Consider the following 72,089-nt stretch of genomic DNA (forward strand, 5'->3'; position numbering starts at 1 on the left):
CTGTTGGTAATAATTTCTGATGATTGTTTCTATTTCCTTGGTATTAGTTGTGATCTCTCCCTTTTCATTCATAATTTTATTAATTTGGGCTTTCTCTCTTTTCTTTTGGATTAGTGTGGCCAGTGGTTTATCGATCTTATTGATTCTTTCAAAAAACCAGCTTCTGGTTTCATTGATCCGTTCTACTGTATCTCTCGTTTCTACCTCATTGATCTCTGCTCTAATCTTGATTATTTCCCTTCTTGCGTGTGGAGTTGGTTTGATTTGTTGTTGATTCTCCAGTTCTTTAAGGTGTAGAGATAGCTGGTGTATTCTGGATTTTTCAATGTTTTGAGGGAGGCTTGGATGGCTATGTATTTCCCCCTTAGAACCGCCTTTGCTGTATCCCATAGGTTTTGGACGGAGGTGTCTTCATTCTCATTGGTTTCCATGAATTGTTTAAGTTCGTCTTTGATCTCCTGGTTGATCCAAGCATTCTTAAGCAAGGTGGTCTTTAGCTTCCAGGTGTTTGAGTTCCTTCTGAACTTTTCCTTGTGATTGAGCTCCAGTTTCAAAGCATTGTGATCGGAGAATATGCAGGGAATAATGTCAGTCTTTTGGTATCGGTTGAGTCCTGCTTTGTGACCCAGTATGTGGTCTATTCTGGAGAAGGTTCCATGTGCACTTGAGAAGAATGAGTATTCTGTTGTTTTAGGGTGGAATGTTCTGTATACGTCGATGAGGTCCATCTGGTCCAATGTTTCATTCAATGCTCTTATTTCTTTATTAATTTTCTGCTTCGATGATCTGTCTATTTCTGAGAGAGGTGTATTAAGATCTCCTACTATTATTGTATTCATATCAATATGACTCTTTATCTTGATTAATAGTTTTCTTATGTAATTGGGTGCTCCCATATTGGGGGCATAGATATTCACAATTGTTAGATCGTCTTGTCGGATAGTCCCTTTAAGAATGATGTAGTGTCCTTCTGTATCTCTGACTACAGTCTTTAGTTTAAAATCTAATTTATCTGATATGAGAATCGCTACTCCGGCCTTCTTTTGAGGCCCATTGGCATGAAAGATGCTTCTCCATCCCTTCACTTTCAGTCTGGGTGTATCCTTAGGTTCAAAATGGGTCTCTTGTAGACAACATATGGATGGGTCCTGTCGTTTTATCCAATCTGCAGCCCTGTGTCGTTTTATGGGCGCATTTAGGCCATTCACATTGAGAGTGATTATTGAGAGATAGGTTTTTATTGACATCGTGTTGCCTTTGAAGTCTTTCTGTCTATAGATTGTTTCTATATTTCTGTTCAATGATATTCTTAGGATTTTTTCTCTTTTATAGGACCCCCCTTAATATTTCCTGCAGTGTCGGTTTGGTGGTTGCATAGTCTTTTAAGCCTTGCCGGTCTTGGAAACTCTTTATCTCTCCTTCCATTTTAAATGTCAGTCTTGCTGGATAGAGTATTCTTGGTTGCATGTTCTTCTCATTTAGTACTCTGAATATATTTTGCCAGCCCTTCCTGGCTTGCCAGGTCTCTGTGGAAAGGTCTGACGTTATTCTAATGGGCTTTCCTCTGTATGTAAGAAGCTTCTTTGTCCTAGCTGCTTTTAAGAGGGTCTCTCTTGAAACATAATTCCCCATTTTAACGATAAGGTGCCATGAGGACTTTCGAGAATCTAAAATCTTGGGAGGAAATCTTTCTGCCTCTAGTACATGAACATTGTTTCCATTCGTGAGATTGGGAAAATTTTCATAGACGACTTCTTCCACTATATCTTCTAGACTTCTTTCTTTTTCTTCCCCTTCAGGGATTCCAATAATTCTGATGTTGGAACATTTCATGGCATCGTTTATTTCCCTGATTCTGTTTTCGTGGCTTCTGAGCTGTTTGTTCCAGGCTTCCTCCTGATCCTTTCTCTCTATCTGTTTGTCCTCCAGATCACTAATTCTATCTTCTGTCTCAGTTACCCTAGCTTTTAGAGAATTTAGATTGGATTGGAACTCATTGAGAGCATTTTGAACATCATCCCTGGTGGCTTTCAGTTCTGCCCTAACATTGTGAACATCATCCCTGGTGGCTTTCAGTTCTGCCCTAATCAATTCTGTTTGGTCATCCATGGCTTTCTCCAACCTAGCTATTGCCTGGATAATTGTTAGTCTGAATTCCTTTTCTGACATATTGTCTATGTCGATAGCCATTAGCTCTGTTGCAGAAGGCCCATCCTCTGTATTTTTCTTCTGTTGGGTATTCCTCCTCCTAGTCATTTTGGTAAGAGATGACTAAACAGATGCAGCTGGACTTATCGATTGTGGTGCAGTCAATGTGCACCCTGGAACGCTTCTGTGCAATCAGGATTCCCCACCCAAATGAGAGAAAAAAGAAAAGAAAAAGAAATAGAGAAGAAGAAAGAAAAAAAAGGGGGGGAAAGAAAAAAGGAAAAAAAAAGAGAGAGAGAGATAGGGAAAAAAAAAGGAAGATAAAAGAGAAGGCTCAGCTCAAATGGGCCACAAGGTAAGATTTGTGGAGTATACAAACAAAAACAGACAGACAAAAAGAGTGATAAAAGTATATGACAAGAGGAAAAAATATGTATATATAAGCAAAAAAAAAAAGGGGAAGAACCTCATCAGAAAGAACCCCAAGTATAAGGTTTATATATTATCAGGACAAACACAAATTCACAGAAACACTGACAGAAGGAAAAATTGGGAGAATGGTTATAGATTCTCAGTGTGGGTGAAGAAGGTTATTTTGATTCTTCCTGAAGGTATCTTGATGTTTTTGTTAAGGGACTCAACTTTCCTAAGTTACAGGGGGATTAGAAACTGGTTTGCCTATTGGGGTAGCATTGATTGGGGAAAGGGGATTACCTTGAAGTTTAACTCTATATGTATAGTAGAAAATAAAAATTAAAAAAGAATAAACTAGACTAAACTAAGTTAAAATTAAAAAGAATTAAAAAAATAGAAAAACAAAAGAAAAACACGGGTATATGTATCAAAAAGTTCAGGTTAGAAGGTTATTAAAGAATTTGATGTACTGGACATCTCAGTGTGATGGTAAATAGGTTAAAAATTATCTGTATGTATAAAAAAAAAAGAACCAGAATATTGGTAAAGAGTTAAAAATAAAAGTTGTATTTATGAAGTAGTGGTGATTGTTCTCTTGTAGTCTTTTTTTTTTTTTTCTTCCTTCCTGGTTGGTTTTCTGGGGGAGGGGCCTGCCACGTGGGTTTTCAGACAATGATGTTCCCTGAGTTAGGTCCTCCCGCTCCCCTCAAGGGGGTGAGCTCTTTTTTTTTCAGGAAACTGTTTTTTTTCAGCCTTTTGTTCTCTGGGGGTTTTTATGTTCTTTCATCTGCTTTCTCTCGCCTTGACAGCTTTTGATGGTTTTTGGAGGTTTAGAGGAGAGCAAACAGCACCCCAACCTCCCTCTCAGAGAGAAGCCTCAGACTGTTTTGCAAAAGCTGCTGGCAGAGTCGGTTCTGAGTCACTGTCCCTGGGGATGAAGGAGCTCCTCGTTGTACCCAAAACCAGGGCCGCGGTGGCTGTCTAGGCAGCTCCAGACCGCCAGAGAGGTTCCGAGCAGAGATCGCACACTGAGATTTTCCCGCTGTCCCGGGCTGGGGATGTCTGGTTTTTCCGGCTGCCAGAGCTCCAGGCTAGCGCCTATGAGCACCTATCCCAAGGGAGGGTGTGGGACGCGCGCATTTCAGGATTGCCTTCTTGCCAGGCTCCCAGCCCCTCACGGGAGCCAGACCCCACTCGTTCTTGGGCGCACTGGCATTCAAGCGCACTGGCGGCTCAGGGACGGGGACCTGATTTCTCCGCCGCACTCTCTCTGGCTCCGCGCCAGGGGAGGCTGTCCTGGGTCCGGGGACTTAGGTCCCTGACCCTAACCGCCCAGGTTCCCACTATTACCCCCCTGTGATCCTTTGCTGTTTGTTTTTTGAGTGCTTTCAACCAGACTCCAAGTTAATGCTGGTCCCCAGACGCAGAGCACTCTGGTATTGGGGTGTTACTTTGCGATCGGTCACCTCTGGTGGCTCCCTCCCCCTTTTGTTTATCTTCTGCTATCAGTTGGACGTTCCCAGTCTGCTTTACCTGCCACTGGCATCTTCTGCTCCTGTAGAGATCCAGACGTGTATAATTCTGATCTCAGGCTGATTTCATGAGTGGTCGGAGTTCTTTGGTAGGTAATCAGCTCACTTTAGGGTACAGGTTGAAATGGTGCCTCCTCCTACTTCCCCGCCATCTTGACTCCCCCAAGGCAGAGGTTTTAACCCACTGAGCCACCCAGGTGCCCCTGATAATGATAACTTTTAACCTAACTAACTGACTTCTATTTCACAGAGAAAATTTGGTTGTGGATAATGGAGAACAGTCTGCCACAAATCAGCATTTTAGCCACAAGCAGAACTCATAAGTATACATAACACAACTTTCTATAGACAAATGCTTGCTACAGCCTAATACACATTCTAAATGTGGCAGAACTTAACCAAAGATAAAGCCTATCTGTAGCATATTAAAAGCAAAAGCATATAAACATGAAAGTGTGCTTTCATCACTTTTTTCATCAGTGTTTCTATGTTCTTACTTAGAAATGATTTAGGTATCCAGGATTATTCACTGATTAGCTCCGTTTAATTAATCTAAGGTTTCAAGTTCCCTTGAACTTTTTCAAGTTCCCAAGATCTTTTTTTTTAATAATTGAGACAAAATTTATATACCATAGAATTCCCCATTTAACATGTACAATTCAGTCGGTTTTGGTATATTTGCAAGATTGTACAACCATCACCATTAACCAATTCCAGAATATTTTCATCATTCCCAAAGAAAACCCCATCCCCTTTCCCCCACTCTCAGCGATCACTAATATGCTTATTGTATGTCTATATGTTTTACCTATTCTGTACATTTCATATGACCTTTTGTTTCTGGCTCCTTTCAATCAGCATGATGTTTTCAAGGTTCATCCATGGTACCATATATATCAGTATTTCCTTCCTTTTTATGGCCAAATAATATTCCATTGTATGAATATACCACATTATGTATACCTCTATCAGTTGATGGATATATGGGTTTTTTTCTACATTAGGCTATTAATAACACTGCTATGAATGTATGTGTACAAGTCTTGATATGAACATATGATTGGATTTTCTGGAATGGAACGTGGGAGTTGGAGTTTCTAGATCATATGATAGCTCTGCATTTAATTGTTGAAGAAAAACAAAACTATTTTCCACAGCAGCTGCATTATTTTGCATTCATATTAGCAATGTCTGAGAGTTCTTATTTTTCTACATTCTCACAAATGGTCATTATTATGTGCTTTTGATTATAGCCATCTCAATGTTTGTGAAGTGGTATTTCATTGTAGTTTTTAATTGCAATCCCCTAGTGATTAATGATGTTAAGCATCTTTTTCATGTACTTACTGGTCATTTGTATATATTTATTAAATGTCTATTCACATCCCTTGCCCATTTCTCAATTCATTATTTGTCTTTTTATTGTTAAGTTCCCTAAAGATCTTAGAAATTCAAGCTGGCATACTAGAAAACACGATTCCTATGGAAATAAGGTGTTTCAAGATAGTGTGTTGAATGTTAATGAATTTTAAATACATAGAATCACATTTTTATAACCAATCTGTATAGGTTTACAGAAAGCATACCCAATAGAATTGAGAAAGCACTTTTATATTATATTTAACATTGGTAAATTAAAGTAAATATCGCTGTTATCATACCAAAATTACTCAACTAGTCATATTTGCCAAAATTTTACCTTAATTATATGAACTTGGATTCTTAAAATGTTTCTTAGTTTCTGTATGAGCATCTTAAAAAAAATTATAGCACATTGGAAGTATTATTCAAGTTCTGTATATTCTTGGAATTTGGGGAATATCCAAAGTACACATTTCTCTCTCTAAGTTCATTGGAATAGAGCTCCTTTATTTTTCTGTTTACTCTTTCTCTCTGTCTTTTAGCATCAGGAGCACATTCTCCTCCTTCTGCCTTTATGAGTAGTCTGACCATGAAACATTGCTGCCTGCCTGACTTTCCTCATTCCTCACAGCTTTTCTTCCTTAGGACAGGTTCCATCCCCTATTTTCCTGATCTTTGTTGTATCAGAAACTTCCCCTCTACCTAGTCTTCTTTTTTTAAGTGTTGTTTATATCTGAGCCTTTTCTGTCATTACTTTGTTTCCATGCTTACTTGTTTTTGTCTTTTTTCACCTCCCACTACCATAGGCAAATGGATGGAAGGGCAGTACTTCAATCATTTGCTTAAATATTGCTTTAGACTTTATTCTAATCAAACTTTCTTAATCTCACTTTCATGCCTCATCTGTCTCAAATTTCTCTTAATTTTCATTGAAACACTTAATGTTACAAATGGTATAATACAAACATCCATTCTCTGTCATTTGAAATAATATTTAAAGTATTTTTTATTTACTATTTTTCCCTACCTTCTTTCTTCATGAGAGTCTTGGAGACAGGTATCAGGAAGGAAGGGGAGCCAGGAGGGAGAAGAGAAGGGAAGGAGGGAGAGAAAAGAACAAAAAGACAAAGAGAAGGAAAAAGAAGGGAAGTCTCTTCTGCTGTTTGGAATCAGCAGACCAAACTCCTTGTTCCCACCTTCCTGCATTAAAATACTTTGACTTTGCTCCATACATTTTGTAAAACATCTTTGTGACATAATTACAAGAGCTTAAAAATGTAATAATAGGTTTGTCCATCAATAAAGCTTGCTCCTCAAATTGTTCTTTCATCTGAGTGAGCAAGATTCTCTTTGTGAGAGACCTAGCCAAGGACAAAGGTGAAGTCTGGAGTTCTAGAAAAGGGCTCTCCTGACAGCTGAAAGGTCCCATGAGTACTGGGCTGAAAAGCAAGCCAACAGCTTTGTTGTTAATGGATGTTAATTGTAGACCCAACAGAACTCTAGGCACTATGGACCATGAAGATGTACACAATAGAGTACCTGCCCTTGAGCAGTTTATAGTAAATGGTGCTACTGAATTAAGCGTCAATACACACTAGAACATAAGGGTACACAAGAATGAATGTATCAGTGCCGGGAAGGTGAGGACTGTGGACAGAAGTGGGATTGGAACAGTTTCATAAATGAGACTGACTTGAACTGTGTCTGGAAGGGATGGAAGGATTGGCTGGATTGAGGACAAGAAGGAGAGAGGTGGTCATTATTATCAAAGAAATATAAACCAACCCAGAGGAAGGAAAAGATAATACAGAGTATTAAGGAAATATTGAAGAAGACAAAAGTGGAAACATTCTCAAGGGCCTTGAATGCCAGACTGAGGATGCTGAATGTCCCTCTTTTTATCCTGTCTCAACATAAAGAAGGACAGTAATTTCTGAACAGGACTTCTTTGTCTAAGATCCAGCCTGAGCTGCAATGGTCTTGTTCCTACCCATACTCCCCCCACCACCCTTTTCTTGCTACAGCTGTTTCCTTCGTGTATTTGCTTTAAATGTCCACTTCCTCATAACACCTTGTACATGTAATCTACTCCCCTTTAATATTCTATCATAGCATCTCTGACTTGTTTGCATATAATTAATTCAACCACCAAGAGCAACTCTATGTTTATTTATCTGCCCAGCCCCTCTGGCAGTAGTACCAAGTGTCACAAACTCAAGGTCCACATCCTCTGTATTTGCTTACAATGTTTTCTTTTCTTTTTTTTAAAAGATTTTATTTATTTATTTGACAGAGATCACAAGTAAGCAGAGAGGCAGGCAGAGAGAGAGAGAGAGGAGGAAGCAGGCTGTCCACAGAGCAGAGAGCCCGATGCGGGGCTCAATCCCAGAACCCTGGGATCATGACCTGAGCCGAAGGCAGAGGCTTTAACCCACTGAGCCACCCAGGCACCCGCTTACAATGTTTTTTTGATAATAAGGGCCACCTTTCTCCAGCCCTTCTTATCTCAGTCCAGCCAAATATTTCCTTCCCTTCCAGACCCAGCTCAAGCCATTCTCATCCACAAAATTGTTCCAGCCCATTTCTGTCCACAGTACATCAAGAAGAGAAGGCCAACACTGCCATGAAACATCAACTTTGTAAGCAGTCAAAAAATAGGAAGTAACCCTAGGAAAGAAAGGAATAGGAGAAACAATGTCCCAGTCACAGAAAGAAGAGTTTCAAACAGGAGGTGATAAATAGCCTTAGAAAACTTACAAATATAGAGTGACAACAGAGGGCCTCTCACTTAGAAATAACCATGGATCTTTAAGAGACAGTTTCATTGGGGTGGTAGGGATGGAAAACATTTTGTCAGGGTTAAGAGTGTGCTTTTGAGAAGGCTGAAAAAAGAAAGGGGTAAGCTTGCATTTGAGGAAGGCAGAAATATGGAGAGTTAACAAGAGAAAGATTAAAAACATAGGGTCAAGAAGAGATGGCTGATGGTGCTGAAAAAGACAGTTGCGGGAATCATTAGCAATGCATTGTTAAAGGAAGCTTCAGAACATTCCTCCCAGAATTGCCAAGACTGCATAAGGCAGCAACCTGAAATCACATTTGCTAATTCCTCACATGTTGGAACAATAGCAAAAGGCCATAAAAGAGACCTGACGAGCAATAGGTCTATGTTAATAAGACATTGAAGAATGAGCATGAAAGAATGGGAGGGTTTTCTGTATCACAAAGCCCAGCCGTACCCATTCATCTTCTCCTCCAGGTATCTTTACAAAAATAAATCTACATGGCTCTCATTCACATACATAAGAAAAGGTTTTGCACAATCTTTCCCTATAACATCATATAATTTCAGATATGAAAGGTACATTAAAAATATCTAGTCTACAATTCAATAACAAAAACCCAGAAAAATCCAATTTAAAAATGGGCAGAAGATCTCAATAGACATTTCTTCAAAGAAGACATATAGATGACCAACAGACACATGAAAAGATACTCACCATCATTAACCATGAGGAAAATGCACATCCAAACCACAATGAGGTGTCACCTTACACCAGTCAGAATGGCTATTATCAAAAACACAAGAAATGACAAGGGTTGGCAAGCCTGTGGCAAAAAGGGAATGCTCATAGTGTTGGTGGGAATGTAAATTGATACAGCCACTGTGGAAAAGAGTATGGAGGTTCTTCAAAAAATTAAAAATAGAACTACTCTATGACCCAGTTATTGCACTGCTAGGTATATAGCCCCCAAATACAAAAACACAAATTCAGAGGGATACATGCACCACTATGTTTATTGCAGCATTATTTACAACAACCAAACGATGGAAGCTGTCCAAGGGCCCATCAATAGATGAAAGGATAAAGAAGATGTGAACCATAAAAGGAATGAAATCTTGCCATTTGCAACAACGTGGATGGAGCTAGAGAGCATTATGCTAAGTGAAATAAGTCAGTCAGAGAAAGACAGATACCATATGATCTCATTCATACGTGGAATCTAAGAAACAAAACAAACAAGCAAAGGAAAAAGAGAGACAGACCAAGAAACAGAGGGAGGTGGACCGGGGGACAAGGGAAGTAGGGGATGGGGATTAAAGTGTGTACTTTGATGAGCACTAAATAATTGTATAGAATTATTGAATCACTATATTGTACACCTGAAACTAACATAACACTGTATGTTAGCTATACTGGAACTAAAATCAAAAACATAATATAAGAAAAGAAAATGAAAACACTAAGTCGAAAAGGTATGTATACCCCTATGTTCATTGTAGCATTATTTACAATAGCTGTGATACAGAAGCAACCAAAGTGTCCATTGATAGATGAATGAATAAAGAATATGTGGATATATATCCAACAGTAATAACTTGAGCATAAAAAATAATGAAATCTGGGCACCTGGGTGGCTCAGTTGGTTAAACAACTGCCTTCAGCTCAGGTCATGATCCCGGAATCCCAGGATCCAGTCCCACATCAGGCTCCCAGCTCCCTGGGGAGTCTGCTTCTCCCTCTGACCTTCTCCCCTCTCATGCTTTCTCTCACTCTCTCCTCAAATGGATAAATACAATCTTTTTCAAAAATGAAATCTTGCCATTTGTGACATTAATGAACCTAGATGGTATTATGCTCAGTGAAATAAGTCAGACAGAGAAAGACAAATGCTGTATGACTTCACTTATATGTGGATTCTAAAAAACAAAACAAAACAAACAAACAAAACCAGACTCAGATAAAGAGAACAGACTGATGGTTTCCAGAGGAGAGGAGGATTTGGTGGTGGAGGGAGGGGGAGTGAAATAGGTGAAGGGGATCAAGAGGTACAATCTTGTAGTTATAAAATAAATAAGCCATGGTTATATAAGGTACAACAGATGGAATATTGTCAATAATATCATATTAGCTTTGTATGGTGACAGATGGTAACTAGACTAATTGTGGTGATCATTTCATAACATATATGAATGTTGAATCACTATAATGTACATAGGAAACTAATACAATATTGTAGTCAACTATACTTTAATAAAAATTTATCTATTCATGGACAACAATGGACCCAAATCAAGATGACATTTTCCTTTCCCAATTGTAGTTTCCTTTTGTTTCTCTGCAGGGTAATAATAATTTCTTTTTAAAAAGTTCACTCTTCAACTAAAATATGACAAAGGCATAGTTGATAAATAGAAATTCTCATCTTTCCATCTCTAAATCTTCCACTGGTTTAATAATTCACTCCTTCTCAGTGCCTTAAAAACGGGACTTTTATCTTCGAATCCATCTGTAAAGCCATTCTCTTCTCCTCCCACTTACTAAATGGACTCCATTTATCACTCATTTTATGGGAGCTTATCTACTCCAGGAGAAGTTTGATCAGATAACCTGGCCCTTAGAAAACCAGAGGAAGATTGTTAGGAATGACTTCTATTGTTTGAGAACTTCTCTTTGATCTGAAATATTGAGGGAGACTATAGGATGTCCCCTGGGTCTCTTGTGTTTTTGATAGTCCAGGAAATGATTACCCTGGTCTCAGAGTCTGGAGAGCCTTTGATGAACATGCTCACTGGATCCCATTCTTCAGAATGATTTGAGGATGAGCTTAATCCCCAGCCAGAGACTGAACATTCCTAGTCTAATGTTGTGATAGAATAGACAGATTTATACATTATTCTGACATAATAAAATGCAAAGAGATGAAGTGTTTTATTTACACAGTAACCTCTTATTTCAACAGTTCAGTCATGGTTACATAGGCTTTCTTGGCCTTGTCAGAAATGGCTTCAAGACGCATGGCCATGACTTGCAGAGCAGCCTCACCCCTTCAAAGACAGGAGATCCAGGCCATAAAGTCATGAAGGAAAAAAACGACAACATAAACAAACAAGAAACAAAACCAGGAGACCTGGGACCATCCACTGCTCTAGGGCTTCCATCTTCCTCTGTTTGGATACAAAAGTCACAGAATAAATGTTGAATGAACCCCTTTTCAGGTTCGTCATTCACTCAACAAACATGGCTGATAATTGCTTCAGGAAACATTGTGTTCCCTCTAGGAGATATAAGGAAGTGACATAAAGGTGAAAGGGGGTGCTGTTCTGCACTCAAGGAGAAGGCAGCCTTGGGAGGGAACCACACAAATACTTAAATTCAATGTGCTATGCCCTTTAGTAGACAACACACTGGTTATTAGAGAGGGGGACACAGAGAAGAGATTAAACTAACCTTAGGGTAGTCAAGAAAGCTTTAGAGAATCATTCTAACTGAAAATCATTACGGCTCTCTTACACCAAACTTATGACTTCAGTAGAGAAGATAAGGAAAGATATGGTACTTTCTCTTCTAACCAGTGTTCTGGACATAATATTGGAGGGCACAGAATCCTTGGCTATGAATCTTTGGGAAATTTGAAAAGTGTGTGAGCATATAGAGAGATGCTGGCTCCCACACTCTTCCAGAATAGGACCAGGCCTTGGCATGGGGTGAAATGGGAGTCACCCTAGATAACGCCATTCTTATTTACTAGAGCAAAGTGTATCCTTCCAGATGGGTTTTCTTGTATATCTGGATAGGAGCACGTAGATGAAAAAAACACCTTCTTCATCACCAACATGGAGAAAATGAGGAGATGGTTTGCTCCAAGGTTTTTACCCACTCCCCCTCCAGTTTTGAGAGAAAGGAGAAAAAGCAGACCTCGTTCTAAAGTAAAGCCTCATTACTCAAACTGTGACTGATGCACCAGCAACATGAGCATCACCTGGAAGCTCGTTAGAAATGCAGAATCTTGGGACATCTGGGTGGCTCAGTTGTTAAACATCTGCCTTCATCTTGGGTCATGATCCTAGCATCCTGGGATCCAGCACCACATCGGGCTCCCTGCTAGGCAGGAAGCCTGCTTCTTCCCTCTGCCCCTGCTTGTGTTCCCTCTCTCGCGGTGCCTCTCTCTGTCAAATAAATAAAATCTTCAAAAAAGAAAGGAAGGAAAGAAGGAAGGAAGGAGGGAAGGGAGGGAGAAAAAGAAAAGAAAGAAAAAGAAATGCAGAATCTTGGGTCCCAGCCCCAAATGACTTCATCAGAAGGGGCAGCTTAACAGGATGCACAGGTGATTAGATTTGTGCGCATGTTAAAGTTTGAGAAGCCCCACTCTAGACCAGCATGGTGACTGAACATTGGAATCACCTCAATCTCCTTTTAAAGCACTGATCCCACCCCCAGGAATTCTGATTTAAATGGTCTGGCTTCCTAAGTGATTCCAAATGTGAGTGACGGTAGTAAAGCACATGGGAGCCTCTTGTTCCCTATAAGAACCTCTGAAATTGCAGCGGGTCTGTGTGTTGCTGACATGGAATGGATACGGAGAGCTGCTGGAAATCCGGCGAACCTGCTGCCCCTTCTCTATACAGGTAGGAGCTGGGACCAAGCCTGGCTCTTCGGATTCACGGCCTGACCTTATCCTTGCTCCTATACTCACGAAGGCTACTCACCATGCATCTCAGTATGTGGAATCCATGTAGAAATTCGTTATGGTAGCTCAGAACTTTAAGCCCAGAATGTTGAATGTATGCCTAAGTGTTTTGCTCATCCACAGCAAATCATTTGTGTTCAGGATAGGGTCCTGTGCCATAGAATGTAATAAAAGGAGAAAGGTTGTCCAGGAAAGTTAGGGGCCTAAAGTCGTAAAGCAAGAAACAAACAAACAAAAAAAACCCAAAAAAAGTTATCCAAAGGAAGCAGCATCCAGTGAACCCCAGCTATGAGTCAGCACAGGGGGAGGCCCAGCCCCTTCTAGGGGAGCCTGATTAAGGATCAGGCACAGCTGCTGGGCTGGGCTGGTGTGCTGCTGCTTCTAGTCCCAAGACCAAGTGTTTTTGTTTTTTGTTTTTTTTGCATTTTAATTATTTTTTTATTCGTTTATTTGTTTATTTACAGCATAACAGTGTTCATTGTTTTGGCATCACACCCAAGACCAAGTTTTAATAGCAACTTCCCTTCTTAGGCTGATAAAACTCCACCCCCCCCACCCCCCTAACCCCCCCCCCCCCCCCCCGTGGCTGGAAAGAAGTGTCACACTTTACTTGCTCCCCAGCCTTTGTCCCCAGCCCCTCCCAGAGAAGGTTTGGGCATGTAGAGGGGGCCCTGTGAGCCACCTCCAGCCTAGGGTGACTGTTGTAAGGGAACTTTCAGCGCCTCTCCTTGCAACACTATGACGTGCCTCAGGAAGCCCAGGACTCAGACAGCTGCTTTTCTGCCTCATTGCCTGCTTTTTTTGAAGATTCTGCAAGCAGGGTTGGCCACCTTTATAACAACAGCTATGCTGGGTGAGTAGAGTGACTTTCGTTTCCTGTGACTTTTAGTTGGATAAGGATGCTGGTTTGCTCTTGAGTCTGCCTCTGAATTTTTTTTTTTCTCATCTGTGATTTTTGTGTGAATCTGTACACTTCGCCCTCACCTAAAGTAAAGTGTGTGTGCATTTCCCAGCTCTTGGGTCGAGCTCACTGAGAGAACGTGGTGGTCGCAAGTCTAGCTTTTCACACTTTTTATAGTGTGCCACCCTCCACTGTGGACCAGTGTTGAATGGGATTCTGTCCTTGGCGTGGCCAGTATTTACAGTATCCGCATAAGAAGGATGCTGTTGTGCCACGTGAATTATGACCTGAAAACTAGAGCTTCTCCTTCAGGATTGTAGACAGAAAGGGTTGAAATTCACCAGTGATTAAGACCAGAGTGTGTGTGGGGTGTGTGTGTGCATGCATGCATGTGTGTGTGTGTATGTGCTTGTTAGCCTGCATAGTAGTTATTAGAAAGATTTTAAAATCTGAGCCACGCAAATGAGCCAGCTCAAAATAAGCTGAATAAAAGTAGTCAACAGTAAAATTGGGTGTTTTTTTCGGAAGGGAAGAATGTAGAACGGGAAAAAACAATTAGTTCCCCCCCTGCCCTGTGTCTGTAGCTTAGGGTACCTTGTGTTTGCCTTTCTTAAGGAGGCACAGGACTGTGTATGAAGTAGTGTGCGACTCTGCACCTCTTCTCCCAAAGGCTTGCTGTGGATTCTACAACATTTGTTTTACTCAGATTTGCAGGGGGTTGTTCTTTGAATCTGGAAATTATGGCATTACTGCATTTTAAATCAGGAAGAACCTTAAATAGCTCATCTAATTCAGTTGCTTTTTATAGAGGAGGAAAACCAGGGTCTTAAATCTTTATCATTCTGTAACTATCAATTGAGGAAAACTTTCCCCTAGGTGTGTCCAGTGTGTTAAGGCACAGTTGTTCTTACTAGGAATAATGTAAAGAAGAACTTGTAAGTATGACCCTGGAAAGAGAAATACTTCCCTTTTGTGTTCTAAAGAATCAAGTGCTGGGGTGCCTGGGTGGCTCAGTGGGTTGGGCCTCTGCCTTCTGCTCAGGTCATGATCTCAGGGTCATTCTTCCCCCACCCCCTTTGCCTGCCCCTCTGCCTACTTGTGATCTCTCTGTCCAATAAATAAAATTTTAAAAAATAATAAACAATCTAGGCCCTGCCTTTACTGTTTCTCCCGAGTATGGTGCTTACAGAGAAAACTTAAAACAATACAAAAAAACCTGTCCTCAGTTTTGGGGACAATAAGATGGGGGAGGAGGCATTGGTGGAGTTAAGGGCTATAGATGGTAATACAATCCTGATTTTTCCACCCCTTGTTCCAGGGAGAAAGAGAAAGGGGCGAACATCAGAAGCATTGCTTATCAGTCTCCTAAACACACAGGGTTCAGGCTTCACATCCTGTCTTTCGTCATGCCTTTGGAGATCTGGACAAGGGAGCCATGTTTTATGACTGGTATTGGCCCCACTGTGGACTTTCTAGACTCTCTTGTCTGGTGTCAGGCCATGTGATAATCACAGATCACAGGTTTAAACACACCCGTATGACCTAGGTTTAGACACACCCGTATGACCTAGGACCACACTGCTCCACTCAGCTGGGGTCCTGTTCTTAATTATTTCAGTGTGTGGTGCTTGATGATGACCAAGTTAGCAGACCTGCTTCAGTGGAGCAGGTGCAGGCACTTAGCTAAGCACCACGTAGAGGAAACGCAGCCAATGGCAGTAAATTTTTCCTTCTAGAATTTGCTGCAGCTGGAACTTTTCTGGAGCAAGCCGCACTATTTTTCTGTTCTGCAATGAAAGCATTAATTGCTGTTTTCCCTTTGCCTGCGACATAATAAGTCAGTCCCAAATGTATAAATTACCGGATGTGTGAAAGTTGGAGAAAAAAGCTGAAACATTTGAGAAACTGAAGACCGCCTTACCTGTCCATCACTGTAGAAGCCTAGAGCTTCTTTAAAACTGGAAGTGTCTGAGCACATTCCCACCAGAAATGGGGGATTTTAACTTCCTCTTACTAAATAGGTCATTCTCTCATCAGGAAAGACAGAAATGCTGCTTATGTTTGGGATTCCTTCGCTTGCTTCCCCCAGGAACTACTTTCTGCCTGTCTCGTTCTAGAGTGAGTAAGAACCTGATGGCATGACATGGTGGCATAGTTACTTTGTGTGATCTTTGTTGCCAATTCAAGGTTAAAATTCTAGACCACCTCACTTTTTCTCCTTTAATAGGTTTAGGCTTTGTTAATTATGGAGCGGCCCCGTTTCTTGCATTTTGGTAAAAACAATTTTGTAGGTCTTTATCAACAATATAATGCAGTTTTGGGTATCCCCATTTTACAGTTAAGCTAAATGAAGTACAACTGGGTAATCCAACTTCAGAGCTAACTAACCCAAGGTCATTGTAAGGGCACAGTTGGGATTCTAACCTGGCTCTGCTTGACTGGACAAACTACTTCCTATTCCATCACTCGCTTAAGATACAGAAGATAATTGGTCTTAAGGAAAACTGAAGGTTTAATCTTGTTTGGGGAACTGATAGTTTCAGGGTAATAAAGAAGTGGATTATGTAGCTAAAACTGGAAGTCTAATTGAGGTTCCCTTCTCAGGTGATGAGTCACTGATGGTGAATCTTCATTAGAAAAGCAGGCAAGGGGCACCTGGGTGGCTCAGTGGTTTAAGCCTCTGCCTTCGGCTCAGGTCATGATCTCAGGGTCCTGGGATCGAGCCCTGCATCGGGCTCTCTGCTTGGTGGGGAGCCTGTTTCTCCCTCTCTCTCTGCCTGCTTCTCTGCCTACTTGTGACCTCTCTCTCTGTCAAATAAATGAATAAAATATTAAAAAAAAAAAGAAAAGCAGGCAAACACAAGGGATGGAAAGTGGAAGATGAATAAAAACAAAGTAGCACAGGAACTGGCCGTGGGTGTGTGCCTTCATTCATTCAACAAGTAATATTACTCTGTGCCAAGAACATTAACCAACAGAGTCCATGCCGTCTGATAGCTTGGTTTAGTAAATAACCCCACACATAACATTAGTAGACAATGTATAAATATTGGGTGGAATGAAGAGACCATGAGGATTGATTAGTGAGCTCTGAACCAAGAAGGGAGGAGTGGAAATCTATTCTAGGCTTGGCCTGTTCTGATCACTCAGCCCTGCTATAGCTCAGCTGGGGAGGAATGTGAACGTGCTTCCTGACACTAGGGTTCCTTGTTGGACTTGAGCCCACTGGTATTGGATGTGCCTGCTGAGGACTGGAACACTCCTTCCTCACTCAGCCCTACACATGCTGAAGACTCCTTTCCTATCACTGTGTGGTCATTTCTCCTTTCAGGGGAGCAACTCTAAGGACTGCCTTTGTCCCATGACCATAGGTATGTATGTGCAAGGCTGGTTATGGCCCATTAGATGGCTGGTGCATGCTGAACAGTCAGTGTCCATGCAGTATCCACACCCCCATCCTTAACCCTGTTGCCCCCAACACCCCATACCCTCACCTTGGTTTACTAGTCCTTCATGGGAACAGGATATGGAGAATTAGGAATGGAAGGGAACAGGGTTTGTTTTTGAAGAAGGCAGTTTGGTCCTTGAAACCGTTAAACAAAGAGACCCCAAATCAGGATGTGACCTATTGAAAAGCAGACAACTATGAGAAATACAGTGACTCAGAACAGCTTGAACTTCAGGGACATCATATTTGTTTTCCAACTTACTACTCTGGCTCTTCCTCAGTCTCTCAACAGCAGCTTTTTATTTTCATCCTCCAATGGTAGTTTCCTTTTAATGTCTAACTTTTAGAAACCCAGAGCTAGAGTTCAAGAGCACAGGGTGGTCATTGGAATCTGAGTTGTGTTCTATGGTGGTAGTTAAAACTCCTTTCAGGTAAGATGGCTCGAAATCCCTGTTTGCCTCAGACTGGTGCTGTTCTCACCTGCTCTTCTGGCCTAGTAATTGGCAATACCCCATTTCAGTCTGAGCAGAGTCCTGATTTAGATGGTAAATCATGGATTCAGCCTTATTCACTGTGTTTCCTTCTTTAATAAGCATTGTTTCAAGTATTCAGCTACCTTCTTATTTCAAGACTGCAAATTCAGTTCCTAACTATCTTCCTATAAAAAGTCTCCTCCTTGTCCTCTCTCTCTTCTCCCTTGCCAAAACCACCATTCATATTCAGTATTTCCTTATCATAGCCCAAATTAAGGTGGCTTTCTCCAAACTGCTCTACCTCTCTACTCCATTCTCATTCTAATGATCTTACTAAAATAAGCCTTTGCCTGTGTTACTCCCTTGCTCAAAAATCTATTTTGGCTTCCTATTGCTAACTACATCAAATCCAGAATCCTTTGCTTGGCTTTCAAGGCCTCTATAATCAGACTCTCTGGTTCTTCTGTCTCTATTTCACTCTTCTTCAGCCTTGAGACTGCGCTGTAGTCCAGAGAAAGGGAGCGCTTCAGCCTTGATCCATCTTTAACAAAAGAAGGCAGGCCCCATTCATCATAAGGGCCTAAAGCAAGAATGAGCCATCTCAGATCATGAATGATAGATTGGAATGTGTGAGCTAGAGGGGCATTAGGGAATTATGAAAGATGTACAGTAGGTTTTAAGTTTGGTTTTTGAACCTATTCTTCACAAGTCAGTGTGGTTTATAGAATAGTTCTTCAGTGTTCTCTGGAAAGTTCCTTTGAGCTCTTGACCCTTATTAATGGGAGAATAACTTAAGTTTTCCTTATGCACTAGCTCAAAGGGAAACTCCTAAGTGCTGATTATGAGGTGTTTATTCCAAAAGCTTTATTCCCCACGGTCTGTTCTGTGTGTTGAGGCCTCCTGCTTTGCTTGGTAAAAGAATACAATGCTGTAGGTCTCCATTTCCTCTGACCTGAACTCCCAGGCAGGCATAGGGATCAGCATTCCCTCTGCCACTGAGCTAGTAGAAAGAGGAGTGTTTTATGTGCTTCTGGGCCACTTCTTGGAGCCCAGTCTTATAATGAAGACTTTATTTTATGGCACCAGGATACATTCTGGGTAATACCGTTAAGCATGGTCACTTCCACTTCCTGAAAAGTAGTGAAGGATGTTACTATTCCATAATTTTATATTGTGAAAGCTACAAAAGCATAAGTCTTTTAGTCTGTGTAAATGGAACTGCTGATCAGAAAATGAAGTTATCTTGTGAACTGTTCTAGTCTTCACTTCGATCCCTCAGTAGATAACTGGTTCATAGGATTAGAATTTGCTTTGCCAAACAAATACCTTTTCCAGTCTGCCTCTGGGTGTTAGTTTCTTCATAATAAAGTGGAATGTAGAATATGAAGTTTTCAAGTAGCTTGTTCTGGGTAGTATAGTAAATTTCATAAATTATTTTATTGAAGGTTCAAGCAAACTTTAAAATGACTTCAATAAAATTACCATCTTCCCGGTGTACTTTGAAAAATAATAAAATATTTGTATTTTTTACTAAGAATACTGTTGAGTTGTGGGTTTGCTGGTTTGTTTTTGTTTGTTCTTTTTCTATAGCAACCCCAAATCTCAATGGTTTGAACAAGAAATTTCTTTCTCATGTAGAAATACAAGCAGGTATAGTTGGTAGTGCCAGAGAAATGGACTCTGTCCTGTGTCTATGCTCAACACTCAACTCCCAAATGTGGTTCAATAAGTCTAGCTCTTGAGTTCTGACCAGCAGGACCATGGAAAGTGTTGGTCCCTCTCCTTTAAGAGAAAAATCCTTCACCATCACTCCCTACTGGCCAGAGTTACTTAAATAGATTTAGCTGTATGGGAGGCTATGAAAGAATGGCTGGGAATGGTAAGTATGGCTTGGGGGAAACATAAAAGGAAATAACTAGCAGCTTCTCTCAGTGGTCACTATGACATATAATGATTACCAATCTACTTTCCCTTCTATTTCATTCTCCTATAGAAGCAATCCATCCAAATGGGCTTTTAGAATTGTGTACTTGACACAGATTCAAAATATGCATTTTTATTCTGTAAGTGGTATTTAAGTCATAGAATCAGAAAAAAAGACCACAAAATTAGAGCTCAGTCCCTTTCTTTAATACACGAGGAAGCAGAACTCAAAAAAAAAAAAAATTTGCAGAGCTGGTGGAGTGGGACTAAAACCCAGGTCAGGTGAGTTTGAAGTAGTCCTTATAGTTAACAACACTGTTTGGTGAATCCAGAAATCTTACTCTGTCTTATTCCTTAGGGTTATTGGGGATGAAGTAAAATGACTTCTCAGCCTTGGCAAGTCTGAGAAGTGTTTAATGAGGGAGGATTTAATTTCATTTCTATAAATATTTGTAGCATATCTGGCCCTCTGCTAGTCTGGGACTACAGATAAAAGAGCAGTCCATGTGCATGGGGTGATTAGATGCTAGTCAAGAATTTTGTAAAAAAAAAAAAAAAAATCAAAATCTAGATTACTTTTATTCCCTGCCCCCCAAGGAAAATTCCCTTTTCCATCATTGAGAAGGGAAGACTTGAAGGCTAATAATTGGGGACAAAAGACTAGGATATTATAGTGATCATGGTAATAACATGGTAGAGCCTGGTTTCTGGCAGTAACAATCAAAGGGAAAGGACGGAACCAATTAAAGAAATACTTAACAGGTAGAATTTTCACAATTGGGTAACTGAAGAGGAGATGAAGGAGGAAATAGTGTAAAATGATTCTTAGGATTAATAGAACTGAGCTCTTTGCAGAGAGGGTAAGTACTACTTCAGCTCTGTGTAGTTTGAGGGATTTGTAATGTACCCAACTGATAGATGGCTCTGAAGCTCAAGATATCTAGACTGTGGAATTGATTCCAGGAACTGATGTATGCCTTCTTAAAACCATCGAATATATGATGGGGCATCTAGGAAGCACTGATTACATTAAAAATAAAGAACTCAAACCAAGATAGAACAATGGGGGAAGGGAGAGCCAGAGAAACTAGTAGAAAGTACTAGAAAGAAACCCAGGAGAGTAAGATCCAAGAAAGGTGAGGCCAGTCACATTAAATATGACAAAGTGATATCCATTGGCTTGGCCATTCAAGATCTCAGTTGTATTATCATCAGAGATGCTTTTAGTGAAATGGTGAGGGAAATCCAGAGCACGGTCGGTTGAAGAACAAATGGGATGTGAGGACATTAGCAGTGAGTGTAGACCATAATTTAAAGAAGCTTATCCATGAAGTCAGAGTGGAGAGTTGATAAATAGTTGAAAGGGTTTTGTTCTTGTTTTTACTACTTAAGATAGGGGAGTATGACCATGTTTTATGCCAGGTGGTAGGAATAAGAACAAGACTATAGGTAAGAAATGGAGTTAGGTGTCTGAAGAGATAGGAAGCTACCTGGCCTCTTTCCTAAAAAACAAACAAAAAACAAAACAAAACAAAAAAACCTAGCCCTATGAAGACATAGCAGATAGAGGACCTGATAAAAGAGATGATTTATCAGTATTTTTTTTAAAGATTTTATTTATTTATTTGACAGAAATCACAAGTAGTCAGAGAGGAAGGGAAGCAGGTTCCCTGCTGAGCAGAGAGCCCAATGCAGGGTTCGATGCCAGGACCCTGGGATCATGACCTGTGCAGAAGGCAGAGGCTTTAACCCACTAAGCCACCCAGGTGCCCCTCAGTTTTGTTTTCTTAAACATAAATTTTAGAGTTACTGTACCTGATTCCTACACCTTGCTTCCTCTGTTAACAAATTTCTTACAAAATTTATAAATTGGAATATAATATAGGTGTTAAGTATATTATTATGTGTAATATTAGTTGGAAAGTCTCTCAGGTAGATAACCTATTTCAAAACTGATTACCTTTCATCTTCCTGGGAAATTAAAAGTTCTGTTAAAATGTCTTCATGTTGTCTGAACCAAATGAATGGGCTTCCCTTTTCCCTCCTCCTGTCAATTCCCTCAGGACTGGAGGTAACACCATCCTCTCCATCTTTCCAGTCCCATCTTTCCTCATCGTACCACACTTACAAAGTACCAGCAGAACCAACGTATGCCTTACCACCAATCCTATGTTCCAGGCAGGGTTAGGAATCTCCAAAGCAGAGAGCAGAAGAGTCTCTGCCTCTTGAGGGCTTTTTTCTTTTAATCTTTAAAATTTAATTTAGTTAACATACTCTATTAGTTTCAGGGATAGAATCTTATGATTCATCAATTGCACTTAACACCCAGTGCTCTTCACATCAAGGGCTCTGTTTAATACCCATCATCCAATTATCCTTTCCCTCCAGCAACCTTGAGGGCTTTGATCTTAATCCAGTGATCTAAACTGGGGCAGGGGAGAAGGGGGGAGAATGAAAATGCAACTACATTAGATCAACAACCCTCTTCCTACTCTTGACTTTTGACACACACACTGTGTATTTGTATAGCATTTCAGTCTTAGATTGAACGTTGCTAAATGTTACAACTAGGGTATCACATTTTAACCCCAGATGAGCTTATTTTTGTACTTAAAGAATCTGTGACAACCTATACAGGTGACCTCATTTACCATATTTTCACATCCCTCCTCTATCTTTTAGGTTTCTGTCTTAATGGGACTAATTTATGAATCCTCTAAATGTCTAAGTTCCTATTTGTGATTTTTGTGGACATAATGAAGACACAAGGTTTCTAGTAAGAGACTATAATAGGACTGACCATATCAATCATGTTTCCATGGAAGGTATATAATGTGTGTATGATGTAGTAGCAATAGATTTGGCATAAAAATTGCCAAACATATGGAAGGTTAGAGGGATTTGGGACAACCCTGTATAGCAGGCTGTTTGGAGTAAAAACTTGCTGCTGGAAAATATATTCTATGCCCTTGACTTACAGGGCAGAAAAGGAGGACACAGGAAGAACTGGGCTCCCCCATAGGAGTTTTAAGGCCTCTGTGTGTCAGGAAAAGGGAATGACTGCAAGTGACAAGTAGGAAATCCTCTTAATATATAATACCAGATAGAAAGACTACTTCAGCATTTCAGAGAGAAGTATAGTCTGACTGGTTTTTCCTCTGCCCTAAATGAGGGTGTTTATTCCCTTAGAATATAGTTGGCCTTCACAGCAGCTGTTCTGAAACTCTGCAGTTACTTAAAGCTCTTACTCTACCTCGCTCTCCCTCCCTACTACCCCTGACCCCAAACTTTTTACTAATAAAACCAAAGATGTGTGTCTTTAAGATGGAGTCAATGTGGTGTATGGCCTGAGTTCTCTTGTCTTCCATCCTCTCTGGCTCAATCTATATGAGCCCCAGGCTCACCTCTCTTTCCAAGACAATTTCCTTTATCAAGTCAACACTAATTTTTTCCCCCAAAGTATAGTTGATGGTTACATTAGTTTCAGGTGTACAACATAGCAATTTGACAAGTTTATACCTTATGCTAAGTTCACCACAAGTGTAGCTGCCATCTGTCATCACAGAACCTATTACAATATCATTGACTATTACCCTATGCTGTTCCTGTCATCCCCGTGACTTACTCATTCCGTAACCGGAAGTCCATATCTCCCACTCCCTTTCACTCCTTACGCCCTTTCCCATCTCTGCTCTGGCAACCATCAGTGTGTTGTCTGTATTTGAGTCTGTTTCTGTTGGTTTTATTTTTTAGATTCCACATATAAATGAAATCATATGGTCTTTCTCTAACTTAATTCACTTAGCATAATAACCTTTAGGTCTATCCAAGTTGTTGTAAATGGCAGGATCTCCTCCCTTTTTTACAATTGAATAATATCGGGGTGGGTGTGTGTGTGTGTGTGTGTGTGTGTGTGTGTGTACAATATCTTTATTCATCTATTGGTAGACACTTGTTTCCATATTTTGCCTTTTGTAAATAATGCTGTAATAACATAGGGATGCCTATATATTTTCAAATTAGTGTGTTTGTTTTCTTTGAAAAGATCTCTAGTAGAATTACTAGATCTTATGTTTAATTAAGTTAATTAACTTAATTTTTATTAACTTTTTGAGAAACCTCGATTGTGGCTGCACCAGTCTACATTCCCACCAACAGTGCAAGAGGGTTCCCTTTCCTCCACATTCTCACCGACACTTATTTTACCTTTTTGATTTTAGACAATGTGACACATATTAGGGGGTATCTCACTGTGGTTTTGATTTGCATTTCCCTGATTAGTGATGTTGAACATCTTTTCATGTGTCTATTGGCCACCTGCTGTCATCTTTGGAAAATGTATATTCGGGTTCTCTGCCTATTTCTAATCAGATCATTGGATTTTTGGGGTTTCTGTTTGTTTGTTTGTTTTGATAAGTTGTATTCTTAGTGGGTTACTATTTAAACTATGTAATCGAAGTTATCCTGTACAAGTTTCTCCTCCCATTTCATAAATGAAATGCCTTTTCATTTAGTGTTTCCTTTGCTGTGCTAAGCTCTTTATTTTGGTGTAGTCCTGATAGTTTATTTTGCTTTTATTTATCCCTTAATATTTTAGAAAAATATTGCTAAGGCTGATATCAAAGAACTTACTGCCTATATTTTCTTCTAGGATTTTTACGGCTGCAGGTCTCACATTTAGGTCTTCAATCCATTTAAGTTTATTTCTGTGTATAAGAAGGTGGCTCATTTCATTCTTTCACACGTAGAGGACCAGTTTTTCCAGTACCGCTTGAAGACATTGTCTGTTTCCCATTGCATTTGCTTTTCTCCTTTGTCCTAGACTAATTGACCATATAAGTGTGGGTTTATTTCTGTGTTTGGTTTAGTTCCATTGATCTCATGTCTGTTTTTATGCCACTGCCATACTGTTTTGATCACTATAGTTCTGTATCATATCTTGAAATCTGAGATTGTAGTATCTCTAGTTTTGTTCAAGATTGCATTGGCTTTTTGGGGTCTTTTGTGGTTCTACAAGCTTTAGTATGCAAGTTCTATGAAAAATGTTGTTGGCATGTTGACAGGGATTGTACTGAATCTGTAGATTGCTTTGGGTAATATAGACACTTTAACAGTATTTTTCCATTTGTTCATGTTGTCTTTGGTTTCTTCAGTGTCTTACAGTTTTCAGAGTATAGGTCTTTCACCTCAATTAAACTTGTTCCTAGGCATTTGATTCTTCGGTGCAAGTCAACACTATTTGAGTGCCTACCATGTGCCCAATGGTATTTTAAAGTCTAGAAACACAGAAATTTAGGTGCTAGGAATTATAGCACTGCTTAAAGCAACAAAACTGTCCCTCATGGGATTTATATCTTAATGGGTGATAAAAAAAAAATCACCATAGTGTTAAGATATGATAGGGGTTATGAAGGTACAGCATAGACCAGGAATAAAGAGTGTCAGGAGAAAAAATGAGAAGAATAAACTGAGGCCAGGAGCCATGTGACTATCTGGGGGTAGAAATTTCCATGCAGAAGAAATAGCAAGTGGGATGGGAGCTTGTTGGCCATATATCTGGACAGGGGTTCTCAGACCAGAAGCACCAGCATCACCTGGGAACATCACAGAAATGGGGACTCTCGGGATACACATGTTCCTCCCCCCAACCCCCTCTGCATAAGGAACTCCAGGGGTGGACCTAGCAAGAAAGGCTTTAACAAGCCTTTCAGGTAATGTGAGCTTAAAGTTTGAGAACCCGGTGGTTCTCGTGACATGGCTGGAGCAGAGCCATTGAAGGGAATAGTTACTCTCTTTTTCTGCTCCTCCCCTGCTGAAAAAAAAAAAAAAATCCTTTATTTCCTTTTTCTTTACAGTGCGAAATATCCTCCAACTCCCCTCCACCTCCTCCTCTGGGCCTTTGTCTCTCTGGCATGCATTTTTTTTTTAAGATTTTATTTATTTATTTGACAGAGAGAGATCACAAGTAGGCAGAGAGGCAGGCAGAGAGAGAGGAGGAAGCAGGCTCCCTGTGGAGCAGAGAGCCCTATGCTGGGCTCAATCCCAGGACCCTGAGATCATGACCTGAGCCAAAGGCAGAGGCTTAATCCACTGAGCCACCCAGGTGCCAGCAGGGGCTTAATCCACTGAGCCACCCAGGTGCCCCTCTGGCATGCATTTCTGGGGAATCCCTCCTTCTTCCTCTCTGGAGCCTTCCTGCCTTTCATGGGCTAGTTCAAACATTACTCCTCAGGCTGGAGTTACCTGATCCCACCAACAGCTGTGATTTCTCCCCACTCTGTGATCCCATAGTACTCTATCTGTCCTTTTTTACAATCACAACCGACTGCTGGGTATTAATAGCTTTTTGTGTCTGTCCTATCTTTGCTATTTCAGGAAGAAAGTTGTTTTACAAGCAAGTTGAGAGTAAGGTGCTAGATTTTACTCTTCTTTTATATTCTCCCAGTGCCCAGATAGTATTTGGGCGATTTGGTAAAAGTTTAGAAGGATGTGAGGGAAGGGAAGGAGAAGGCAGGCAAAGGAGGAAACGAATACATTAGGAATCAAACTTCTGACATTTGCAGGCAGTTTCACCAGACTAGATTTCATAAAAATAAAAATGGTAGTGAAAACTAGAAGCCATTTGCCCCTCAGGCCTGCAGGGAGGATGTGGGGAATATTGAAAGCTATCACCTGTATGTACCTATGTGCGATCTATCCCATCCTCGTGTCACTTTCTCCATGCTCAATGCAATTCATGTATCACTCCAATGATTACCCAATTTTGGTCTCAGATACTTTCCTTCTCATGCTCTTAGGACTGCTTTGAACAGTATTGTACCTCATTATGGGCCCAATAACTGGTAGGTCAGTTCTTTTTTTTTTAGCATTTTTTTCCATTTTATTTATTTTTTCAGCGTAACAATATTCATTGTTTTTGCACAACACCCAGTGCTCCATGCAAAACGTGCCCTCCCCATTACCCACCACCTGTTCCCCCAACCTCCCACCCCAGGTCAGTTCTTTCTAAAGGGAACATTGTAAGAAAAAGATGGATGGTAAAGTGGAATTATTACCAATTCAACCATCTCCCCCCAAATTAAGTACTTCTAAAGCAACTACTGTAAAGATGCAAAATCTGTATAGCAGATTTTTCTAGAACAGCAAGATACCTAAAAGGACTTGAGAATGGAAACTATTTAACCAAGATTTTTATATTTACACATACTGCTTGCTTATAGGTTATTCACAGCTTCCGGTTAAAATAAAAAAAAAAAAAGTGCATCTTTAAATATTACTCCTAAGATTGTTCTCTTCATTCATAGTGTAATGGAAGCCAGTTCTTCACTTCACCCAACCTGAAACTGTTAACTTCAGAAAAAGAGAAACGGCCAAAGTGGGGCCCATGAAAATCGTACACCCTAAATGGTGAGACCTGTAAACTCTCATTAACTACTATGACCATTAAAGGACAACATGGTCCTTAGTTTTCTTAGTTCACGTGGCAAGTCATAGCTCCCAAACTTTGTGGAGCACCTTATATACTTAACCAATTGTTTTAAATCCGATTCCGTGAAGCTTCTGAGGATGCCCATATAATATTTTGACTAAGGCTTGTATGCCAGCCTTTTTTGCCACTAACAGAAGCAAATGATTTCCCATGGTTATTTTCCAGAACATCACTTGCCTTCTTCCAAAGCTCTCAGAATGCTCTCCTGTAGCACTTACCAATTTGCAATGTAATTGTTTAATTGTGTTTTCTTCCTGACTAACATGTATATTCACTGGGAATAAAGAACCTCTTCCACTTCAAGTCCAATCTGTACTCAAACTAATACCTGTTTTATTATTGTTATCCTTCCACCCACAGAAGTTGAGCCACACTAAGTTGCCAATATTAAATGTTTTCTCTAAAATAACAGCAGTTTCATATGCTTCAACCTCATAAAAGCTTTAACTAACTGAAAAATGATTTTTTTAATGCTGTGTAAATACTAGTTGTTTACATGCAGATTTTCCATTGAAGTACCAAGATCTATTGCCAGAGCTTCTCCAGCTTTAATGTGCAAAGGAATTACCAGGGGATCTTGTTAACATGCAGATTCTGCTTCAGGAGGGTTGGGGTAGGACCTGACATTCTGCATTTCTAACAAGTTCCCAGGTGGGGCTGATGCTGTGGTTCATGGGCCACCCTTGGAATAACAAGAGTTTGGACTACAGGATGAGGAGTCAAGATGTAAAACCTAGATCTGCCACCAGCGATTTGACTTTGTAGCTTAATCTTTCTAGGCCTTACTTTCTGTAGGGTCCAGGGGTTCAAGTAGGTGGTCTATTACTTCCAAGTCTAATGTGGATGACCTGCGAAGGTCATGTTTACCTAAGTGATTAGAGAGTCCATACAGCACGGGGTTCAGGAGCACCAGCTCCAGCCTCAAATCCCCTGGGGTAGCATCCCAGCTTTTCCACTTACCCTATGACCTTTGAGAATTAATCTCTCTGTGCTTCAGTTTCCCCCATCTGTAAAATTGAACTAATACTAAATGTATATACGTAAAGTGCTGAGGACAGACCCTGAGACAGACACAGAAACTCCAACATAAGCTATTTTCAACACTAATATTCTCTGCAGTTTAATTTCTAAGAAGCGTTCCTAAGGGAATTATCTGAAGTGTGGGCAAAGACTTAAAGTAGATGGAAAGATGTTTATCACCAATTTTATAAAAATGTGGAACACTACATCTAGGTTTAACAAGAAGGGTTACTTATATATTATGAAATCTGTGCCCATTATAAATGCCTAATATATTTAGTGCTCAAGATACAATATGAAATGTTAAGAAAACCACACACCAAACTGTATTAACAGCTTATGTTCATGATTCCTTACAAATGATACAGTTAGCTATCTGGTGGGGGGAAAGGTTCTAAAATATTAAGTGATTATTATGACCGAGAGACAGCATTAGGGGGTCCTGTTTTCTTCCTACATTATTTACTAATTCTACATGAGGGGTGAACAACTTTTGTATTCAGAGAAATTTTTAACCTGTGTAAACCGCATGGTATCTCCCCCTCCAAAAGACAACACTATGGCAAGGATTTCAGCTTCTGTTATGCCCAAAGTGTTCCAGAAGCATTGCAAATATGAATCAGAAGCCAGTAAATTTAATTATACAGCACTCAATACCAAACTAATGACTGAAAAGGGAAACAAATGCGCTCAATTTTTTAGTTCTTTTTTTTAATATTTTATTTATTTATTTGACACAGAGAGAGAGAAGTCACAAGCAGTCAGAGAGGCAGGCAGAGAGAGAGGGAGAAACAGGCTCCTCACCGAGCCGAGAGCCCGATGCGGGGCTCGATCCCAGGACCCTGAGATCATGACCTGAGCCGAAGGCAGAGGCTTAAACCACTGAGCCACCCAGGCGCCCCATCAATTTTTTAGTTCTGAGCAAAATTTGAGATTGAGTATTCTAACGAAGCATTAAATGGCCAAAGCGGCTGCCTTGCTGTGTGTCCCATAGATACCAAGGAAACTAGAAAACACAGGATCAGGGTTTATGACTTTGCAGGTTGGCAAAATACCAGGCACAACCAGCATCATGCTGTTGTGTTGTTTAAGTAGATTTTCAAATAGAAATTCTGTGGTTGCCATACCACACTACAAATAAATTTGTATTTCGATCTTTTTTCATTCAAAAGTTAATACAATGAGTCAGGACATGCATTTGAAATGACTAGAGGGAGACTCCATTATGCTTTTAGTCTGTTCCTCTATTACATATATTTTTCCAAGACTGAGCTAACCCATTATGTCTTGAAGAAATTCCAGAAAAATATTTGCTAGCAGTTTCCTACACCATCAATTTCTTTTTAAAGCTGCCGTAGTAATGATAATCAGAACCTAGTCCAGGTAGAACATTAAGGGTTATTTCATCTTGTCTCTGTGGGGCATGGGTTGAAAGGAAAGTTTGTCTGCATAAATTTTCTGCTGCTACTCCACTGTCTGATAAAATTTCACATCCCTAATTTTTATTTGACTTCTCAGTACTTTGAATTTCTCACTTTTTGAGTAGACTTCACCTCTGATCTATGAATGCTTGATTATCTCCCTCACCAGGACCTTCAACCTGGAAACTAGAAAAAGATCGTCTGAATAAAACCACTTTTCAATCACCTGCAAATCATTTTTCTTTGCCCCTCTCTCATACATTCTAGAACCTTGACTAAAGAGACCTCTGCCTTTAAACACAGGCTTTTGCTTAAAGAATATTGCAAAAGATTAGCTTTGCAGCTAACTTTGTGGCTGATTGTCCTGTAACTCTGGATAACTGTCACCCAGAAAAAAAAAAAAAAGATATAACAGATCTCAAACATTTTCTCATCCTTTAATTTTGTGTATGTTTTGTAATATAATATAGGATAATAAATAGAACTGTAGATAACTCAAATGCTGGAGTCCACCTTACTTGTTGGGGTATATTCCAAGGCCCCCAGTGAGGTCTGAAACTACAGATAGCACTGAACCCATTATATATATGCATACCATGATAAATTTGGATATATGTTAGGCACAATAAGAGGTGAACAATAACAGAACAATTATAGATATAGTATATTATGACAAGTTAGGTGAGTGTGGTCTCTCAAAATGTTGTGTACTGTACTCCCTCTTCTTTTGATGTGAGATGACATCCCTATGTGATACCTTGAAGTGGGGTCAATGACCTAGGCATTGTGAAGGCAGCATTAGAATATTATTGACTTATCTGATGATTTGGTGGGAGGATTATCTGCTTCCAGACCAGTTGACTGCAGGTAACTGGAATCATGGAGAAGGGTGGGGGCAGGCCAGAGGGGATGGGGGAGGGCTACTGTGTGTAGAAACCAGGAGTGCTCACAGCAGTTAATCATGGAGCCTTGAAAATGGAAGGTGGTGACCTCAAAGTTCCATTAAGTCAGCCAACAACAGTCTATACAGAGACCAATATTCATTTATCAAATTCTCATTGAGCACCTACATGTCTCAAGTTCCAGATGTTAAGAATATAAAGGACTAGAAATAAGGAAGGCAAAGCACTTATTCTTGTGAAGCCCATATTTTCATAAGGGAGATAGATAATGTATAAGTGAACAAACAGTAACAATTAGATTCGTACAGTGGGTATGATATAAAATGCTGTGACTTTCATTTCGAATGTTAGTCTATGCACCTAGCATAGTGCTAAGTATACCACAAGAAATGTGGTTCGTGCTTTCAGTGAGTTTGCGCTGAAGTCCAGGTGGCAGACATTAATTAGAACTGTAATTGTTATAAAGGAGAAGTAGCCCAGAGTGCTACCTACTCAGGAAAAACTATTAAGGCAGAGAGGTCTTTCTGAGGATGTTGTTCAAGGCAGGGCTTTGAATGATGCCGATTTCCTAGAAGCAGCTATTCTAGCAAATGGCAGCTGGTGAGAAACGTGCTGTCTCCAAGTAGGGGGTAAGGAACAAGGGGTATGTGATGCTTCCACTGATCACAGATTATTTTTAACCACAGTTTTAAAGGAAAATCTAGTCCAATAGGTTACTATTGAGTACCTGAGACTTTACAAAGTACTTTCTCTTGAAATCTCTCAGGCGTTCCTTACCTACAGTAACTTACAAGAAAGTGCTTTAAATTCTGCTGTAAATAAAGCAAGACATGTGCCTTTCCTAAACTTGGTTTCTAAACTATAGAACTGGATGTGATTCTCCCATTATAGGGTACCCCTGAAATTGTGAATGGTACTCAGTAGAGCTCTTTGCCTGGTACACAAAATTTTCTGAATATTAGCTATTGACTTTAAAAGGCAGGGGCGCCTGGGTGGCTCAGTGGGTTAAGCCTCTGCTTTCGGCTCAGGTCATGATCTCAAGGCCTGGGATCGAGCCCCGTATCGGGCTTTCTGCTTGGCAGGGAGCCTGCTTCCCTTCCTCTCTCTCTGCCTGCCTCTCTGCCTACTTGTGATCTCTCTCTCTGTGTCAAATAAATAAATAAAATCTTTTTTAAAAAAAAAGGCAGCTGAACTGCTGTGAGTTTGCTACAGTGCTACAGAGGGAAGGCTGGAAGGAAGACAAAAGTAAACAAGATGTGATCAGCATGTGAGGCTTACCAAAGGCAACACAGAGGAACTCCCACCTGAGGAAATCAGACCCAAATGCCAAGAGACTCTATAGGCAGAGAACAGATGGCTATGGGAGAAACTTGTATAGGAGGAAATACACCTCCTATTCAATAGTCTGATGTAAACATGTACTTTGTTTATGCTTCAAACACAAGAATCTTCAAAATGGGGTGGAAAAAATATCACTGCTTTTTTTTTCCTTTTGTCTATTTTGTGTACATTTTTTGAGAGAACCGTATTCAGGGATATTAATCCTTTGTTAAAGTCTGTCATGTATATGATATAATTTATTTGTGTTTTGACTTTTCTGTCAGGCAAAAGACAATATAAACAATTTTAATGGCTATAAATTCAACTTTACCTTAATTCTTCCTGCTTTGTTGCAGTTTTAGATTTATCTTAAAATGTCAGTTAGACAATGTCGCCCCCCCCCACTGTCTTTGGACCTTACATGGAATTTTCTTTGTACATGGTGTGAGGAAGAACGTTATTTTATCCTCGAGGGCCATTTACAGAAAAGGGCATACAAAGAGCCAACATAGACAAAAAGGTATAGTTCACTCCCAGAGAAGCGCAAATTAAAGCAAAAAAAGCCATTTTTCAAGTAGAAAATTGAACATTTTTTCAATTTTTTGGAGTTTCACTAATGTTGATGAGGCTGTGGAAAAAACCAACTCACAGTGCTGATGGAAATGTGAAATTGCTACTAACTCCTCAGAAAATAATCCTGCAGAATCTAGTAAGAGTTCTGATTCTTGCACCTTTGCACAAATCAATCTTATTCATAGAAATCATCTGTCCAAAAGTTAGCGTGTGTAAGGGCCTGGTTAGCCAGAAAGAGCCATTTCATTGTAAGCTTGAATTGACCCTGCCCCTCCCGGAGGAACTTACTTGCAAACCCCAGATATAGGGACGGGCCAGGCCGTGTGGAGACATCCAATCAGTGAGGTGCACGTATATTTGCTATGGTGAATTGGAATTCAATTGGCCACCCATATTGCTGACCAATGACTGTGGCAGCTTACCTGTTTGTTGCAATCTCATTGGCCACCTGTGTGTGGGCCGGGCTCAACCACCTCTATAAAGGTTAGTCTGTGAGGTGCTGGCAGTAGGTGCGGGTGATAGTAGTCCTAGGCTTAGTGGTTGGGAGCGTTGTGGTCCTTGCGAGCTTGGTTCCTGGTTGTTGGCGAGCGGGTCTCCGGGGAGCATCATCGTCTTTGTCATGTAGGTAGTGCTCAGGTAGCGGCCTCGCTGGGGAGCAGCGCCGCGGGGGGTGTTGTGGTCGGGTAGGGTAGGCGTGGGGTAGGGTGATCATTGGAGAGGGGCCTCGCCGGGGAGCAGCCTCGCCTCGCGGAGGGGGGGGGGTGGTGTGGACGGGTAGGGGAGTCTTGGGGTAGCGGAGTCGTCGGGAAGCTGCCTTGCTGGGGAGCAGCGCCACTGGGGGTGTTGTGGTTGGGCAGGGTAGTCGCCAGGGAGCGGCTGCCGGGGGCTTCGTGGTCCATTAGGGTGGTCGTTGGGTAGGGTGGTCGACGGGAAGCAGAGTTGTCGGGAAGCGGCGCCGCTGTGGGGCGTTGTGGTCGGGTAGGGTGGGCGTCGGGTAGGGTGGGCGTCGGGTAGCGGCATCGCTGGGGGCGTTGTGGTCGGTTAGCAGAGTCGTGGGGTAGCGGAGTCCTCGGGAAGTGGCCTTGCCAGGGAGCAGCGCCGCTGGGGGCGTTGTGGTTGGGCAGGGTAGTCCGGGGGCAGGGTGGGCGCCGCCGGGGAGCCGCGACACCGCGGGCGTTGTGGTCAGGTAGGGTGGGTGTCGGGTAGGGTAGTCGCCGGGAGCGGTGTCCCCGGGGAGTGGTGCCGCTAAGGGCGTTGTGGTGGGGTAACGGAGTACTGGGGTAGCGGAGTCATGGGGTGAGGTAGCGGCCTTGCCCTGGAGCAGCGCCGCTGGAGGCGTTGTGGTCGGGTAGGGTAGTCGTGGGGTAGGGTGGTCCTCAGGTAGGGTGGTCCTGGGGTAGCGGAGTTGGGAGCGGCGTCGTCGGGAGCTGCGTCGTCGAGGTCTGTGTCCTGGTCGTTGTTGCCTCTTTGTAAGAGACGCCCCGACTGGTCGGTTTGATTTTTGATGCTTGGTGCAAAATAAAGTCTTGCTCGACTTTCACTTTGCATCAGTCTTCTTCCTTTGATCACGGACCCTAACAGTGTGCATTAGAATATTGATTACAGCATTGATGGAGGATTTACACTGAGAACTGGAAGTCCATCAGTAAATCCATTGGAAAAATCAAGATCTAAATCAAGAGAAGTCTATATTCCCTTCTGAAAGCACACACGGAGTGGCCATCAAAATCAAAGGGGTATTTTAGAGAAAGGTGTCCAGGGAGGAGAGAACATGGATGTGTTTTTCCACCTGTGAGGACTGATTTAACAGTGAATTTAGTTATTCCATAGTTTCCTTATCTCATTCCTTAAAAATAACTAAGTAAAATCACCATTATTGTTCAGGGTCCTTTTGGTTACAAGTAGGACGGCTGACTCAAACTGATTCAAACTGGTCTATACAGTAAAATTTTTATATTACAAAACAGGAGGTCTCGAGGTAGGACTAGCTTAATTGCTTGATTCAACAAGACTACTGAAGACCCAGGTTCGTTCTTTCTCCCCACTCAACAGTCCATAAAATCTGCTTCACTCTACAGCTCATTCCCTTCCTAATTACAGGCTTCCAGTGGCAAACAGTTATTCATTTCCTTGTTTACATTTGACAGGAAAATGACTGCCCCCCCCCCACCATGAAATAATAATCCTCCTCTTAAATTTGATTTGGCCAATTCATAACACATGTTAATCTCCACACTAACAAAGTTTCCTGGGCACTGATTGCTCTGATTGGCTGATAAAGACCCATTCCTGATGAAGGTATGGAGTGAAAATATCAGAGCAAACCCTTTCTGCTAGGGCTTAAGAAGGGGAAAATAGATTTGGAGGAGCAGCCAACAGTATCCACAACAGTCATCTAGTCTTATACCTCTGAAGAAGGGCATTAGATATCTTTTTCTACAGCTGGGGAAATTGTGCCTTTAGAAGTATCAAAACTCTGTAGCTTGTACCAATAGAGAAAATGTCTATACAGAACTTATTCTGAAATTTTCCATTTTTATTTTATATAAAGTGTCCTATTTGTCAGTAGCTGTTATAGAAAATACCATCTAATGTGTGTGATAAAGAGATGCCAGCCTGAGAAGAGAGGAAATAGTTCCAAATTAAGAAATGGATCAATGATTAGATTCAAATACCCATGGAAAGGTCAAGAAACAAAAACACCAGGAAAAACAACAAAAAAAGGATAAATAGATCCATAATAAAATAGTGTTTTATTGTTTCTAATGTTCACAGTGGAACATACTTGGAGAAGCATCTGCTCTCAGCTCTTGAAATTCTACAGGAGGAGAATATAGTTTTCCTGTAGACATAATAACAGAAGTTACTATTCATTGAGAGTCTATAACAAGTTAAGCATTTACCAGGCAATATCTTGTTGGTACCATGAGCGTAAGCCTATCACTGGCAGAAACTGCTCTATCCCTAGCACCTACTGCCATACCAGGCATAAATGTAATTTTAACAAATGTGTCCAAATGAAATAAATCTCACAAAAATCTTATGCAAAAATCAATACATTGTTTCCTCAATTTACGGATTAGGAATCATTGGCTCTAAATGTTTAAGCAATGTGGTCAAGTGATAGAGCATGGATTAAAATCCAGCCTTACTCTTTTTTCCCCCTACCTGAAGAGGAAATAGATGGGAGAAGATAAATCCAGTGACTTGGAGATCAGATATTTTGTTGTTGTTGTTGTTGTTTAAATATTCTTAGCACTAGTACATTTGTTAGGTTTTAAAAAAAGACATGCTCCAGATACATCAGATGATAGCAGTTTATTATAGGAAACACAGGAAGAATGGAGACTATTTCCAAACCTGCCTCTGGAGCCTAAAAGATCATTTGCAAAGGGCAGTGTGTCCAGTGCCTATGATCCCTGCTTGAGAACCTTGCCATGGTGGTAATCATGATACTGAAAAATGATTTATTTTGTTGTTGCGAATGTAAACTCCCTAAGATCTGACTAGATCAGCAGTTAGTCGCCGTCAAGTGGGGTGAGCCCAACTGGGCAGGACTCACTTGTCATCCCCCATGACCATCCACTGGCTGCCTTTAAGTTCGATGTCAAATTAAGTGTGGTTACAGGGGAAGGAGTTACAAGATACCAGGCAAATGATACCTCAAAGGAAGACTGGACAAGTCCGACATTCTTAAGATATCCAGGATGTCTGCTACAAGTAGTTTCCTCTTAAAAGAATCTTACACATTTTATTCAATGTATTAGAGTCTAATAGAACATAGAAGACGGAGTTGTTATAGTCAGGAACCCTAAGGTATAAATATTGGATAAAGTGAAAATACACAAAAATTCAAAACCTTCATAGGATCAAACCTCTATATAGCCTTTAGTCTGTATTAGGTGTTATTCTAAGCACTGAACATGTGTCCCCCTTTAATCCTCACAATAACCCATGAACTAAGTACCAGGAACCCCAGTCTATAGATAGAGTGGCTGAGGCACAGAGAGGTGAAAAGCATTGCCTGAAGTGCCCCCAGCTAGTGCCGGCAACTTGTCTCCAGAGTACGGACTTTCACCGCCCTACCATTTGTTTTATTAGGTAATTGAACTTTGTAGGAAAAGAGGGAAATTTCCAGATGCCAAATATTTTGAGGCAAAAAGCATCAGCTAACATGCAAAGAAAAAGCTGATACTCTGTAGTTCTGGGGTCAGGACTATGAAAAGGGACTACCAAGTCTGAGGCTGGGATTCCAATGCCTATAACAGGAAGATATAGAAAGCCTACAAGCAAGTTTATAAAAAGAAAGGGAACTTCAAAGTGTGGTGGAAAACTCCCTATAGCTGGAGAAATGGAGGGAGGTTTTAGTCTACTTGAGATTTGGGTGATGGGAGATCACTGAAAAGTAGACACCCCAGGTCTCTACCATGTATGGGTGTGGTCTCCTACTTTACACTCTGTGTGATAGATAAATTGCAATTAAGAGCTACCCTATAACCCAGCAGTCTCACTATTGGGTATTTACCTTAAAGATGCAAATGTAGTTATCTGAAGGGACACATGCACCCAAATGTTTATAGCAGCAATGTCTGCTATAGCCAAACTAAGGAAAGAACCTAGATATGTCTAACGGATGAATTGATAAAGAAGATGTGAGATATATATATATATATAGATAGATAGATAGATAGATAGATCTATCTATCTATCTATCTATCTATATAAAATGGAATACTATGCAGCCATCGGAAGAAATGAAATCTTGCCATTTGCAATGATGTGGATCAACTACACAGTATTACGCTGAGCGAAATAAGTCAGAGAAAGTCACTTATCACATGATCTCCCTGAGGAATTTGAGATGAGGAATTTGAGACGCAGAGTTGGGAGTTTGGGGGATGGGGAAGGAAAAAAATGAAACAAGATGGGATTGAGAGGGAGACAAACCATAAGAGACTCTTAATCTCACAAAACAAACTGAGGGTTGCTGGGGGGAGGGGGTATGTGGAGAAGGTGGTTGGGTTATGGACATTGGGGAGGGTGAGTGCTGTGAAATGTGTAAAAGCCTGACGATTCACAAACCTGTACCCCTGGGGCAAATAATACATTATATGTTAATAAAAACAATAAAAAAAGAAAAATTTAACCTATCTGTAGACTCCTCAAGACAAGCTAAGCTTCAGATCACTCTATAGAGACACTTTCACATGACTCCCACAGAATAAACCAAAATGTATTGAGTTCTTGTTAATACAGAATTTAGAGCTTACTAAGAAATAAGTCACTAAAAAATTACAGTGAGTGCAATGAATGTTGTGATAGTTAATGTATGTAGTGATGGGAGAATTTAGAAACAAAGTGACTAAAGTCATTCAAATATCAAGGAATGACTGAGGACATAGCCATTAAGCTATCATCTTCAGTGTATATATTAGTTTGCTAGGGCTATGGTAACAAAGTATTGCAGACTGGGTGATTTAAGCCATAGGAACTTATTTTCTCACAGTTCTGGCACTGGAAGTCTGAGAGCATGGTTCAGCACAGTTGATTTCTTCTGAGGCCTTTCTTCTTAGTTTGTAGATGGCCGTCTTCTTGTATCTTCATGGTGTTTTCCCTTTGTGCAGTTTTGTGCCCCAATTCCCTCCTTTTGTAAGGATACAAGTCCAGTAGGATTAGGGGTCAACCCAATGACCTCATTTTAACTAATTACCTCTTTAAAGACCGTATCTCCAAATACATTCACATTCAGAGTTACTGAAGTTTAGGACTTCAACATATGATTTTTTATTAACATATAATGTATTATTTATTTCAGGGGTACAGGTCTGTGATTCTTCAGTCTTACACAATTCACAGCACTCACCATAGCACATACAACATATGAATTTTGAAGGAACCCAATTCAGATAACCACTTAGATATAATGTACAACAAAAAATCTAGGTGATTTTAAGAAAACATGGAGCAAAAATGAAAAACATGGGAGGAGGGCTGAAAAAATATATCTTTTCAAGGGGGGAAATACAAAGACTTAATTCTAGACATGAAGTACATTAAGTTTGCAAAACTTGTAAGAATTCACTAAAAAAATAGATGTAAGATGCATAGCTTGCACACTACTAGGTAAAAATTGGCAGAGAATTGACTCCAAAAAAGAAGGAAAGGAGAAAAGGCAAGAACCCATAACAAATAAAAAATAAAAACCACACATGTATACATGTTCTAATACTGATAATGTATGCACCTTACATTTTTATGCATATTAAGTTTACATAAAAAAGAGGGACACCTGGGTGACTCATTTGGTTGAGCACCCAACTCTTGATTTTGGCCTGGGTCACGATCTCAGGGTCATGAGACTGAACCCCGAGTGGGGCTCTATGATGACGATGGAGCCTGCTGGAGATTCTCTGTCTGCCACCCTCTGGGTCCCCCACTCCACCCTGCTTGTGCTAGTTCAAAAAAAAAAAAAAAAAAACCCACCATAAACAAAACCCACACATATTAAGTAATATAACTAATGTGAATAAGTAAAATTCTCTAGTAAAAAGTGAGAAAAATCTTATTAAATTAAAAAAATTTAATCTAGGGGCGCCTGGGTGGCTTAGTGGTTTAAGCCTCTGCCTTCCGCTAGGTCATGATCCCAGGGTCCTGGGATCGAGCCCCGCATCGGGCTCCCTGCTCAGCTGGCAGCCTGCTTCCTCCTCTCTCTCTGCCTGCCTCTCTGCCTACTTGTGATCTCTGTCTGTCAAATAAATAAATAAAAAATCTTTAAAAAAAAAATTTAATCTAGCCTTATGATGTTTCCAAGAAACTCATCTGTTAAAAAAAGAAAGAAAGAAAAGAAAAAAAACATAATGAAGACCTAAGCAAAACTGTCCCAGCCAATCATTTGGCAAAAATGAATTTAAACAGAATTAAATGAGCTATAGAAGTATTTTTCTAGAGACATTTTAGGATAAAAGCTTTAGTCCATCTAGAAGATACACTAGTCATGAACTTATATATATCTACAAATCATCAGAATATGTGAATTAAGAGTTTTTAAATTAAACTGACAAATCCCAAATCACAAAAGGTATATTAAAATTCTATAAAAAAATTGTCAAATTTGGGTGTCTGGGTGGCTCATTGGGCCTCTGCCTTTGGCTCAGGTCATGATCTCGGTCCTGGGATCAAGGCCCACATCGGGCTCTCTGCTCAGTAGGGAGCCTTCTTCCCCTCTCTGTCTCTGCCTACTTGTGACCTCTCTGTCAAATAAATAAAATCTTTAAAAAATAAAAAAATAAAATATTGTCAAATTTGACAATAAGGATGGAAGATCTAAATAGCATAATTAAACATACTAAAAGGAATATGTAGAATTTAACATTCCTCAAAATAACTCTTCACTATGGAGAAACTAAAAGTTACAATTATCCCATTTGCAATTGCATCAAAAATAATAAAATGCCTATAAATCAAGTTAAACAAGGAGGTGAAAGGTATATATAGAAAACTATAAGACATTAATGAAAAACTTTGAATAAGACACAAATAAGTGGAAAGACATTCCATGTTGATGGATTGGAAGGTTTAATATGGTCAAAAAGTCCATACTTCCCAAAGCCAGCTACAGATTCAGTGCAATCCCTATCAAAATACCAATGGCATTTTTCACAGAAATAGAATTTAAAAAATCGAAACGTTATATGAACTGAGACCTCAAAGAGCTAAAGTAATTTCAAGAAATAAGAACAAAGCTGGAGGCATCAGACTCCCTGATTTCAAAGTGTACCACAAAGCTGTAGTAATCAAAACAGCATAGTATTGGCATAAAAACAGATACCTACATCAAAGGGACAAAAATAGAGCACCCAGAAATAACCTACACATATATGTCAATCAATAATGAGAAAATAACCAAGAATATACTATGAGGAAAGGGCCATCTCTTCCATAAATAGTGTAGGGAAAATTGGACAGCCATATGCAAAAGAATAAAACTGGACCATTACCCACATGAAAATTAACTCAAATGAATTAAAGATGTAAATGTAGGTCCTGAAATCATAAGAGTCCTGAAAGGAAACATAGACAGTAAGACTTTTGACATAGGTCTTGCTGATGATTTTTTAAGTCTGATCCCAATAGCAAAAACAAAGGGAGGTTACATCAAATGGAGCTTCTGCACAGTAAAGAAAATCATCAACAAAATGAAAAGTCAACCTACCAAGTGGAAGAAATATATTTGCAAACCAACCTGTCCCATGAGCAGCTAGTATGCAAACCATAAAAAATTCATACATTTCAGTGGCCAAACACTAAAAATGGGCAGAAAATCTAGATACGTTTTCCAAAGAAGATACACAGATAGCCAACAAGCACATAAAAAGTGCTTAACATCATTAATCATCAGGGTAGTGCAAATCAAAATTAAAATGATATTTTACCCCCTTTCTGTTAGAATGACTTTTACCAAAAAGTGTTGGCAAGGATGTGGAAAAAAGGAAGCCCTTGTGTGCTGTTTGGGGAGTATAAACTGATACAAGCGCTATGGGAAATAGTATGGAGGTTCTTATAAAAAGTATAGCTACCATATGATCCAGCAATTCCACTTCTGAGTGTTTATCAAGAGAAAAAACACTAACTCAAAAAGATATCTGCATGCCATGTTTATTACAGCATTATTTATATGCAATAACCAAGATATTGAAACAACCCAGGGACCATCAATGAATGAATGGATGATCTTGCTGTTTGTGATGAGAATGAAGCCTGAGGGCTTTGTATTAAGTGAAATTAGTCATAGAAAGACAAACACTTTAATCTTACTTATATATAAAGCCTAAAAAAAAAAACAACAAAAAACTGAGAACAGATTGGTGGCTATCAGAGACAAGGGATGGGGCGTGGGAGAAATGGGTGACTTTTTAAAATTTAAGTAAGTTGAATTACAAAACCCTGAAATCACCTGATTTCAAATCACTAGATCTGAATATCAATAAAAATATTCCCTATCAAAACATGAGTAACAAAGTAGATCTAAATAAAGAAGTACATAATTCATAAAGATAGAATTAGAAATTATGATACACACACACACATACACAAATATAACATCAATAAAAGCAATGAGGTTTTTAAAAATTTTTTATTTTCTTAATTTTTCAGTGTACCAGAATTCATTGTTTATGCATCACACCCAGTGCTCCATGCAATACGTGCCTTCCATAATACCCACCACCAGGCTCACCCAACTCCCCCCCCACCCTTCAAAACCCTCAGATTGTTTTTCAGAGTCCATAGTCTCTCATGGTTCATCTTTCCCTCCAATTTCCCCCAACTCCCTTCTCTCCATCTCCCCATGTCCTCTGTGTTATTTCTTATGTTCTACAAATAAATGAAACCATATGATAATTGACTCTCTCTGCTTGACTTATTTCACTCAGCCTAATCTCTTCCAGTCCTGTCCATGTGGATACAAAAGTTAGGTATTCATACTTTCTGATGGAGGCATAATACTCCATAGTGTATATGGACCACATCTTCCTTATCCATTCATCCGTTGAAGGGCATCTTGGTTCTTTCCACAGTTTGGCGACCATGGCCATTGCTAAAAGCAATGAGTTTTAAAAATCAAAGTCATTGGAAAGTCTGAATAAAGAATTTGTATTTAAAATCACAAATAACATTAGGGCATAAAAGGGGGGCAAAGATACAGATAAAGGTAAGATGTTTTAAATTATAAGACATTTCAATTTATTATAATTTATATAAAAAATGGATGGGTTTCCAGGAAGTGTAAATTACCAAAATTAACTCCAAAAGCCTGGAAGAAAACTGAATAGACCACAAAGTAATTTAGAAAGTAGATATCTAACCCCCAACTGCAAAAAAAAAGTGAAGAGTTCATCCCACCTTGAATAATTTTATGGATGTAGTCTACAAAACAATCAGGGACATAGTTTCTGTGTCATTCAATTTTTCAAGGCATATTACGAAGGTGGGAAATTTCAAATTCCACGAAGATAACTTAATGCAGATATCAAAATCAAACAAGGGTGATTCAAAAAACTTTTTGGTTTATAAGAAGTTTATTTTTTAAAATGTGTCTCTTATGAATATAGGCATAAACTCCAAAATAAGACATTGACAAATGGAAATCCAGCCATTTATTTTAAATGGTGTTTTAAAAGTTAACATGTTAAGTAAAAAATAAAAGCAAATTAGTATTACAAACTTCTGTGAAACCATCCTGTGAGTGTGCACATGTGTAAATGCAAAAGAGTCAGGAATGGGTCACAAAAAATAAACAATGGCCACTAGAGGACAATGGGAGGTTTGGTGTGAAAGAGAACTGGGAGGGGAACTTTATTTTGTATCTGCAGTAATATTTTCATTTTTACAAGCATAGATTTATAAACTGGTTCTGTAATTTACAAAGAAATTTAGAGTTTAATAATGGAATCAAATAGTGAAAGTTCATGCCAAGACCCAGAAGGCAAAATCTAGAGGTTCAGATCTTTGTCTTTCCAAAGAAGTCTGAGGACTCTCCAGTTGCCCATAAAACACATTCTTCCGTAGGTGTTGCAGTCAAGACATAGTAATAAATACGGCAGGCATCAGCTTTGAACAGCATAGTCTTAGAACTTTAAAACGCGAAGGCAACAGAGTTAGTTTATTGCCCACTCCTTTGATGAGGAAACTGAAGCCCAGACAGATTGTAAAAGGTTAGAGAAGGCACTCTCTTGCCAAATACTCTTCTCTGGGTGCATATGTTCTCCTTATGCACTTAACAATACTCTTGAAATTGATTAAACGTGTTTAATAGGGCATTCATGTGGTTGCTATTATGCATTGGGATCAGTAATCAACTTGCAACCTGGTGCTAGCATTATAGCAACATAACCTTATTTGTCCTGTAAGGCAAGAGGATAAAATTTAAGTGTATCATGAGTGAATACAGAATTACTGGATGATTAGTTATCTGGAATATTCTTCATTTTTATAACATCCTTAAATGGTGATTTAAAATATCTATGCTCCCTATGAAAATGTTACATAGGTTCCCATAGAAATATCTGATTTACAAAAACATACACATATGAGCAGCTGCTTGCCGTTGGCTCCCTAAACTTAACCCCTATGCAGATCTTTTTATTTATTTATTTATTTATTTATTTTTATTTGCTTATTTACAGCATAACAGTGTTCATTGTTTTGGCATCACACCCAGTGCTCCATGCAGTACGTGTCCTCCCTATTACCCACCACCTGGTTCCTCAACCTCCCACCCACCCCTCCTGCCGCCCCTTCATAACCCTCTGGTTGTTTTTCAGAGTCCATAGTCTCTCATGGTTCATCTCCCCTTCCAGTTTCCCTCAACTCCCTCTCCTCTCCATCTCCCCATGTCCTCCATGTTATTTGTTATGCTCCACAAATAAGTGAGACCATATGATACTTGACTCTCTCTGCTTGACTTATTTCGCTCAGCATAATTTCTTCCAGTCCTGTCCATGTTGCTACAAAAGTTGGGTATGCGTCCTTTCTGATGGAGGCATAATACTCCATTGTGTATATGGACCACATCTTCCTTATCCATTCATCCGTTGAAGGGCATCTTGGTTCTTTCCACAGTTTGGGGACCGTAGCCATTGCTGCAATAAACATTGGGGTACAAATGGCCCTTCTTTTCACTACATCTGTATCTTTGGGGTAAATACCGAGCAGTCCCTATGCAGATCTTTGATTCTCTCAACTTAATCCCAAAGGGTAGCCAAAGGGCCTTAAATTGATGTTGCCACCTAGCGGTTGAAAAAAATGCATCATTTATTAGGAACGCCTCTCCATTCAACTTTGATGTGCATAGCCAGTTTATCTCTGAGTTCCAGGAGCTGCTATACTTGCTGAAACCTTCCTGTTCATAGTACTGAATTACTGTTCACCACTTCAAAAAAAAAAAAAAAGCTATCAGGTCTAGGGAGAGCAAGCTTTCTGTCTGATAGAACAAATGGGGCATTTAGAGGGTATTTGGTATTGCATGCTGAATAGGGTACTCTTGTTGGTTTTGGTTACTGGTTAGTCTAATAAAATTTATGGGTTTACAAAATACATTACATGGGTTTTCCTAAATAACTTTCCTTATTCTCTGCTCTTTGATAAGGAATCAAACATTAATAAACACATTTCTCAAGTCACACCTGAGAATTTCTACAAGTTGTGATGAAGTGAACTTTTTGTGATAAAAGTGATAAATGTGGGCTTGAGTAATCCCTTTCAGAGGTAAATTATCCTAGGTATGGTCACCTTTTATCGTATACTCACAGAAGAGGAACTAATTGCCAGGTTGAATTATCCATCATTAAAAAAAAAAAAAAGATCTTCCTATGACTGAAACAGCTACAGATTGCATTCTTTGCACTCTTGAGGAGCTGATAGGGTCCCAGATGGAGGTTTTTTCAGCAAACTGTCAAGTGATCCATCCCTCAGAAACAACCGTATCACCCAGTGGAGTTGCCTTTCTCTGACAAGAATTATATTGGGTCAGGTGGGAGAGGCCGGGATATGATGAACCCAGGAAAAATAAAGGACAGAGAACTGTGTACCAGGAATGAGAAAGAAAAAAGGTGTAAGTTACATTTAGATTCTAAAGGTCATATTTGGAGTTCTTTCACAGTGATTTGATGATATTGTTCCTTACCACTACTTTCTTTTATTCTTTCTGGAAAAATAGACTTCATGGCATTGACACTGAAGGGTGCTTTTGTGTGATTTTGAGGAAACTAAAATGACCTATTAGGATAGTAGTGCCCGAAGCATACTAAATTATCAACAAGCCAAGAGCCTTTAAATGCATAGGTAAAAAAGATAAAACAACAGGGGTGCCTGGGTGGCTCAGTGGATTAAGCCGCTGCCTTCGGCTCAGGTCATGATCTCAGGGTCCTGGGATCGAGTCCCGAATCGGGCTCTCTGCTCGGCTGCGAGCCTGCTTCCCTCTCTCTCTCTCTGCCTGCCTCTCTGTCTACTTGTGCTCTCTCTCTGTCAAATAAATAAATTAAAAAATCTTTAAAAAAAAAAAAGATAAAACAGGATCATTTGAAATAGCAAAGCTAAAGTGATTGGAAATGAATGCACAGCCTTAACCAATAATTTACAACAAATCTGGAAGTCTCCCTTGGGATTCAATGACTTTCATATTAATCTTACCTAGCCTTGGACACGGGTATTCATCTAAGTAGTAAAACCATGGAAAAGTATGCATATTCCATCCTTACTCCAGTATATCTTTGAGGTTGAAGAGTTGTTTTTTTTTTAAAGATTTATTTATTTGACAGAGAGAGATCAGGAGTAAGCAGAGAGGCAGGCAGAGAGAGAGGAGGAAGCAGGCTCCCTGCTGAGCAGAGAGCCCAATGTGGGGCTCGATCCCAGGACCCTGAGATCATGACCTGAGCTGAAGGCAGAGGCTTAACCCACTGAGCCACCCAGGTGCCCTGAGGTTGAAGAGTTAAGTTGTGGGTGAACTTCTAGAGTTTTTGTGGGTGCTCTGTGTGTGTGTGTTTCTGTGTGTAGTATTAATAATCTATTTTATCTTCAGTCATTTATAACCCTCTACAGCATTTTACAAATATATCCCTGTTCCACTCTATTTAGTACAGGGAACTTTTACATTTCCTCTAGAAACCAATTATCCTCAATGATCTCCTTTATACCAATCTATTAATAAATACTTAATAACTATACTCTATGCAAAACATATTAGGATATTAATCCTACACTCTATGCAAAACACATTGAACCAGTTTTGCTTATTATGTACTAGAGCTTGCTTTCCAAACTGTCCTCAGCATGACATAACTACAAAAAATAACTGCTGTCTAACACACCTTTGGGGGAAGTCACCACTATAGAGAACTCTCTGGCAGATAACACGACTCATCCAGTCTTCTTAAACAATCCAAGATCTTTACTGAAATAAATTTTAGAGTGTTCAGATATAATTTCAGTTGTGGTACAATTTTAAGCAGTAAAAAAAAATTAAATTTTTATCACTTAAAAATTTTTATAGCCATTGATATCTTGTGGGACACATGAAACTGTTGGTGGTCCTCCAGTTTGGCCCCATATGCACTTGGGAAGCTCTGTACTACAGAAATAAGATGGCCAATAGAGATGAGCTTATCTTTACTGTTCTCAGTGTAGGAAGAATCGGAACAAGCACTTTTCCATAGTATATAAATTTCATATGGTTTCTTATTGAAAGTCACATTCCTTTTCAGCATTTTTTTTTTGTTTTCTTAAAAGATTTTATTCATTTATTTGAGAGAGAGAACATGAGAGGGGAGATGATCAGAGGGAGAAGCAGACTCCCCATGGACCTGGGAACCCAATGTGGGACTTGATCCCAGGACTCTGGGATCATGACCTGAGCTGAAGGCAGTCGCCCAACCAAATGAGCCACCCAGGCACCTCTTCATTAAGTTTTTAAAAAGAGTGTGTTAACTCCTATCATCAGAAATTTCTTATTTGGTATCTGCTCTGAGCTATTCATAAAAGTCCTTGTCCCTGTTACCATTGTTCCTGTGTTTTTTGGCTTTTCTCTGCTTAAGTTTGAATATTTAATCTTTAAAAACCGATGGAAAAACCAATAATCTTAAGGCAGGGGGAAAAAAGACCAATGTGGAGCTCCTGGGTGGCTCAGTCAGTTAAGCCTCCGACTCTTGATTTCAGCTCAGGTCTTGATCTCGGGATCATGAGATCAGGCTCCATGATCAATAGGAAGTCTGCTTGAGATACTCTCCCTCTCCCTACTCCCTTCCCCCTTTCCCCGCTCTCTCTCAAATAAATAAATGAATCTTATAAAACAACAACAAAAATGTGAGCTGAGAATAAAAATAACTGGTTAAAATACCTGGTCCTCTAAGTATTGCTGGTATTGGTTCAGTCCATTGTTATGCTATTACTCTTTCTAACTGCAAAGTTAGATTTTTAAAAGGTAAGCATATAAAGCTGACTAAATTCTTCCTTTTGAAAGGTAAATAACACCATCCCCCCCCCCACCATCTTACAGTGATAAGGGGATTAGACTTACTCCTAATACAGAAGAAGAAGCAAATGCACTGAAGAAACTATACCACCAACTTAAGGTAAGGGAGCCTCCACTCACTTATCCCTTACGCCTATAGCCTGTTTACAAGGCTTTGCTGATGGGAGTTGAATAAGTGGAATTAATTAGCCAAGGGGGAAAAATGCTAAGCGATAACTTGAAAGAGCTTTTAAAAGACAAGTTAAAGTTACTCAAAAGATGATGTATCTTACCCATTATCTATTTATGACTTCATTTATTTTTCCATCTCCCTTAGTAGCATGTAAGCTTCATGAGAGAGCTTTTCGTATACTTCTCTCATTGCTGTGATGGCAGTGTCAGGAATAGTCTACAAGTTCAGTAAATGTTTTTTTGCTGTTTTTAATGAATGAGTGAATTTTGTTTACAATTTTCCAGAGTTCGCTTTTCCTTCTTAAAAATTTCCTGATGATCATCTATACTTCCATTCTAATTAAATTCAAGCAGAAGTGAATTGAGGAAAAGAAAAGAAATTCAAGTTAATTAATTTTTGTATGTTTCAGTAGGTCTGATAAGAAAATTCTGTTGGCAGAGGTTGAAGGACTCTGATTATTCAATCTTGGGTGAATTTTGTGGATTTTAGAGATAGAGAATTTCTTATCTCCCTAATACTGCATATAGTTGAGTGTTAGCTTTAGTTAGAAACTTATGATGAAAGGTGTAGTGATGGGCTCTTTTCTAGGCCTACAAAGAACAGAGGCAGGGCCATAAAATATGGGTGGTTTAGCTTTTTTTTTTAATGGTTAGCAAAACAGATTACCAAGAAGGCCTCCTTAAACTCCAAAATGGGATAGAAAAACATGTGTCCTAAATGTCTCTAGGACAGTCCTACCTAGAGAAGATGTTAGAAGGAAAAGAGAGGAGGGATAGTCTCAGTGGCTTCTGGAGATATTTGTAATTATCAGATTTTTGGTCTTTTATTGTTGGCTTGATTTTTCTTTTTGATATCTTTCCTTCAAATATTGAATGTCCTTATAAATGAATGTATTCATTTCCTTTCTTTCTCCTCATTCCTAGCTTTTACACATGCCATACACATTGTCCAATTTAAGCTTGGGTCTCTATACAAGGGCCCAAAGTGAAAATGCAGGAGGACCTCACCCCAAATCCTGATTGTATCTGGTACCAGAGAGGCTGCTCACCAGACATTTCCTAAACCTCTCCTTATCAAAGGAATCTCTGCTTCAGGATACTGACATGAACTTTCCTTTGATCATTTACCCCAGCATAGTCTTTTCAGCAGCAATATCTGCAACTATGTATACAGCCCATCAGGGACTCAACATTTGCAAAGAAACAAAGCAGTTTTCAGGTAGAAGCTCCCATCTTCATTAAAATTGTTTTTTTAGATACAGCGTTGGAAAAAATAAAATAGCTACTTTATACCATGAGGTCCAGTATCTCAGGAAACAAATATGCTTAACCAAGTATTGGGGAAAAAATATTTGTGAAAGAATGCCCCCCCTAAAACACACACACCATTTGTAAACATATTTACATGGTAGGTCTTACAAAGTCATAAAAATAAAATAGCATAGTTCTATATGTGATAAGTACTCATCATTAGCAAAAGTAATAAAACTTCATCAGTGAAGACTGGGAGGGTTACTAAAAAACTCTTCTAAATCATAGTAGATGGAACAAAAATGACATTGAGCATAGAAAGGACTGTGGACACTGAGGAGAACACATTATATTGTGCCCTTTTCTGTACACACTTCTGTATACACTTAAAAATCCTGCATATTTTCATTTAGTTGTTGAGGAAAGTTAGTAATCTGAGGGGAGGAATGGTTTGGATGTGAAGGAGTTTAGAGGACAACTACGAGAAGACAAGGAAAGGGGACTGATGAGGAAGAGGGGAGAAGAGTGAAGGCAAGCAAGGGGGTTAGTATCAGAATGTTGACAATGTTCTAGTGGTTTCAAACCACTCTGAGTGCTTCCTATAAATTGTTTCCTTTTAACAACTCTATGAGGTGGGTACAGTTATTGCTATTTCACAGCTGAAGAAATTAGGAGAAACAGAATTTAAGTAATTTGCCCTGGGTCACAGTGTGGCATTGGAGCACACATTGAACACAGCTCCAAAACCTCTAGAAGCCACATGAAGTCTGCCTTCTGCCTCCAGTCTGTTTATTCTGATCATTCTCCCAATGGAGAGGACTAAGGCCAAGTTTGCTGGGTGGTGGAGCCTAGACTCCATGTGTACATTGTCATGTTCTCATTTACTTTATTCCTTGAGTCACCAATACCACCTGCAGGTTCCGAGATTTGCAAGACTCACAGTTCAGCCGAAAATCCTACTCACAGTTTTGATTTATAATAGCAAGCTGATACAAAGCAAAACCAGCAATGAGAAAAACCAATGGCATGAAGTCCAGGAGAAACCCAGGCACAGGCTTCCAAGAATTGTTTTTCTGTGGAATTACCACAGGATGGTCCCAACAAGGAGTCATGGTAACACCAGGGAAGCTCATTATAGACTTAGTGCCCAGGGTTTTTATTGGGGCCTAGTCATGTAGGCCCCCTCTGCCAAGCACATACTAAAATTCCAGATTCTCCAGGGGAAAGCAGGTTTTCAGCATGAGCTATCTTGTTTGCACAGTTGAGGTGTGCAGGGAATCACCCTTCTCAGATTTCAGGAAGGATCCTCTCACACTAAGTTTCCAGATGCCAGCTAATGGCCACACTTGCAAGTAGGGCTTTCTAAGAACAGGAGTTTCAGGCCTGCTGTGTTGATTTTTCTGCATGTTTCTTCATTTCTTTTTACCAAAGAAATAGTGTTATTGGTTGAAATTTGAAGCACTGAGCTTAAATACATTTCTGTCTAAAAGCATCATGTTAACTGGATGTCATTTTGAATTCAAATGATTTCATCAAGCAATCCACATGCACAACTGAAAGCAGCAATTCTGGCCAGGCAGAGAAAGCAGCCTGCAGAGAAGAAAGAAGATGAATGTCTATCATCTTAAGCCACGTGGTGCTGATGAGATAGAATTGGCACTGTTGTTAACAGCTCCTTTGCAACCCCATGCACTGCCTGCAAGAGAAAGGGAGCTTTTAGTTGCCCCCTTTCCTTAAAGCACAGTGTGGTAGACAGAATTCTAAGATGGCGCCAAAATTTCTGCCCCCTGGTGTATACACCCTGCATAATCTGTCTTCTGAGTCTGGCCAGGGCCTATGAATATGATAGAATCGTCATTTCCTTGATAGATTACATTATGTGACAGAAAGGAGATAACCTGGGGTGGGCCTCACCTGATCAGATGAGCCATTTAAAAGCAGAGCATTGGGTTGCCTGGGTAGGTCAGTGGGTTAAAGCCTCTGCCTTCGGCTCAGGTCAGGATCTCAGGGTCCTGGGATTGAGCCCCACATCAGGCTCTCTGCTCAGAGGGAGCCTGATTCCCCCTCTTTCTTGCTGCCTGCCTCTCTGACTACTTGTGATCTCTATCAAATGAATAAATAAAATCCTAAAAAAAAAAGGCAGAGCATTTCTGGGTTGCCTGAGTGGCCTAGTCAGTCAAGCGTCTGATTCTTGATTTTGGTTCAGGTCATGATCTCCAGGGTCATGAGATCTAACCCTGCACTGGGCTCCACACTCAGCAGGGACTCTGCTTGGGATTCTCACTCCCTTCGATCCTTCTCTCTCTCTCTCTGAAGTAAATAAATCTTAAAAAAATATATATATATTTCCTCCAGCTGTTGACAGAGAAAGGAGTCAAAGAAGTGCTCCTCCTGGCAGTCAAAGAAGAATCAAACTGCCATGTTGTGAACTGTCCATAGGAGCCATGTGATAAGAAATGCTGTTGGAAAAAAAAAAAAAGAAGAAAAGAAAAGAAATGCTGTTGGGCTTGAGGAGGTGAGAGCCACCCTCAGCTGATAAGCCTCAAGGATATGGAGATGTCAGCTCTACAACTATAAGGAATTGAATTCTGCCACAACCATCTGAGCTTGAAAAATGACTCTGAGGTCCAAATGAAATCATAGCCCAGCTAGTGTCTTGTTTTTAGCTCAGTGAGACCCTGAAGAGAAAAGGCAACTGTGCCTGGACTTGTACCCATCAGAACTATGAGATGGTAAATGTCTGCTCAGTTTGTGGTAATTTTCTCTGTAGCGATAGAAAAGCAACAGAAATATGACAGAAATAGAAAAGCAATAGTAAAATCATACACATGGTAACAACCCTTCATCCTGGTCTTTTAATGACTCTTAGTTTAATAGCATATACAGATACTTTAAGTTAATTTTTCTGACTTGTTTGGCTATAACTAAGCATCTTTGGAAAAGCAAAAAGTGAGTGGGATACATGCTTTGGCTCTAAATTCACAATGTCCTCTCTGAAACAGGAACAAATGTAAAATATCTATGCATTGTTGAGTGAAATCTGAGAAGGTACAGTCACAGCATAGCTAATTAGACCTAGAACCACTGTTACAAAGCTGGTTACTTTCCTAATTAAATTTTATGGTTTTGCTAAAGAATTAAAACCAGAAAGTTAAACAGAAAACCATGCCTCCAGAGAAATGGGTTGAGAAAGCACCAACCAATTAAATTGTTAATTAAAAGCATAGCCGTGATTTAAATAAAGTTATGATGGAAGGGAGACAGTTTGCAGGTGAGTAAAATTAGGGTCTGAACACCGTGCTCTGCCTACATTTCTTCATAATTTTTTTGTGCTCTGAAGTAATACAGATGCTTTATGTAGGATCAGAAAATTCTATGTAGAATTTACAGATTCTGTTAAAAGAAAAATTAATGATGTTTCTGTTTCTAGTTTTCTCATTCAGAGAGCTATCAGATTAAAAACTGTCCTGTAGCCAAAAGTCTGACATTTTTCGAACTAAAACACAACCTCAAAAATTAGTTGGGTTTGTCAAGTACTACTGAGTGGGATGTCAAGAAGTATGAAATTCCATGGGGAAAAACTGCACCATCCCTTCTCTTTCTCTTGTATGTGATATTCACAGCTGCCTTTCCCATGTGTGACCCTCCCTCCTCAGTACTGTGGTGAAGTTGGAAGTTCTCTAATCTTTGGTACTCACACAGATCATACACTTGAATCTATAGGAGCTTTGGAATACTTGGCGTCCTTGTACCTTTAAAAGGTCTAACATCCAACTGGACAGTTTATTGATTGGGAAACTTGTGAGAAAGAAGATGGGTGAAAGAATTCATGCTATTAGAGTCATTTGTCCCCATTTTCATTAGGAACTGATGGTACCATTATATCTCTTAATCATGGTTATGGTAGGCAGAATTATGAGATGGCCCTCAGGGTTCTTGACCCTGGTATATACACACCTTCTCCCAGGGATCCTATCAAGCATTAATCTAGGTACTGTTGTAAAAGCATTTTGGGGATGTAAGGAAGTAAGGAAGGTCCCAAATCATTTGACATTTCAACAGGGAGATTGCCTGGGTGGGCCTGACCTAATCATGGAGAAATAATGTTTTCTCTAGCTGGTTGCAAAAGAGGAAGTCAGAGAAATGTACTCTTGCTTCCCTGGGAGGAAATGAAACATCCCTGCTGAGAACTGCCATGTAGCAAGAAATTGCAGAGGGCTCTAGTTGCTGAGAGCTGTTCCCGGTTGACTAGAGGGAAAGCAGGGACAGACCTCAGTCTATAGCCTCAAAGAAACAAATTTCACCAGCACTGGGGAGAATGTAAAAAATTCTGAGTTCCTAATGAGACCACAGTCTGAGCTGACATCTTGATTTCTGCCCTTTGGCACACTGAACAACAACAACAAAATACTCCCAGGGAAATGGTGAAATAATAAAACAGAGAGGCTAAATTTGTAGCAATTAAGCAATAAAATCTAATGAGATGGGCTTCAACAGCCAGTGAGTTGGTGAGTTACCTGAACACAGAGGAGCTTATAAATTATACTGAAAGATAAAAGTGAAGAAACCAAAATTTAAATCTGTCAGTATGTTTGGGATAGGAAATAGCATTTCCATCTTTTTTGTTGAAGTCTTTGTAAAATAATAAAGCAACATTCCTTTTGCTTTCTCTAGCATGATTTTTGAAGGAGAGAAAATGTTTCTCATAATCCAGGCAGATGTCCAAATGCAGTTCTGGATTAAATTTCAGGAACATAAATTTCAGATGTGGCATATAGTTTTCTCTGTGTGACTATTGGTAATTAGTAAACTCAATAACAAAACATTAAGAGAAACAATGCAATATGTGGAAAAAACAGGAATACATTAAAAACATTCCTTCACAAGTAAAAAACAAACAAACAAAAACCTATGGCATTATCATGATGATTGATTACCTTAATGATTCTTTACTTACTCAACTAGGTAAACAATATGACCATGGGCCAATGCCATAGTATTTTTGGGTTGACTATGTTTCTTTTGTTTGTATGACTTTCCAGTTTTAGTGTTTAAACAATCTAGTTTGAGACTAGCCTTTATTTTTTATTAATTTTTTATTTATTTTTTAAATATTTATTTTTTGTTTGTTTGTTTATTTACAGCATAACAGTGTTCATTGTTTTGGCATCACACCCAGTGCTCCATGCAGTACCTGCCCTCCCTATTACCCAACACCTGGTTCCTCAACCTCCCACCCCCCCGCCCCTTCAAAACCCTCTGGTTGTTTTTCAGAGTCCATAGTCTCTCATGGTTCATCTCCCCTTCCAGTTTCCTTCAACTCCCTCTCCTCTCCATCTCCCCATGTCCTCCATGTTATTTGTTATGCTCCACAAATAAGTGAGACCATATGATACTTGACTTTCTCTGCTTGACTTATTTCGCTCAGCATAATCTCTTCCAGTCCCGTCCATGTTGCTACAAAAGTTGGGTATTCATCCTTTCTGATGGAGGCATAATACTCATTGTGTATATGTACCACACCTTCCTTATCCATTTATCCGTTGAAGGGCATCTTGGTTCTTTCCACAGTTTGGCGACCGTAGCCATTGTTGCAATAAACATTGGGGTACAGATGGCCCTTATTTTCACTCCATCTGTATCTTGAGGTAAATACCCAGCAGTGCAATTGCAGGGTCATAGGGAAGCTCTATTCTTAATTTCTTGAGGAATCTCCACACTGTTCTCCAAAGTGGCTGCACTAACTTGCATTCCCACCAACAGTGTAAGAGGGTCCAGAATACACCAGCTGTCTCTACACCTTAAAGAACTGGAGAATCAACAACAAATCAACTCCACACGCAAGAAGGGAAATAATCAAGATTAGAGCAGAGATCAATGAGGTAGAAACCAGAGATACAGTAGAACGTATCAATGAAACTAGAAGCTGGTTTTTTGAAAGAGTCAATAAGATCGATAAACCATTGGCCACACTAATCCAAAAGAAAAGAGAGAAAGCCCAAATTAATAAAATTATGAATGAAAAGGGAGAGATCACAACTAACACCAAGGAAATAGAAACAATCATCAGAAATTATTACCAACAGTTATATGCCAATAAGCTAAGCAACCTAGATGAAATGGATGCATTCCTGGAAAACTACAAACTCCCAAAATTGAACCAGAAAGAAATTGACAACCTGAATAGACCGATATCTCGTAACGAGATTGAAGCAGTGATCAAAAACCTCCCAAAAAACAAGAGCCCAGGACCTGACGGATTCCCTGGGGAATTCTACCAAACTTTCAAAGAAGAAATAACACCAATTCTCCTGAAGCTGTTCCAAAAAATGGAAGCAGAAGGACAACTTCCAGACTCTTTTTATGAAGCCAGCATTACCCTGATCCCCAAACCAAGCAAAGACCCTACCAAAAAGGAGAATTTCAGACCAATATCACTGATGAATATGGATGCAAAGATTCTCAACAAGATCCTAGCAAACAGGATCCAGCAGCACATTCAAAAGATTATCCACCATGACCAGGTGGGATTCATCCCTGGGTTGCAAGGTTGGTTCAACATTCGCAAATCAATGTGATAGAACAAATCAATAAGAGAGAAGAACCACATGGTCTTCTCAATTGATGCAGAAAAAGCATTTGACAAAATCCAGCATCTGTTCCTGATGAAAACGCTTCAAAGTATAGGGATGGAGGGAACATTCCTGAACTTCATAAAATCTATCTATGAAAGACCCACAGCAAATATCATCCTCAATGGGAAAAAGCTTGCAGCCTTCCCGTTGAGATCAGGAACACGACAAGGATGCCCACTCTCACCACTCTTGTTCAACATAGTATTAGAAGTTCTAGCAACAGCAATCAGACAACAAAGAGAAATAAAAGGTATCCAAATTGGCAAGGAAGAAGTCAAACTCTCTCTCTTCGCAGATGACATGATTCTTTATATGGAAAACCCCAAAGACTCCACCCCCAAACTACTAGAACTCATACAGCAATTCAGTAACGTGGCAGGATACAAAGTCAATGTACAGAAATCAGTGGCTTTCTTATACACTAACAATGAAAATACAGAAAGGGAAATTAGAGAATCGATTCCATTTACTATAGCACCAAGAACCATAAGATACCTGGGAATAAACCTAACAAAGAGGTAAAGGACCTGTACTCGAGGAACTACAGAACACTCATGAAAGAAATTGAAGAAGACACAAAAAGATGCAAGACTGTTCCATGCTCTTGGATTGGAAGAATAAACATTGTTAAAATGTCTATACTGCCTAGAGCAATCTATACTTTTAATGCCATTCCGATCAAAATTCCACCGATATTTTTCAAAGAGCTGGAGCAAATAATCCTAAAATTTGTATGGAGTCAGAAGAGACCCTGAATTGCTAAGGAAATGCTGAAAAACAACAACAAAACTGGCGGCATCCCATTACCCGATTTCAAGCTTTACTACAAAGCTGTGATCACCAAGACAGCGTGGTACTGGCATAAAAACAGACACATAGACCAGTGGAACAGAGTGGAGAGCCCTGATATGGACCCTCAACTCTATGGTCAAATAATCTTCGACAAAACAGGGAAAAAATATTCAATGGAAAAAAGACAGTCTCTTCAATAAATGGTGCTGGGAAAACTGGACAGCGATATGTAGAAGAATGAAACTCGACCATTCTCTTATGCCATACACAAAGATAAACTCAAAATGGATAAAAGACCTCAACGTCAGACAGGAATCCATCAGAATCCTAGAGGAGAACATAGGCAGTAACCTCTTCGATATCAGCCACAGCAAGTTCTTTCAAGAGATGTCTCTAAAGGCCAAGGAAACAAACGTGAAAATGAACTTTTGGGACTTCATCAAGATCAAAAGCTTCTGCACAGCAAAGGAAACAGTCAACAAAACAAAGAGGCAACCCACGGAATGGGAGAAGATATTTGCAAATGACAGTACAGACAAAAGGTTGATATCCAGGATCTATAAAGAACTTCTCAAACTCAACACACACAAAACAGATAATCATATTGAAAAAGGGCAGAAGATATGAACAGACACTTCTCCAATGAAGACATACAAATGGCTATCAGAGACATGGAAAAATGTTCATCATCACTAGCCATCAGGGAGATTCAAATTAAAACCACATTGAGATACCACCTGACACCAGTTAGAATGGCCAAAATTAGCAAGACAGGAAACAACGTGTGTTGGAGAGGGTGTGGAGATAGGGACTAGATATCTGAATTAAATTAAAACTCAGACTGGTGAAAGTATGGCTAAGAATCTGTGGTGCAATGGTGAGATATTGAAATTTAAGATTTTGGAGGTGTTAGGGGTGCCTGGGTGGATCATTGGCTTAAAGCCTCTGCCTTCAGCTCAGATCATGATTCCCAGGGTCCTGGGATCGAGCCCCACATCGGCTCTCTGCTCAGCAGGAAGCCTGCTTCCTCCTCTCTCTCTCTCTCTGCCTCTCTGCCTATTTGTGATCTCTGTGAAATAAATAAAATCTTTAAAAAAGAATTAAAAAATAAAAAATAAAAAAAAAGATTTTGGAGATGTTAGAAGGTGTGATCCTTAAAGTGGATGTCTGCCATGAGTGGAGACTTGGATCATGAGATTTGAGAAGGTAGAGGCTTTGTGGTCAGATATGGACATTGACAGGGTGTTGCCTGCAGGTGAGGTGTTGACTGCAGACTAGAAGAGGTGTCCCATCTCAGCGCATGAGGGAAAGTGACTGCAAGTTCAGTACAGGGCACAGTAAATCAGGGAAAATGGTGATATATCCAAATAGTATTACCTTTGGAGGAAGATGCTCTCCTTCCACAGGAAAACTAGAGTAGTAGTATTGAAGCAACAGTGAGGAGTAGGGAGAATGCCAAGCAGGAGAACTGTGCAAGATTGGTTCTTCTCTCCCTTGAGATGTGAGCTCTTAATCCAGAGGTGAGAATTTGCTTTTGCCCTGGAAGGCTCTTCAAAATCCATTTGGGTGTCTGGCAAAGAAATGAAAATCATGAATCAATTTTAACCATACATAATTGAAAGTCTATCTGAAAATTTAATTTTGTCTTGGCAGCAACAAAGGAAAGGTTCACTTGTCATGGTGACCCTTGTTATCCAAGTATTTGCAGAAGGCATTCTCCAAAGTGGCAGAGGAGGAGGCTGATTTTCTCTGAAAACTCTGCAAAAATGAAGATGATACTTTAGAGACATTATCTCCCTGAGAGTCCAGTTACCTGAGACAAGCCTGCATTAGAAATCAAACCACAATTGTAGAGTGAACTCCCAGGTAGTTTGACCAATACTCACGAATGATGTGGTCCTCCTGTTTTCCGCTGGAAAACACTGATAGCAATTTGGCAAGTAACCACCATTGAATGTGCAGCTCTAAATGTCTTTTTCAAAGCAGTTCCTCCTTTGAAACAAAAAAGAGTCATATTTTTGTATAGGACTGTGGTTTCTTACCCATTAGTTGCTCTGTTGCTTTGTTTCTAGTGTGTTACCCTAGCCGTGTCCCTCATATGCAGTGCAAGGTGCTTCCTTTGATCTATCAAGCCAGCAGTAAGGGAGGCCCTTAGCTGAACAGAGGTCTGACTAAAAAGACAGACTTTAAAGTGAGTGTAGTTTTCAGAAATAAGCACACTCCACCAGATCTGTATGGGGTTTTTTCTAATCACATGCTGACAGAACATTCCTCATCATTTTTGTTTTTCTGTGTCCCATTATTCTTCCAGTCTTTCCCCTTTCGAAGTGTTTACACATGATCACTACATCTGGGTTTAGAGGTGGTATTTTGTAGTAGTTTACAGTATACCTAAGAGAGCAAGATCCTTAAAAAAAAAAAAAGGCATTGTCCCAGATCTTCTAATTTTCTTTCACCTGCTCTCCATTATCCAATATATTTAATATATATTAGGGTCATGCTGATTTAGCTATCCATCTCTAGCTTTAATTCATATAGTGGCTGATCTGATCAAATGTTATATACTAGATGGTTTAGAAGACCACAGTGTGATTCTCAATTCATTTCTCAGTAAATGTTTTTTGACATCGAGTCAAATAATCCTTATGAAATTCTTTTAAAGGACAGCATTACCTTGTTGTTTGTGGTGATTGTTTTGATCATTGTTTAATTAGGATGGGCATATTGCCACATTATGGATCTTTTTACATTAAATAACAGAAATGGCCATTTTAATTGCCAATTAAAATACATTGACATCATACCTAATGTGTAAAATGAGCTGAATTAAGCCTTAAATTTGAAAATTCATTTCATGGAAGACTAGTGGTTGGAAACAGACATATCTCTTCTAACATATTATGTGTATAATTGTTTTACTGGTACGATGACTACAAGAACTTTCTATGCATTTGATTCAGCTCTGTGAGCTCTTCTTCTGACCTTGAGAACTCACTCATGTAAGAAAAGAATTCAGTTTTGTAAAAAGATATATGCTTGAGGCACAAGTGGGAACCCTCAATAAATAAACTAATACCTCAAATGCAGTCCTTTATCTCTAAAGGCATCAAAATATTTTTAATAGCCACTATTCATCTTGAATCCCAACAAAATCTTTGGGAGTAATGGGAGACTAATAGGCTAAAAATAGAGAAATCTGGTTTTAACCACTATAGGTTTCAACAGGCTTTACTCCTGAGTCAGAGACCAGTTGCATGGTTCTTTCTGTTTTCTACATGAACATTTTGTCTTGTCAGCCAGATAAACTCTTCTGGGTCAGTCATGTCATTTTTTCAACATTAAGCACCTGAAAGGTGTAGCAGGTGCTCTTCTGAGTATTGGAGTTGCAGCTGTGAACAGTTTATGCAATGCCCCTTCCCTGGGACCTCCTAACTTACATTCAACATAAGTAATCTGAGCCAGTAAAACACTATAAAATGTACTTCCATACTGAGAGTATCGGAGTGGCTCACCATTGAGGTCCCCAACCAGCAAAATATGGAATAGCTTTTCACCCCAAGATGACTGCTTCGTTCATGGAAGGAGAAGTAGATAAATCATTCTAATTGTGCCTCAGAGAATGCGGTGGAAATCAGTTAAAATTAACACCAAAGATAGTCCTGAAAGACATGTGTTAAACAAACAGAATTACAGCTTTAGAGAGAAGGTATGGAAACAGAAGATGGAAAAAAAACGGCTTTACACCTATCGAACAGAAGTGAAATTTTAAGGCTGAGTCTCAGATCTTTTTGTACCCACTCACTCACTCTGAGCTCCACAGCCTACCTTGTATAACGGTAATCAGGAAAAGGAACTGATAAACAAAATGATTTCTTCTCCTTATCTGAAGCCTGAATGGGCTGGTCCAGTAGGTTCCCCAGCTGAAGCATCTTAAAGACTAAGAATGACCTCCCTGAAAGAATTTTAGAGCTATGCATTCCATTTTCTATCCAAAATTTTTAGGAAAAATTAATCATAATAGTAGCCTCCCTTGAGTTGTTCTTATTTGCCTGGCACTCTGTTTTTTGTGGGTTTTTTTTTTTTTTTACATATATGATCTCAATAATGCAAAAATGTTTGGTGTCAAATGCGACTAATAATTCCAGGATTACAAAGCTGGGAACCAGCAGAACAATGATCCAAATGCAACCCAGGCAGCTGGGCCCAGGCCTATGTTTTCAGACACCAGGGTTAATTTCCACGGGGACAGTTGCTTAGTGCTTTAGCTAACACCAAAGCATCTATTTCTACAGCTCCTGTTTTAAACTAAGGAAAACATTATTTCACACCCTGTTCAACACTGGGTTTTTAGTTTGTTGTCATTTAATTTTTGACTCAGTTCAGTTCTATAAACATCCATTGAGCAACTACTCTGTGTTCATCACAGTTATCATTGCTCTGAGAACACAGCATCTGCCCCAGATGAGCAAAAACATTGTGGGTAAAACACAATGTATAGAGAGGAAACAGACAGTTAAACACTTGCACTATATTACATCAGCAAATACAAGAAGACATAATACCAGCTGCATGTAGAACTCAAGAACACACACAGAGTAAGGAGCTGCATTGAAAAGTAGTGTTGATCTAAGGACAACTTATTGAGAAGTCTTTCTACTCTCAGCCATCGGCACTTGGAATGGTGCTTGGATGAGACATTCTCTTAGGCCTGGAAAAGGCACAAATCTTGAACAAGTCCTGAACAAAGTAAAGAGCTTTGAGTGCTTGAGCAGAATGTGCAAAGAGGAAGGGACAGAGACCCGGAGAAGAAAGAATAGAGGTGCACAGGAGAAAAGAAGCCATAAGAAGCAAAAAAAAAAAAAAAAAAAAAAAAAAAGCCAGAGTCTATCTACTTGTTTCTACTGATAAGGTTAGAAAGGCCAAGGTGGAGGGAACTGAAACTTACGGCTCTCCTTCACGGAACCATAGCGACTTTCAGTTTTCCTAATCTACTGACACCGTTCCTGTCTCTCTGTCAAATAAGACATCTTAAAGCAGTCTTTAACCTTCTAGGGATCACTCTGGCATCTAATTTATTGTTTTAAACCTGTAGAATTTTCCCTAACAAACTCTCATTTGCCCACATCCTTCTCTTCCAACAGCCATCCCTTTACTTTCATCTGGGCTATTGTTAATAGCTTTCTAACTGATCCACCTCTTTTCAGGGTCACTCCAAACCAATCCCAGTCCCTTCTACACAACACAAACAGACCACCTTCTCTAACGCATAGATCTCTAACGCATCATCACTGTTAGGACACCTCCAACATCATCCTTGCAAGCACTACTGTGTGTTTGCACTATGCCAAGTCCTTTATGTGCATCATTTCATTAATTTTCAAACACATATACATCAGCTTTATTCTTATTTTATAGATGATGAAACTGAGACTCGCATAGTCAAAAGTCATATAGCTTGGGGTGCCTGGGTGGCTCAGTGGGTTAAAGCCTCTGCCTTCGGCTTGGGTCATGATCCCAGGGTCCTGGGATAGAGTCCCGCATCGGGCTCTCTGCTGGGTGGGGAGCCTGCTTCCTCCTCTCTCTCTCTGCCTGCCTCTCTTGCCTACTTGTGATCTCTGTCTTCAAATAAATAAAATAAAGTCTTAAGAAAAAAAGTCACATAGTGTGTTAAAGACAAAACCAGCATTTGAATCCTGGTTTAACTCCAGTGCCCACCTTAGCCACTTTTCTACTTCCTGCTTCCCTGTTCAAAAACTTAGTTTGTAAGACAATAGGGAAATACTCACTGCTCCTTTTTACATGAAAAGCTTTCCTTTTAGACCTCTCTACCTATCTAAATTCTCCCCAAATTCCATTTCTTCCATGAAGACTTTTCTATGCATGAAATATGCTTAATACCTCTGTGCCCAACCAGATGGTGGTAACATCTGCTCCAAGAAGAGAAACAGAATAGTACAAGGGAGAGTATGTTTTTCTAATTGCTTTTTTTTATTTTGAAACAATCTTAAATTTGCAGAAAACTTGGAAGTATAGCACAAAGGTTTTTTTCCCTGAACCATTTGAAAGTAAGTCCGTTATCCTCAGCTTTACAGTATATTTCCTCTAAACAGGGGCATTGCCCTAAAAACCACAATAGGACCCTCCTGGTCAGAAATTAATGTTGATACCACCATTAAATCTTCAGACCCCATTCAACTTGGTTTCCCCCAATAACACTGAGCATAGTAAAAGCAACTGGGACAGAATCACAGGACTGGATTAATCGTGGATTTCTCTTTAGTTTCCTCAGTTTGAAATAAGCCTTTCCTTGACTTTCATGATCTGATACTTTTGAAGATTTTATGCCCATTATTATGTAGAAATGTTCTCAGTTTGGGTTTGTCTGATATTTTCTCATGATTAGAATCTGGGTGTGCTGCTTGGGCAAGGAGCATCAGAGAAAGCTACTGCGTTCTCAGTGTTTCCTCTCACAAGGGGCACTATTTTCAATATGTCCTGTGGCTGATGATGTTCACTATGATTACCTGATTGAGAAGGTGTCTGCCAGGCATCTTCACTGTTTTCTCTTCAAGTGCTTTGTAGGGGAGGCACTTTGAAACTTGATTATATCCCATTCCTCAAAAAACTTTTATTTGTATAGCTACTTATTTATATTAATATAGATTCATGGTTTCCCATTTTTATTCAATAGATTGACTATTATGTTTATGTCAATGCTAACTTTGTCCTATATTCGGCCAATGGAGGCTCCTTTAAGTTGACTTCTTGCTTTTTGACATGTTCCATTCATTAAAAAAATATATATATTTATTTATTCATGAGAGACAAAGAGAGAGAGAGAGAGACAGAAGCAGAGGGAGAAGCAGAAGCCCCTAGGAGCAGGGAGCCTGATGTGAGACGTGATCCCAGGACCCTGGGATCATGAACTGAGCTGAAGACAGATGCTTAACCAACCGAGCCACCCAGGGACCCCCCATTCATTTTTTTGAACTACTTTCTCTCACAAGAGGAATTTATCAACTCATCTTGTATTTCCCTTTTCCCAGCCCTGGAATTAGCTATTTTTCCAAAAAGTCCTGGTTCCTCTTAGTGGAAAATAGCATTTAGAAGCCAAGGTATAGGTACTAGGTGAGCTCACTAGTAGCAGAGCTAGGAAATATATGCATGCATATACATATATGTATACATTCTGATATTTAGATGAATATTTTTGTATCTACTTTCACTTTGAAAACCACAGTTTTATATTAATGCCTATTTTAATTTGGTTTTATTTTTGTCCTTTTCCTTGTTTATAAGTCCCTTCTTTGGCACTGAGAAACCAGCCTCCCATTATTCGAAATACATGTTCTTATTTGACTAATCTCTAGTATGGAACTCATTCCCATAAAATCCTGCTTTTGTGCGTGCACACACACACACACACACACACACACACACACACACATCAAAGGATCTCCTCACCCTATATAGGCTCTAAAACCTTGTGCCAAGCCACTATGACCCCATGTTGAAAGACTTCTTAATATGCTCAAGCTCTAACACCTAAGACAAGCTCTGAGTACGCATCCACAGGGTACTCTTCTCACTGCACATGGGTTCTAATACCAGTTACCTGGCCAAGCCCTCCTTGTGGACACCCTCAATGGCCTTGTCCTTGTTCTGGATTTCCACACCCCATGCCCAAATAAAGACTCCTACCTCACTCTACCCAACTTCTTTACTTTAGGGCTGAACAGTTCAGGAAGGGAAAGGAAGAAGAGAAAGAGGAAAAGGAAGCAGATATATACTTTGAAGCAAAATAAATCTGTCAGTCCTTAATGCTACTTAAGAGCTTCATGAACTCTGACAAGATACTGACTTTCTCTGAGCTCTTTTTCCTAAGAAGCCACATGGCATAATCCAAAAAAAAAAAAAAAAAAAAAAAAGGACTTTGGGGTTAGTTAGACCTGGGTTTGAAACTTGGTTCTGCCACTCTCGCAGGATATTTAGGCTGCATTCCAAAATACCACAGACTGGGTAACTTGTAAATAGAAGAAATTTGTTATCTCACCGTTCTGGAGACTTGGAGTCCAGGATCATGGTCACATTCTCATTAAGGGCCTTTTCCAAGTTGCAGACTGCCCACCTCTTACTTATCCTCACATGGTGGAAAGGATCTAAAGAGCTTTCTCAGCCCTCTTTTATAAAGGTACTAATCCCCTTACTGAGAGTTACTCTCCCTAGTTTTTATCATTTCTCACAGGCCAAATACCATCACATGGGTGTTGGGATTCCAACATGTATGTTTGGGACAGGGACACAAGCATTCAGACAATAGCTGCTGCTAACTAATTCTGTGACCTCTGACAAATCACTGACACTCATTTATAAGATAAAAGTTGTTGTGGGGATGAAGTGTGATCATATATGCAAAGCACCTGTCACTGGTAGGAATTTGGCTCTTACTATTGTTATCTGTAATGGAGATACCAAGGTGTCTGTTACAGGGTTGTTGTGAGGATTCATGATAAGAGAGGTAAACTACCTGGCATGCAATAAAGGCTTAGTATAATCGCTGTTATGTGCCACAAAGGAGATATGCATAATATTTCTGCCTTGTAGTTATTTTTTTACATATATTTTCTCAATAGGTTGTATTTTTTGAAAGCAGGAATCTTATTCTCATTTTCTATCTTCAGCAATGCCTGGTGGATTTCTTGGCATGTATTTTTTCACTAAATTAACAGAGTTTTAAATCACCAAGATTAAAATTTGGGAGTCTTGTTCTGTAGGCAATTTGTGGTAATTATACATTTGAGGGTATGGTAGAGACATCAAAAGTGTTGTTAAAAAATTAATTGGATAGTTCTGTATAAGATGAATGAGAATAGGAATTGAAAGTGGAGATTTAGAAATTGTTTATTTGATCAACTATATAGAATCTTCCACCTTTGCATATTTGTTATATTTGCTGCCCAAGCGAGCACAGAATTTCTTTTTTTCTTTTTTCACACTTGCATGTTTATAATGTGGTTTCAAAGAATCGGGGTTTGGTGCAGCAAGTACTATTTGTTTTAAACATGGGTGGAGAAATGTTTTTGTTTGTAATGTCTGGGTGAACAGGGGCATGGGGACTGGTACTGAGCAGAGAGTAGCATAAAATCACTGAGTCACAAAACAGGTGGACAAGGGGATCTAGCAAGAAAATAAGAAGTGTCCTAGCAATCCATTTCCATTTGGTCTAAGGACCTGGTGTGAGATGGTCACTTAAGATGTCAACACCCAAGTGAAAAATGCAAACAGCTGAAAAGCTAGCAAAACTCTTCTTCATCCAGTTCAACCCTTTTTCCTCTGTATGAGCCTCTTCTTGTAGAATAAAGGAGAGAGAATGAGAATGAATGAGCATTGACTCTAAGGCCCCTGGCCCTTGAGCCTCTTCTCTCCACCGATTACTAAGTTAGTTTATTGCATTATACAAAGACTGTCCCTGTCCACAGGGGCCATTCCTCTGTACCCCTTGAGAGATCAGAGGCCTTGCAGAGTACTGTTAATTCATCTCCAGCTTGTGAAAGCTTTGTATTGCTTCCTAGCACATACTGCACTAGAAGTTAGGAAGTCTGAGAAATTCAAGTTTGAGAACATAGTAGCTTTGTCCCTCTGAGGGACACTATAAATCAGGTTAATGATACCAAACGTCATAAATGGTGGAGTCTAGCAAGCACTGTCAAACAAGCATCATTTCTTTTATAATTATAGTGTTCTCTCCATTTCACTGTGCAATGATTTAGAACCAGAGCATTGCCAAAAGTACATCTGGGAACCAGGATATTTTTTTGGTCCAAATCATCAGCAATAGAAAGGCCTAGTGTAGAAACCTGTGTTTATGAGACTACAAATATCCCATTTTGTCACTTCCTCTAAATGACTCAGAGCATGATGTCTGTGGTTGTGAAGGATTTATACTAAGATTTGTCTAGGCCTTAGAAATATAAACAGAGCAGAATACATAAGCTTGCTTGTATCTCCACACTTGGAAAATTTGAATGACTTGGGATACTGACAGTGGAGAAAGTCCGTTCTACTGATCCTATAAAATGATAATGATGGAACATGACCAGAAATCTGAAGACTGCATATTTATAAATCTAAATCCTCTGCCTTAGAAGGGCATGATTGTAGGATATTATGGTCGTGAAGCAGTGGGGGTTTGTGGGTAGGCTGGTATCATCATCCTGAGACTGAATTTACAGATGAGACTTATCTAGTTCATTTCTTCTACCCAGTTACCTATGTGTGCTTGAGGGGAGAGGAAATAAATGCTTTCAGCAGGAGAAGTATAAAACTTGGATAATCTATCAGTTGGGAAATCACTGCCTGGATAATTAGTTAAATTTCTTATTGATCTTAGGTTATGTGTATGTAAACATTAAATGGTTTAGAAACAGGTATCATTGATAGTAGAGCTATGGTGTAAGAAGACCATACCAACATGGGGGCAAAAAGAAATTTCAGCTGACCTTTAATGGGATACAATTCCCCAAAAGTGTAATGTGTTAAATAAGGCCTGAATATTGATTTTTATGACACTATAGTAGTCAAGTCTCTGAGGCAAGGGGACCTTACATACATTTAGAAAAAGTGTGTCAATGTTAGGCAATATGGTAAAACTTCTTAGGCCACTATAGTTTGAAAGAAATTTTCATCAATTTCACTGACTTACACTTTGCCTTAAAGTTTTGCTTGCTTGACAATATTGTACCTTTTTCCTTTTGAGCCAGTGTGCAGGGTATGTTTACTGACACCTTTAGGCTCATGATGAAGTGTGACCTTTGGGATGAACAGCCATAAGTGTTCAAGACTTGCAATATGTATTGCTAGGATCAAACACACTGGTAGAATAATTTGCAATAGCTCCTCTTCAGTCTGACAGAGTCTTGCTTCAAAACTATTCTTAACCTCCTTGCTGCTGATCTTTTTCCAAGATGACTTACTGTCATGACTTAGCACATGATCGGTCCATCCTATGAAGATAGTTGGCCATTTGCTCTGAGTAGGCATAGAAGAATAAACATTTTGTATTTAGGTATTTTGAGTTTCTAGGTTCCTCTGAAGGATAAAAGTAATCAATTTGCATTGATTTACATATTTTAGTACCAAAAGCTTAATTTATTTTTTATTTAGTAGATAGTTAAAGAGGTAGGGTATTCAACATTCCAGTTGTGGAGAAGAAAATAGGCAAATGAAGAAGTAAAAAAGTTATAGATTGTAGCAAATGTTGTGAAAGAAATAAATACGATTAAATAGAATGGGATTCTTTGAAAGTTCAGGAACGGTCACCTGAAAAATATAATAAGACTATACCCTGTCATGCAAAGGTCTCAAGAAAATGTTCAAGGCAATGATCGTCATAAGGACAAAGGCAGATTTACCTAGCTGTGCTTAGTTGTTTGGAGAGGAATAAAGCTAGTATGGCTAGATTATAAAGTAAACAGAAGGGAGAGCAGTAAGATATGAGTCTGAGAGATGCTAACCCTGGGAAAGTTCATACAAGGCCCTGAGGAAAAGATGAAAGTTTGGAGCTTTGTGCTGAAGACAGTAGGAAGCCACTAAATGTAAGAGATATGTGATCTAAAGAAAAGCTGATCAGCACCTATTTTGTATTTTATATGTATTAGATACTGTATTCTTCCAATAAAGTAAACTACAAAAAAAGAATGTTAAAGTCATAAGAGAAAATGCATTCACAGTACTGTAGAATCTTTATGAAAAAAGAAAAAAACTGCATATGAGTAAACACAGTTCAAACCTGTGTTGTTCAAGGGTCAACTGTCCCAGACTTTAGAAGCTTGCAAGAAGGCTCTTCCAGAGCCAGAATTCAGACCTCCAAGAAAGGGCCCTCTTTGGCTGATCCTGGTATCCCAGGAACTTTGAGCAGACACCCTACAGAGCTGAGATCAAACCTATGAGGATGAAGGGATTTGCTCCCAGATGGTTCTGGGCACTCTGAAGTTGCACAATAGTACTGATAGGGTAGGAAAACCTGCAGATCGAGTCCAGCTGCTGCTACTAGAAACTACTGATGCAGTCACAGACCTAAGGAGCAGCAGCTCCATTTAGTAAGGAGTAAATGAAAGCTGCACCTATCTCTTCCTCTCATATCCTATTAGTCTAACAGATATAAACAGGTTTCATAATAAATATGACTGGGGCTCCTGGGTGGCTCAGTGGGTTAAGCCTCTGCCTTCAGCTCAGGTCATGATCTCAGCATCCTGGGAATGAACCCCGCATTGGGCACTCTGCTCATCAGGGAGCCTGCTTCCCTCTCTTTCTCTGCCTGTTTTCTACCTACTTGTGATCTCTTTGTCAAATAAATAAATAAAATCTTAAAAAAAAGAATAAATATGACCAATTCTTGGTTAGCTGCAACTCAGCTGGTGGGAGTAGAGATGCACCAATACTATTTAAGGATTACCTATATACTTCTACCACCCAAGACGTCTTGGGCACTACCTTCCTTTCCAGAGAACAGGGAGACTGCCCATTAATCTGGCAGCTGATTAACTACAGTACAGTTAAGTTCTTTTAGGATACTCTGCTGGCTGCACCCAAGTTTCACCACTTATCCCTACCTCCAAAAGCAAAGAATATTGTTATGGGTCAAAGATAAAATGTAGCCCTCAAAGAGTTACAAATGTAAAGGGGCAGATAAGGAACCACAGGTGGGACTTCACAGGAGCAAAAGTTCTTTAAATTATCCTGTCTTATTGGGGAGGGTATGTGTTATCGTGAGTGCTGTGAAGTGTGTAAACCTGGCGATTCACAGACCTGTACCCCTGGGGATAAAAATACATTATATGTTTATAAAAAAAAATTGGAAGGGGAGGCGAACCATAAGAGACTATGGACTCTGAAAAACAACCTGAGGGTTTTGAAGGGTCGGGGGTGGGAGGTTGGGGGAACAAGTGGTGGGTAATAGGGAGGGCACGTATTGCATGGAGCACTGGGTGTTATGCAAAAACAATGAATACTGTTATGCTGAAAAAATAAATAAATTTAAATACTGAAAAAAAATTATCCTGTCTTTCCCCACACTTGCAGGATCTGGCAGGACGAGGGGAAGGACATATGGAGAAAGGTGACTTAGTAAAGTTTGTCTTCAGGCCTTAGCAGGAAAGGGTCTTATTCTCCTTCCATGGTCCAAGTGCTAATCTCAAGGTCCAGGATCAGATATGGTCCTGCAACAGAGAGCCTAAGCAACATACCATTGACCTTGTTTTCAGCTGGGTCTTGTGCTAAAGAAAGCAAAAGGAGTTTGACATTCAGAAATGGTCCCTCTCAGTTTGCCAAAGTCTGAGTCCAGGTAAGAATCTGAGAAGAGGGGCACCTGGGTGGCTCAGTGGTTTAAGCTGCTGCCTTCGGCTCAGGTCATGATCTCAGGGTCCTGGGATCGAGTCCCGCATCGGGCTCTCTGCTCGGCGGGGAGCCTGCTTCCCTCTCACTCTCTCTGTCTGCCTCTCTGTCTACTTGTGATCTCTCTCTGTCAAATAAATAAATAAAATCTTAAAAAAAAAAAAAAGAATCTGAGAAGAGACCTCTAGCTTATAGTAGAGCACGATTTTTTTTTTTCCTAGAGTGTGTTCATAGCAGTGGCACTTTTGTATGTGTCACTGTCACTAAGCTGGGACTATACTTCCCAGAATTCCATCCAGTTCTGAGTTCGGATTGACCAAAGAAATTGTTGAAGATAAGACATATAATAAATAAATAAAATAAATAAAAGCTGATAATAAATGGAATTAAACTATATAGTATAAATTATATATTTTATATATAAATATATATTATATTTTATATAAATAAATAAGTTGAATTAAACTATATAAGTAATAGTTTAATTCAATTTATTATCAGCTTTTATTTATATTTATATATATATTTATATATTATACATAATCTAAATTATATAGTTTAATTCAATTTATTATCAGCTTTTATTACTTGTAAGTTCAAATAAAAATGGAATTTATCATTTTAGCCACATTAATTACCGTTATTCTGCCATGTAATTGAGAAATAAGTCCTTCAGATTTTGTTGTCCTTCCAATTCACTCTTTTGTAATCTACTCAGAAGTGTTAAGACATGTTTCACATTAATCATTGTTTTTATATTGACCTAATTATATACTGAGTATACATAGTAACATATTCTGCTAAAAGCCATGGAGATAGAGTGATATTTCTATCCCTGTGCCATCTAAGACCCTGAAGCCATAGGCAAAACCTCTACTAAGCAATTAACATTTGTTTACTTTGTAACCAACCCCAGTCTTCCAAGCCTTAGTAAATAATCTGCTTCTATTCTGTTTATGAATTTCAACTTACTTACATATATGTGCTGCCTTGTTTGGTCCAATTTGCCACTTGAAAATGTGGTTGTTTTAGTAGCTAGGGGGGGGAGATTTCTTCATAAACCACAGGACCATATCTGTTTAATTTGAAAGGATTTGGAAAAAGGAAAGAGGCATTTTGTTTAAAAAACTGTTTTCGTATTTTGTGATCGAGGTATGCAGATGAAAGGAATAAAGTCTGATTTTTAAAGCAACAGTCTGCTTCTTACAGCAGATGATCAGAAATGCCGACTGAAATTCTTCACTGGACCATTTCATCATCTGCAGCATGACAGACTTTCACATAATCCCAGTGGTCTGCAGATGTGCATAAAGGCAACTCCTTATAAATAAAAAGAATATTTCAATGTACCTACTCTTTCCCAATTTTTTAAAAGATTTTATTTATTAATTTATTTGACAGAAATTACAGGTAGGCAGAGAGGCAGGCAGAGAGAGAGGAAGGGAAGCAGGCTCCCTGCTGAGCAGAGAGCCCAATGTGGGGGTCAATCCCAGGACCCTGGGATCATGACCTGAGCCGAAGGCAGAGGCTTTAATCCACGGAGCCACCCAGGCACCCTTTCCCAATTTTTTAAATGAAAGTTTATTATAGGGACACCTGGGTGGCTCTGTCGGTTAAGCATCAGAATCTTGATTCTGCTCAGGTCATGATCTCAGAGTCGTGAGATTGAACCCTGCATTGGGCTCTGTGCTCAGCAGGGACAGTATTTGAGATTCCCTCTCTCCCTCTCCCTCTGTCTCTCTTTCTCTCACACACTCTCTCTTTGTCCCTCATATAAATAAATAATCTTAAAAAAAAGAAGAGTACATGCTGTATGCCAAATATGGGAATAGAAGTTATTTTTAGATAAGGGTCAAGTGGTCTTTTATGAGTATTTGATATTGCACTCTTAGACACTTATTCTAGGGAAATGAAAATTTATGTCTACACAAAAGGCTGTACAGGGGTGTCTGGGTGGCTCAGTAGGTTGAGCTCCTGATTCTTGTTTTCAGCTCAGGTCATGATCTCAGGGTCATGAGATCAAGCCCCTTGTGTACTCCATGCTGGGTATGGCCCCAGCTTTAGATTCTCTCTCTCCTTCTCTTCCTCGACCTTCTTCGCGTGCGCGCTCTCTCTCTTTCTCAAAAAAAAAAAAGGGAGGACACATCTGAGTAGCTCTGTTGGTTGAGCATCTAGCTCTTGGTTTTGGCTCAGTTCATGATCTCAGGGTCCTGGATCAGGCCAGTATCATGCTCTGCAGGGAATCTGCTTGAGGATTCCCTCCCTCTACTTCTCCCCCAACACACACACACACACACACACACACACACACACACACACACACACACACTCACCACCTAAAAACTGGTGAAATATCCTGATTATAATATTGTACTAATAAGTAAAGGATACATAGGACCTACCTGTCCATTTTTCCCCAAATTCTTG

The sequence above is a fragment of the Meles meles genome, chromosome 1, assembly GCF_922984935.1.
Source record: "Meles meles chromosome 1, mMelMel3.1 paternal haplotype, whole genome shotgun sequence".
NCBI classification, from domain to species: Eukaryota; Metazoa; Chordata; class Mammalia; order Carnivora; family Mustelidae; genus Meles; species Meles meles.